This window comes from Zalophus californianus, chromosome 5 (genome assembly GCF_009762305.2).
Source record: "Zalophus californianus isolate mZalCal1 chromosome 5, mZalCal1.pri.v2, whole genome shotgun sequence".
Taxonomy (NCBI): Eukaryota; Metazoa; Chordata; class Mammalia; order Carnivora; family Otariidae; genus Zalophus; species Zalophus californianus.
The window spans coordinates 120,326,134-120,398,222 of record NC_045599.1 but is presented as its reverse complement, the minus strand read 5'-3'; the positions used below and the strand labels follow the sequence as shown (position 1 = coordinate 120,398,222).

The 72,089-nt window shown below is 44.1% G+C and overlaps 2 protein-coding genes and 1 pseudogene across 2 annotated transcripts; 1 reads left to right on the top strand and 2 right to left on the bottom strand.

The window, feature by feature from the left end:
- The first annotated feature begins 38,721 nt into the window (after nt 1-38,721).
- Nucleotides 38,722-39,300, top strand: LOC118356966 (annexin-2 receptor-like). The gene has a single exon (XM_035727532.1). The coding sequence runs from the start codon at nt 38,722-38,724 to the stop codon at nt 39,298-39,300; it is 579 nt and encodes a 192-aa protein (XP_035583425.1).
- Nucleotides 39,301-51,879: 12,579 nt separating this feature from the next.
- On the bottom strand, nt 51,880-52,458 carry LOC113928477 (annexin-2 receptor). Its single transcript, XM_027604392.2, has one exon. It carries the CDS (start codon nt 52,456-52,458, stop codon nt 51,880-51,882), a length of 579 nt encoding a protein of 192 aa, XP_027460193.1.
- A 3,374-nt stretch (nt 52,459-55,832) lies between these two features.
- On the bottom strand, nt 55,833-64,892 carry LOC113928478 (annotated as a pseudogene).
- Between the last annotated feature and the right edge of the window lie 7,197 nt (nt 64,893-72,089).

Here is a 72,089-nt window from a genome sequence, read left to right as displayed (position 1 = left end):
GTGTAGACCCCACAAAATGGCAGCGACTAGAAGCTTAGGTGATAGACGGCAGATGGTGGATACTGAGGGACACGCAGACAATAGGCCAGTCACACCACTGAGTGGAGGCTGAGGATGACAGATTTATGATAGCACAGTTCTGGGCTGGGAGGGCATCAGGGAGACCCACACACAGAACAACGTAGCCCTAATGACACAGCCATAGAGACCTTCTCTCCTGGGTGGGTGTGGGCACCAAAGGACAGATCACATCCCAGTGCTGGTGTATCCCTCATCTGAATTCAAGGGGATCAGAAGGGATGACTGTAAACAGAGCAAGGTGACAGTAAATGGTTCAAAGAATAAGGAAGAGGAACAATAAGAGAAAAGATGATGAAGGAGGAGCTTAGAGGGGTCAGCCATTCATGATAAAGGGAAGACAGGCTACACCTGAGGGTGAAGCACGCCCAGCCCCATCTCTAGCTAGTTCCCATTTGCCTGCAGAGCTTTTTCCTTTTGCCCAGTGTTTATCAAACTTAGTGGAGATACAAATCACTTCAGGATCTCATTAAAATGCAGATTGTAATTCAGCAGATCTGGGGTTAAGGGCTCTGTATTTTGAATGAACTCCGGTTATGGTGATGCTGTTTGTCCTCAACTCTGGCTACATGTTATAACCACCTGCGGAGCTTTGAAGACACCAGTGCTCGGGCTTCACACCACCCAATGACTGAATCTGTAAGCATGGTGCTTGGGCATCAGTGTTCCTAGAAGCTTCCTCAGATGACTGTAGCTCCAGCAAGGGTTAAGAACCACCACTCTAGGGAAATATAATGATTCCCAAGTCTCATTACTTCCTATGTAAATGCTCCCCAACCTCCTTTTTCTTTCTCTGCCACTGCTTTCTATGCTAGTTCTCCCAGAAGCCCCTCCAACCCCCCTGCAAGATTAACTTCTCTCCCTCTGTTCTCAAGCTATCTAAGATTGGAGACAGGCTGGGAGCCAAAACAATCCCAGTTCCTTATTGTTTCCCCCACTCCAGCCCCATCCAACTTAACTGGGCTTAAGTTAGCCTCTCCTCCCTGCCGACCTGTCAGGATGACCAGGGTTGAGTAACCAGTGCTGACCCCAGCTCTCAACCTGCTCTTGCTTCTCAGCTTACTCTTCTACCTGCTCGATGGAAGACAATAAGCTGCCACAGGTAAGTTCATAATCGCTTGAACTACAGCCCTAACAACCTAATCTTACTCCAGTTCCTCATGTATGCCTAGGTTCCTTCCAGGACTTGATTTGGTGCTCAAAGAATAGGGTAATGAAGGATGAGCCAAGTGGTGTAATGTATACCGAGAATCTGTGGAACATCATCTTCTGCTACCAATGGAGCTGACAGAAAAAATACATTAAGAAAGCATCCTGGTCCCTCTCCAGAGTCAGATGAATTACAAGGGATGGTGGTTGATAGAACCATATCTATGTTGTCCTCCATTGTTTCCACTACATAGCCCACTGCCTGGTATATGATGTGTAAGTATGTGTGTAGGAATGGATATAAATATTCATGAATAGAGAACTGAATTTTTTATTTCTGACCCTCAGTTGATTGACAAATAAATAGTAGACAAGTGATGGTGAACATTTGTTTTTGACTCGTTAACAGAAGTTGTCAGATACAAATAAAGATAATATGTATATGAGCTTAGAAAGAGAAATTCCTTGCCTGAGTGGCTTGAGTGGAAAATATACAGAAATAATTGTATCCCTTCAGTGCTAACATTCACTGGACACGCTACAGAAATATTACGGTTAGCAGTGAATAAAGTGCTTTCACAAGTATAGAGCAAATTTTGCTAGTTTTCCAAAAGACCCTCTAAACTGTCCTCTCCATTTCTCTACCTCTTTTGCCTACCAGAGTCTTCCAATCCCATCTTTATGGGATGATGTGGCTTCTGGCCAGCAGGGGACACAGTGTGAGGATTGGAGGGAAGAAGTCGACTAGGGGTTGCAGGAGGGGCAGGGAGGGCTGGGGATTCCAAAGTGAAGGGCTGGGCTAATTCTCCATAGAAGAGCGTTATTGGGGAGGGAAGGCTTTTTTTTTTTTTTTTTAAGATGTTACTCCAGAGCTTAAGGACAACAGGAAACCTGCCTCCAAAAGGGAGAATTGTACCATTTCACTCCCCCGTGACTCCACCACCTTTTTCTGCCTGACTCACTAGATTAACTGCCTGTTCTGGGGCTCTTCCACTTTCAGTCCCAGGGGAATGAAGACCTCCAGACATTTATCCTTGGTGGTGGTAAGGCTCAGATCTCTGACTGATCCCATTCCTGGGGTGCCTCATAACCTCATCCCTGGACCCCTAGCTGTGAGCAAATAGTATCTGTGTTGTGGTGGGAATTTCCTTTTGAAATTCAGCCTATTAATGCTTGTTTATGTTATTGACTTCTTTGGTTGTTAAGAAGAAATTGCACTGGGGGGCACCTGGGTGGCTCAGTCGTTGAAGCGTCTGCCTTCAGATTGGGTCCAGATCTCCTGGTCCTGGGATGGAGTCCTAGAATCTGGCCCCCTCCTCAGTGAGGAGTCTGCTTCTCCCTCAGCTCCTCCCCCTGCTCCTGTGTTCCCTTGAGCAAGTGCTCTCGGGCGCACTCTCTCTCTCTCTCCCTCCCTCCCTCTCAAATAAATAAATAAAATCTTTAAAAAATACGAAGAAGAGGAGGAAGAGGAGGAGAAGGAGAAGAAGAAATTGCATTGAGAAGAGGAGTCACCTGCCAAAGGGTAGGCAGAAGATGTGCTAGAGAGGGTAAATATGGAACCAAGCAAGAGGAATGAGAAAGAGGGAGGAAATGTTCTGGTGGAAGTATGGCCCAGTTAGGACTCACACGTTCCTTCTGACTTTATCTGAGTTCAGAGGAAATGTTTCAAATTTGTCTTGATTATTCAAACATTTCTTGTAGTGCTGAATATCTCAGCACCTGGAACCACAAGAGGTGTGGTAGGAAAGCTAAATGTTAACTGGGACTTCTGGCCAGCAGTAAGGTCTCTTAAAATTATGAATTCCAGTATTTTTTAAATGTCTCTGCTGTCTAAAGTGACATAATAGTTTGCACTCAGTAATAGTGCAGTGACCACAGAAAGCATTACTGAATTGTAAGCATCCATTCATCCTTGCAGAGATGCCATTTTTTCATAAAAATGGAAATGGATGAGGCTTTAAACTATCAAAGATTTATTTTCCTAAGTCAGATAAGTTACAATTACAGGAGTAGCTTTGAAAAATATGGAATATAAATACAGTTTGTAACTAAGTTGTACTATAATCTCACACAACACTGGTCAGTGTTTTCATATCCTGGCATACATAGAGGACGAAAATATTTGGCACCTAGGATAAAGCAAAGATGATTGGAAAGAGGTTTATGGGGCTTGGTTTTAAAAACCATTACTTTCTAATATTATGATTATGTTAAAAACACAAATTATTCAGGAAAACAGTAAATATTAAATTATATAAAATTTCCAGGTACAATACTTTCAATGTTTTATGATAAATTTTAGTTTGTTTCTTTATATCAGTAAAATTACATTGTGACTCATTCTCTTTTTTTAAGATTTTATTTATTTATTTGATAGAGAGAGAGATCAAGAGAGCACAAGCAGGGGAGGGGCAGAGGCAGAGGGAGAAGCAGACTTCCCCCTGAGCAGGGAGCCTGACATGGGGCTCGATCCCAGGACCGCAAGATCATGACCTGAGCCAAAGGCTGATGCTTAACCAACTGAGCCACCCAGGCACCCCACACTCTGACTCGTTCTTGTTGGTAGAAAAAAAAAACTGGAGTTCACTGAAAAAAATAATTTTAATTCACTGTGCAATGATTCTATTTAAGTCACAAAGTGTATTACAAGACTGTGGTTTTTGGTACCTCTTCACATTATAGATTTAGCCATGTTGACATTCATGGTTCAGAATGTATCCCACCCCCACCCTGGCAAGATCTGGGGCTGGGGTCCAACTAAGTCTTATTGTTTACCAGGATTGATTGCCTTCAACATTGTCCCTCTGGGAAGCCAGCTTTTTAAAGGAAGAAATAACTCTACACTTGCACAAACTTCAGAGAGCAGAGGAAGGGAACATTTCCCACCTCATTTTGTGAGGCCAAAATAACTTTGATACAAAACCTGAAAAAGATATTGCAAAACAAAGGAAAACTTCTGGAAAATCTCAGTTTATGAACAGTAATTCAAATATTCTAACAAAGTATTAGTGATATAGGCTGGCTGGGCCTGAGGACCAAGAGCGCCCTTGGGTTCACACAGGATAGAAATCAAACTCAAGCCAGCAGGAGGCCAGAGCAGAGTTTGTTGAAGGTAGAGAGAGAGCCGCAGGTACAGACAGAGTGTCCAGGAGTCTCAGAAAGGAAAGGGGAGACAGTCCCTTTGCTTGGGGTCTGGGTTTTTACTGAGGATTGTGGACTGGTGTACGTGTCCTCTCAGGCATCCAGGAACTAGTGAGAACAAGGACAAGGGTCCAGGTGTCCTCTGTAATCACTTACTCCTTGGAGCCAGGGGGTCTTGGTGTCAAGATATCTAGCGCTGGTCATGTGGAAGATGCACATGTTGGTTTCATCCAGTCATGCTCACAATAGATAGTATCTATTGTGCTGGAAGGCCCTAAAGAAATCATTAACTCTCCTTACAAGGAGGACATACACTATTTGTATGATAAGGCATGTGTAAGGTGGGGGTGCCTGTCCTAGCAAGAATACAAGCAGGAAAAGGGGGGGGAAGCAGATTTTTATGGAATCCCTTCAGCTTCCCTTTCCCTTTAGGAAATTGAAAACAGCAATATGTATAAAAAAAGAAATACACTGAGACCAAATTAGGTGTATCCAAGGGATAGATTGATGAATGCAACTCCATGCATTGAAAGAATAAAAGAAAAAAATCTTATGATCACCTCAACAGATACAGAAAAACCATTTGAAGGAAATTTAATATTCATTCATACTAAAAAAAAATTTTTATACACTCATAAGGATCTTGCCATTTGCCTGTAGATTCAACCTTTAGTTCCATCTGCCCAACAAGAATCAATTTTAATTTGTGTATAAAGTACCATGGACTAGCAGTCCCACAATAATTCCCAATAACAGAAAGGTAACTGTCCCCACATTCCTTTTTTCTTTTTTTTAAATATTTTTAAAGGATTTTATTTATTTATTTGAGAGAGAGAGAGAGAGAGCACACGAGCGAGAGAGAGCACAAGCAGGGTGAAGGGCAGAGGGAGAAGCAGACTCCTTGCTGAGCAGGGGTCCCAGGACTCTGGGATCATGACCTAAGCCAAAGGCAGATGCTTAACCAACTGAGCCACCCAGACGCCCTGCCCTCACACATTTAGAGAGAGGAGGTGGAGGAGGAGGGGGATGAGGAGAGAGAGAGAGACACTGTGGTACTTCAGCTGAAGGTTACCTCGTAGAAATTACCAAGACGAGACTCTGGCTTCACCTAGCTTGGAATCACAGGGCCCATTTGGCAAGGGCTTTGCAGGAGGCAGCCTGACCTATCCCAGGAACAGTGATTCTGGGCTGAGCAGCAAGGGTGCCACCTGTGTTCCAAAGCCTGTGACCAAGTATCTGATGGCCACATTGGGCCTCTGTGTCCCCCAGACCTCTTCTTACAAGGAGCTGGTTCCCAAACTCCCAGAACCCGGATCTTGCAGAGTGTTTCTCAACTTGAATGTGAACACAAATCACCTGCCACCGATGAGATTCAGATTCAGTAGGTCTGGGGTAGAGCCTGGGATACTGCATTTCTAACAAGCTCCCAGGTGATGCTTGTGCTGTCTGCTGACCACACGTTCAGTAGCAAGTTAGACTATAAATCCTAGCTTACTTCTGGCCCCGCTGGGAGGGAAGGGGGGAGAGAGCCTTTTCTGTTTTCCATGAACATTCAAACCCTCCTGTGGGCGACTGCAGCAGCACGGGCTTGCCAGCGCAAAGGAGAGAAAGAAAGGTCTTTGCCAGGGGAGGTATGAAAATGTGTTGGGAGCGTGGCAGTTGGGCACAGGGAGGTAGATAGTATCCAAGTATAAACAAAGCTCTGCATGGTTACTACTGGGAATCGATCAGAAACACTCGTCTTGGGGCGCCTGGGTGGCTCAGTCGTTAAGCGTCTGCCTTCGGCTCAGGTCATGATCCCAGGGTCCTGGAATCGAGCCCCGCGTCGGGCTCCTTGCTCAGCCAGGAAGCCTTCTTCTCCCTCTCCCACTTCCCCTGCTTGTGTTCCCTCTCTCGCTGTGTCTCTCTCTCTGTCAAATAAATAAAATCTTAAAAAAAAAAAAAACAAACTCGTCTTCAGGACAATAGAGCAGAGACAGAGTGCAGTCAGTGCAGTCTGAAATTTCTGAATGCGCTCCAAGATTTTAATGATGTTGGAGAATAAGGAGTGTTTTTTAGGCTGTGAAAACTATTTTAAATCTCAGTAAAGACATTTTAGGTTCAATCATCTGTAAAGTGATTAATAATAAATACACTTTATGAATCATCACTACCTTCCACTCTAGCCAGGTTTTAAATATTTTCCCTATTTTCTAAAACTTTTCACAAACCTCAAAACAATAATAGGCAATGAGAGATCAAGAGAGTCTTTATCTTTTCACATCAAATGGTAGGAAACCAGTAAAGTAGAATCAATTTATCCAAATGCTTTTAATTATTAATCAAGGTTAAGTTCCTTCATTCTTGAATGGGAATCCCGTTTCTCCTGTTCCTAACCCTTTGCCCTTACCCTTCTAATTTTCTCGTTCTAAATCAGTAAGACAGGTGGGGAGGGAGAAATCTCAATTTTCCGTCACAAATTATGTCTTTTACCAACAAGAAAATGTAGTGAGGAGAACACCCTTATGGAATCCTGGAAGACGGGGGAAGGATTGCCGCCAAGGGAGAAGCTGGTGCTGGAAATAAGTGAAGAAAAGCAAGGAAATGAATGTCGTCAGTCTCTCTCTCCCCATATTTATGAATACAAAAGAACAGTGGAGGATGCTTGAATAGAAGCTAAACACCTCTGAATATAATTTGTAGATTTGGTTTGGGAAAATTTAATACTTAAATAATTCTTTTTTTAAGATATTATTTATTTGAGCGAGAGAGAGCACAAGCCAGGGGAGGCAGAGGGAGAAGCAGACTCCCCACTGAGTAGGGAGCCCAATGCAGACTCGGTCCCAGGACCCCAGGATCATGACCTGAGCCGAGGGCAGCCGCTTAACCAACTGAGCCACCCAGGTGCCTCTATATAAAATAATTCTTAAGAATTGAAACCAAAATGAACAACAAAGGTCCTAAATGTGTAACAAATTTGTGTCAACCACACCAGGAGTAACTATTTCAAGTGACTTTAAAAAACTGTGATTTTACTATTTCTCTCTAGTGGGATAGACCAAAGACTTTTAAGTGCCCCAAAGTTGTGATTTTTGGTAATCGCATTCTTGGTTTTGGAATTGTTATTCTGATATGGCTGTGGGTGCATTGTGGGATAACATAATTAATTGTGTTGCTGTAAAGTACTGGGCGATAGAACAAGGTGGAAACTTGTTTCATCTGGAGGAAGCCTCTCTCTCTGGTTCAAACTTCTATGCTCCCCTTTAAGTTTTTTGAGATGTACAACATAAGGATTTAATATACTGTATACAATGCGAAATGATTACCACAATCAACAGTATGTTAATTAACATATCCATCACTTCACGTCGCTACGTGTGTGTGCTGAAAACACTTAGGATCCACTCTCTTTGTGCTCCCCATTCTTGAGTTAGTTTTAAACTTTGTTCTTTAATGCCTAGTAGCTGCCTGCTGGTTCTGAATGTGAATGTTTTTTGTTTCTTTTCATTTTTGAGCCACTAGTCTTATTTAGATTTGAAACGCACGCTAATCGTCAAAAATGTGTCAGGGCTTAACCTGAAAGACAAAAGGCGGATGCGAAAGGACTTGCATTTTCCCGTTTATTTGAGGGTTTTTTTGCTCTCGTGCTTCACAGGTGAATGAAATGATTGTTCCTTTGGGGGCAGGGGTTAAAATTTCCTTGAGAAACATTCCCTCTTAATCTCTAAAACCCGTAAAGACAAATCCTATTACGTTATTACTGACCAAAAGCGGATGATTTCGTTCAGAAAAAACTTTAAATGCGTAGAAAACGAAGGGCATGGAAAGGAAAGGGGCCCCGCGCGGAGGCCCTCGAACGGCTGCGCACGCAAGGCTCGGGGTCTGGGTCCGCGCTGCGCGCAGCTCCCCACCCGCCAGAAGAGAGCTGGGAGCGCGGAGGGCGGCAGCGGAGCAAGGGCCGGCAGTGGAGGGGGTGGATCTGAAAGAGCGACGGGGGGCAGAGGGGGATGGGTGTGGAGACAGCGGAAGCTCGAGCTGGCTGCGGAAATCCCTCTGGGTGCACGACCCGCCCCCTGCGGGGCCCTGCCTCCCTGGGACGCCTCCGCCGGCCGACCACGGTGGACCAGGACTTTCCCTGGGCTGACTCGGGCTCTCGGGCCCAGGACCGGGGCTTGGGCCCCAACCGGCCGGGTAGAGATCAGGCTCCGTGTCCAGACCTTGTCGGTGTCTTTAACAGTGGAGCCAAGCAGTCCACAGGGAGGCTGAATGGGGTTCCTGCCTGCTCACTGCTTTTCAGAGAGCAGTTCCCCAGAGTGAGCAGATCCCTTTCAGGCTCGAATTCTGGGGCTGCAAAATCCTGCACCTGCTTCAAGCAGAAGAGGTGAAATGGGGCTTTCATTGTCTTTGTATATGTAGCTCCTTTCACAACACCTGGCAAAGGGCAGGCTTTCAATATATGCCTGTTAATTGAATGATGCAACGTCGATGACATTGAAGAGGAAACTGATTATGCAAAATGCTGAACAGAGAATAGGTATACTGGCTGCAGTTTTACTGTGGATCCAACACAAGAATGTAAAAATCTACTTATATGAGAGACATTTCTTAAAAGCCACGTTTTCCATTTGTTCTTCGTGGGGATAAAGAACCATAATAGGGAATAGGGGGCGCCTGGGTAGCTCAGTTGGCTAAGCACAAGATTCTTGATTTCAGCTCAGGTCATGATCTCAGGGTCGTGGGAATCAAGTCCCATCTGAGCTCAGCAGTCAGGAGAGTCTGCTTCTCTCTCCCTTACCCCCTCCCTGTGCTCGCTCATGCATGCTCGATCTCTCTCTCTCTCTCTCTCTAATAAATCTTTTAAAAAAATACCATGATAGAACCATGGACTCCTACCATAATAGCATTGGTCAAATAATAATAATTATATCATGTGTCACCTTACCTATATTATTTTAAACTATATTTTATATTTTAACTATTTTAATTCAATTAATTGACATATAATGTATTATCTGTTTCAGAGGTACAGGTCTGTGATTCATCAATCTTATATAATATCCAGTGCTCATTACATCACACGCCCTCCTTAATTTTTATTTTTTCCTCTCTTCCCTGATGATCTTGTTTTGTTTCTTACCTACATTATTTTATTAAATCCTCACAGCTGCTTTTTGAAATTAGTAATTTTTTGTCCTCCCTTCACAGATTAAAAAAAAAACTGGCTTAGAGAGTTTAAGTAATAATTACATATATTTAGTAAAGGTTGAAATAAGAATTGGAACCCAAAATATGTAACTTTCTGATACCTAAACCTCCTTTGTCTCTCTCCTCTCAGTTGTTATAATTTAGGAGTTCAAAAGTAGAGGACCAAAGCAGGAAGTTGAGAGTCCGAGTCAAGACTGGAGAATTGATCAATTACTTTGGTCCCCGCTGCCTCTCCAAACCGTCTTCTCTACAGAAATCACTCTGGAGACCCAGGTTTTCATCTCAGCTCTAGCGTAGCCTGTGCTTTGATTTCAGGTGATGAGAACATCAGACATCATATATATAAAGGACACAGAGTATATCTGGTTTTTCACAATCAGTAACCCCATTTGTGGTCTTTCTTGTTTTTAACCCTAATCCAATTAGTCACTGATACCAGTTCAATTTCATAAAATTGTGATCAATACGATTATTCTTTTGACTTAACATCACCACACTCAGCCTTCTGAAGCAATTTGTCTCAAAAAGTAGTGTTACCACCCTACCTAATGCACTGTAATTTGGGACTGCACAAGAGACCAAACAGTATACATTCCCACGCTAAGCTGAGTCCTTTGCCTCCTCTCTCTGTCCAGATACTCCATTTCTCCAGATCTAGAGGTGGAAGTCATGGACCAGCCCTTTTGCCACTGTGTGAAGCAGGCTTGGGATTCCGCAGAGGTGGTGCTGGAACCCCAGCTGCCTTTGTCTCTGAGCTCAAAAGATTTGGGGCCGTGGCCACTCCCTTTCTACCCTAAGCTGGGGGAACCCCAGTGGGACAGTCTATATTTCAACTGGGAACTGCTTTCCAGTCTGTGTGGGCCACTGAGCCGGGCCTGCCCTCAACAGAGACCCTCATCTAGAGCCCAGAACACTTTGGAACCAGAATTAGACCTGTCTGCCTAGGAGTCATCATCCACGAGCCAGCAGGAGTCAGTCATCCCCCCAGAGAACAGGGCACTGCAGAACACTGGGGCGGCTACCTGCCATGGCTGGCTCTTAGCCAGATCCATCCAACTCTGGACATACCCCTGGAGCCTGAGATCTATGGTGGTGGGGACCTCCAGAGTGATGCTGTCCTCCCCCACCCTGGATACATGCTACTTTTGAACCCTGAGCCATGACCATGGCCTTAGGAAAGCTGAGGGATCAGGCTGGGAACTTGTATTTTGTTCTTCTTCTAGAGAGACTTTTCAGTTATAAAAGTCTCTTCATTTAGTCATTAATAAGACAATAAATATTGTTTTTATAGGCCTTCATAAATGTTTTGTGTTCTTTCTCAATAGTAGACAGAACTAAGAGGGAAGAGACGAGAGGGAGGGTACATATGTGAGGAAGTACCTCTTTCCCTTCAGTACTCTGAATAAAGGTATTGAGCTGGAGAAGGGCGAAGGGTAGGGGACAAAGCTCTGATCCTGAGCTATGCTTGGGACCGACTGGCAGTAGGCACTTAGAGGTCTCCTCTCCTTTGGTCCTGCGCAAGGGGGTAAAAAGTGTTCAATGTGGCCAGTGGCAAAGGAGTGCCAATTTTAGCCTCACAAAGTCAGCCTTAAGATCTGGGCAAGTCTGGGAGTGGATATGCAATGAGGCAGGAATCTGGGAATCCACTTAATTAAGATATATTTCTGCTTGAACAATTCTTCTGAGTTTAGCCAAGGAAGAGTTCCTACATCTTCATTTTCTCTGCCCTCTCTAGCCCCCAGCCATAGAGTCAGGCTTGAATGTATGATCGGGATCAGCAGCCACCCCACCAGCATGGGAGGAGGTCCTGGGAAACAGCCCTCCTGGCTCCTGCCCCAAAATCCCTGTGTTAATGAAATTAACACAACCAGAAAGGATCAAAATGTCTTTATTTAAATAATTTATTTATTGGTGGAAGGGCTTATAAGAAAGGAAAAATGTAAAATTTCAGGTGCGATAATGAAGGGAATTTGTTTTTTCTTTTATATTTACCTTTTCCTCATCTAAAAATCATCGACAATGGCAAACTAACATTCTTGAAATGGGGGTGCCTGGCTGGCTCAGCCCGTAGAGCATGCAACTCTTGATCTCATGATTGTAAGCTCAAGCCCCGTGTTCAGTGTAGAAATTACTTAAAAATAAAATCTGAAAAAAAAATTCTTGAAATACCCTGAAAATAGAAAAAAATACTTCAAAAACTTAACTATTTTATGGGGAAAATCAAACTCATTCTATCAAGGTTGTTAAAAGAGGTAGGGCGCCTGGGTGGCTCGGATGGTTAAGCATCTGCCTTCGGCTCAGGTCACAATCCCGGGGTCCTGGGATCGAGCCCTGCATCGGGCTCCCTGCTCAGTGCAGAGCCTGCTTCTCCCTCTCCCTCTGCCATTCCCTCTGCTTGTGCTCTTCTGTCTATCTCTCTGTCAAATAAATAAAATCTTCAAAAAAAAGATTTTGGAAAAAAAAAGGAAGTAGCAATAAGCTAAAAAAGTATGAAGTTGGGATGCCTGAGTGGCTCAGTCAGTTAAGGGTCTGCCTTCGGCTCAGGTCATGATCAGAGAGTCCTGGGATCAAGTCCCACATCGGGCTCTCTGCTCAGAGGGGAGTTTGCTTCTCCCTCTGCCTGCCGCCCGCCCCCCGCTTGTGCTCTCTATCTTTGACAAATAAATAAAATCTTAAAAATAAAATATAAAAATAAAGTATGAAGCTGAATGTGAGGTCACTATCATTTCTTTTTTTGGTTTTTATTTTTTGCAACAGAAACACTTAGTTATTTAAGCATAAAGCGTTTGAGCACATAAAGATAACTTCAAATCCAACAGAAATGTGACCACAGATTTTAGACTGAACATCAGAGAATAGCTCTCAAAAGCACACATACCAAGAGAGACACTGACAGAAATCAGAACACAATGAATCAGGCAGCCACCACCACAGCTAATCTCTTCAGAACCACACCACCCCTGGTAAGTGTTTCAATGCTGGGTCCTTCCAAGGGCTTATGAGGGATATGTGCATGGAATAATCCTCATGCACTGTTGGAAGGTAAATGCTGCATTCATGCTCAAGAACAATCTGGCAGAACTCAGTAAAATGAGGTTTATATGTTGTCTATGGCACAATTCTGCTCATGGGTTCACAGCCTAGAAAAATTCTCTCACAGGTCTGCAAGGGACTCGTATAGGTGGTGAAGGTGACCGTGTAGCAATCTGAGTATCCACTGGGGAGAGCAGATAGGTAAAGACTGGCAGGGACTCATCAGAGGCAAATATGCCAGACTTGGAAGCAAGAGCTCACATGTCCGTGTAAAGATCTTAGAAATTTGCAAATGAGTGCAAAATGATAAATAAATTAACACACAATCTAATAGTTTTTACATGAATTGAAAATAAACGCAAACAAAAAAAAAATCACATATTACAAGACTGGTTGATAGGAAAATACACATTTAAAGTAAAATAGTATTAGTATGCAGTGGAAGAAGGGAAAGCGAATAAGGAAAATAGCTAAGAATACCCACAATTGCATTCAAAAAGGAAAGGGTTCAGCAAAAACACTTGAAAATGTGACTTTAAGTCAACCCACTTGCCTACAGGGTATGAAAATCATCGCAATTTTGAATGTCCCTTTCAGGTAATTCAGTGTAGACAAAAATAGAAAAATTACAATTCTAAGTAGGTATGAGACTCTCCTTTTCCCTACCCAACTTCATTATTCCTCTGCTCATTCCCTTATCTGAGACACATGCTTAAGGACCTTGGTTCTCAGGCCAGCCCTCACATGAACTCGTTTTGTGATCTTGGATTATGATCCAACTTCACCAGAGCCTCATCTCCACTACCAGGCAATGCCTCTCTGATATGCGGGAAGAGAATTAGATAAAGTAAGTGTAACTCGTCTAGGCTTGTCGGAAACATGTCTTTCTATATCCAGTAGAAGCTGTCAATAACTGGACCCTTCTCCCCACCCGCCAGTCCTTCCTCTGCCTGATTCAATCATCAAAATCCTTCGAATTTCAAGGGCGCCCGCCAGAATGACACGATTTTCTCCTTAATCCTATCAGGCTCTGAGGCAATTTGCAAGGCAAATCCAAGTATTTGGATTGTCTTTTCCTACCTCCTAGACCCGCCAGAGCAGTATTAAAGGCCCCGCTCAGCGCCGGACTCCAGCGTTTGCCTCCTCTCCTAGACGGGCGGCGCGCCTTGCCCGCTCGGGAGACCCAAGCTATGGATCCGCACCCGCCGACGCTGGAAGAGCTGTCTTGCTGGCGGGCACGTCCGGAGCCCCACGTGCCGCCGGGCCTGAGCCGAGAACAGGCCTGGGCCTGGGCGCTGGATAACTTCCCGGCGCTGAGCCGCCGCTCCTGCCAACACCCCCACTTCTGCGGGGACGGGAACAACTGTGCGTGTGGGTTGCTGCGCCACGCTTGCCCCGGGCACGGAGCTGCTCCCCGAGCTGAGAGGGGCCGGAAACACTGCCGAGACCCAGATGTCCAGGCTGAAACCGCGATGGAGCTGCAGTCACCGCAACAAGAGGTAGATGCGACAGGCAGCGCTGCCCACTGGGGCCTGAACCAGCCGGGGGATGCCCGCGCCAGCGGAGGGGGACAGACCCACGGCCAGATCGCCTCCAGGAGCCCAGGCCGCCCTCGGAAGCTGCTGAAAACCGGGGCTTAAAGCAGGGTGGAAGTCGGACAGGAAAGGAATTCCAGTCCACAGCACCCCTTCAAACCGATGCCCTGGAAGGAGCCTGTGACATACCAGTCGAAGTTCTTAAACTGCAGTAGAGAGCATTCCTTCTTTTTCCGACTTACGGATTTTTTTAAGTTAGAAAAAAATGCTCTTGATGTTTAGATCTACTTGTGATTGTCATGGTTCTCTTATAGAATATGTAGACAACAATTAAACCCTTTTTCCTATTCTCCAGTGTGGACTTACTTCCCAGAGGGTGGCATCAGGATGGGAAGGGATACGGGGGGCCTTGGGGCAGGAAGAGCTGGGGGTGAACTGGAGTGCTCTTTCCGAAGTTCCAGGTGTTATTGGGGAGGGAGGGAACAGCGGAGGACACGGCGGGGGGGGGGGGGGGGGGGGGGGGTGGGGGTGGGGGGGGGCGTCTCTCTGGACGCTGAGTGTGGCCCACTAGCAGAGTGCAGAGAGCAGGCATCAGTGTTCCTTGAATGTTTTGAAGGATGCATTGGCAAGGGGGAAGGTATAGGTTAAGTTTAGAGGGGACAAGAGGAAGATCTCTTGAGCCTTGTCCTATCTCAATTGACAGCCATGGGGTTCCAGGGCATCAGCCCCAGGTCAGACAATTCGGCAGCTACAGAAACTACCTCTCCCACCTTCTCTTGGGGTCGGCCTTGTGCCAGCAACCACACGGACACTACTTCATGATCCAGCAAAAATGAGGGCGCTTAAGTGCAGCCATTTGGCACAGTTGAGGCTGTGCACTCAGAGTCTCTGCCCCTCTCAGAGGGGCATCTGAGAGTTACTCTTTCCTGCTGGCGTCCTAGGAGAAAGATTTCTACATCTTCAGACCTGCAGCCTGCACACTATGTGAAAATGGCTGGGCTAGGAGATGTGAAAAAGCTTGTAGTAAGAGCACTTTGGGCTTTTAAATTTTTCCGTCCCCTCAGATGTTCGAAATCCAGACCCAGAAACTAGGTGCTGGCATTAATTCAGTCTCCCTATGAGGACATTTCTCCTTTCATATTCAGACACTTCTACATTTCAATACAAACCATCCTTGACTATGATGGGGTGATGTCCCAATAAACTCATCATAAGTTGAAAATACCCTAAGTTGAAAATGCATTTAATCCGCCTAACCTACTGAACACCACAGTTTAGCCTAGCCTACCTTACCTGTGCTCAGAACACTACCATTAGCCTACAGTTGGGCAAAATCATCTAACACAAAGCCTATTTTATAATAAAGTGTTGCATATCTCATGTAATGTATTGAATACTGGACTGAAAGTGGAAAACAGGATGCTTATGTGAGAACATGTATGAGAACAGAATGGTTGGAAGCATATGGGTTCTTGACCTTCGTGACCAAAAGTCTCCCAAGTCGGCTCTTCTTGCCCTCCCTCTCCTCACAGATTCTTTTTAACCACAAGGATGCCAGGCAGGTTGACCTCCACAGCGAGGAAAGACGTGGGTCCCACGGGGGATGGTCTTGGTTCCACACCCACAGAGGAGGAGTGGCCAGGTGGCCCCTGGGACTGAGTTTTCACCTCACATCAGCCCTGGGGCTGCCAGATTTGAGGGCCCCACAGAATCAGGTTGTGGACAAGGATGGAAAAGAGCAGAAGAGAATGCGAGATCAGAAGAGAGTGAAACATTGGAATCCAGCAGCAAGAACTAGAAAGTGAAAAGAAAAGAAAAGCCCAGGGGAAAGATAAGAAAAAAATTTGAGATCAGAAAGGAAATGATTCAGGTATAGAACGGTTTCAGAATATGACTGAGAAAGGCTGACAGAAAACGATAGAATGGAGAAAAGAAAAAATAGCCCATAAAAGGGGCTGGAATGAAAGAAATTCAACAATGGGAACCAGATCCCATGTGTCTCTGGGATTATAATTGTTAAAAATTAGACTGGTATACTTAGTGTTCCTCTGCTACTCCCACTGAATTTCCACCGCTCCAAATTCATCTCTCCCACTACCCGGCCCAGGGCCCAGGGTGGCTATCTTCCTTAGGCACTGAGGAAATCCCAGCAAGTGTCCCTCTGGCCTCCAGCTATTCAGAACCCCATTTCCCGGTGGGTACAACTGAGGGGACCTGCTGTCAGAGCACGGAGGTGAAGTGGAAGGCAGTCATGGCCTGAACACAGGAAAACCAGTCACTAAGCCTAGAAAATGTGGACTTTATGGGCTTGGATTCCAGAACTGGCATGCTTGCCTACAATCCCTGTTTCCGATCTGGTGACGTTTCAAAGGTGCCTACCTCTCCTCATACCCTCCACTGTGACAAGTGAAATCGACTTACAACATGTCCAGTTCTGTGTAAATATGTTCCTGGGATAGTCAAGATTTCTGCTGGAATGCTTTCCAGTTCCTGCCAGTTGCTGCTCTGGTGCCCACCCAGGAACATTTGTAGAGGGCCCAGAACCCTGGAAGAAAAGGTAGACATGACAAAGCCAGACAGGTGACCCCAACTGCCACAGAACTCAAATCACCACCTGGAGAGTTGGCAATGCGCACAGATCAGACAGACTTCCTCCCCGGTAGGCTTGCCTGGCCAAGCTGCTCCAGCTGGTCTACAGACAGCTCGAGACAGAGTCCTCAGAACCTGGACCTCTTGAGCACTCCTTCCTCCAGGTCCCGCAGGAAGGGGACACTGCCGAGATTCCTCCATCTGCTTGGAGTGGGTTGACTCCTCATGTTTTCCTTGTTGTGGGCGGCTGCCACCTGTCATTTGACAAACAGGAACTTTGAGATCTCAGCTTGGAAATCTTTATGGCATCCTCTTTAAAAATATTCTCAATAAAAAACCTATTATTCTTCTTATTGGATCTTCCTCTTAAAAAAATTATGGCCCAGGGGCGCCTGGGTGGCTCAGTCAGTTAAACGTCTGCCTTCGGCTCAGGTCATGATCCCAGGGTCCTGAGATCGAGTCCCGCATCGGGCTCCCTGCTCAGTAGGAAGCCTGCTCCTCCCTCTCCCTCTCCTGTTTGTGTTCTCTCTCTCTCTCAAATAAATAAATAAAATCTTTTTTAAAAAATATGGCTCAGTTAAGACCTCCCATTTGCTTAGTAATGATGTAAGGAAGTTTTGTCTTCATCATCTTTATAAAAATTTTTGTTCTTTTTTTTCAATAAAACTGTACACAAATGCCAATGTCTGTGTGTGTCTGTGTGTGTGTGTGTGTGTGTGTGTGTGTGTGTCTATGTAGGGGAACTGGACAGCTGTTGGAAAGGGCTGCAACTTAGAGTCAGTGTGTAGCTCAATGGGGGTCTTTCCTGGGACTCATGACACCCTGGATTTGAGCAGCAGGAACAACCAAAGACCACCTTTGGATAGGGGCTGTTAGTGAGGGATCCTGGTCATTAAGGCCACCCTGCTGGCCTCAAAGTCAGCCCTGAGATCTGGCAGATCAGACAACAAGTAAGAGGAGGGGTATTGGAAAAATACAATTAAGAGAGAGTCCTTGGGCAGACCTAAGATATTTTTCTCCAAGTCTACTTCAGGAGCTCTCCAAGCATCTTTAGTTTGCTCTGCCATCTCTACCAACACCTATTGAACACCCCCACACCCCCAAATTACACACAAGTTTAGCCTCCTCGTTTAGCGTCTCCCTGGATCTCAGATGAAGTCCAAGGAAGAGATGCCTGTGGTGTCAGGGAATCCCAGTTTTGCAAGAGGATGGAGAAGTGAGTGTGGGGCCATCTGGCCTGTGTAGCCTGGAAGATTAAGCACTAGGATTCTCGTGTGGTTTCTCTGTTTGAATTTCCTGCAGCCTTGACTTTCAGAAGTTAGTTGATACCTTCTGATTCATTTTCTTCCCTAAGAAAACAGTTTAGTGTCAACTATATTTCAATTTAAAAAAAAACAGTCCTAAAAAAAAAACAATTTAATTATAGTTCCCACCATATCAATGTCTTTAATGGATGCCTTCCCTTAGGCATACATGTAGACAATGTAAACTCAAAAAATGTTAACTAGAATTTTATTCTAATTGCTTCTTCCTAGAAATGGTGGGGAACAAGATTTTCACCAGTACTAGTTCTGTGGCTCTTGGAGACTTGTACTTCCTTCCCTGTGAATTAGTTTCTAAACTTTTTTTTCTCACCTCTTCCTTTTCTTTTTTTTTAAGATTTTATTTTTTAAGGGGCACCTGGGTGGCTCCGTTGGTTAAGCATCTGACTCTTGGTTTCAGCTCAGGTCATGATATCAGGATGATGAGATCGAGCCCCATGTCAGGCTCTGCACTCAGTGTGAGCCTGCTTAGGATTCTCTGCTTATCCCTCTTCCTCTGCCTACCTGCTCGCTCCCTCTCTCTCTAAAATAAATAAATAAAATCTTTAAAAAAAGATTTTATTTTTTAAGTAATCTCTACACCCATTGTGGGGCTCCAACTCACAACCCTGAGAGCAAGAGTCTCATGTTCCACTGACTGAGCCAGCCAAGCCCTCCCTTCTTTATTTTCTAAGATTCCATGCCACCTTTTCCCCTGTTACAAGATTCTCTGTACCACCCTTACTGGAGCTGAGGCTGTAACTTACCCAGAAAGTACTGTATACTTGGCCTTTCCATGGGAAATTGAAAAAGCATGGTTTGTGTCCACCGATTAGACCCAGAATGATAATCTTGTTATTTCAGTCAATTCTGATTCCTTCAGTCAGGGTTAGCCTATAAAACATAAATCATACCACCTGAGAGGTTGATATATGCTGGAGACACTGGTGTGCCTTTACTTAAATACTTCCATTTTTTTGGTTTAATTTTTACTTCTAAGAAATGAAAGTAAAAAACGAGAGACAATCATTGAAGATAAAAGATTGCCAGAAATTCCATCTTTACTTTTACCTTTACTGTTTATTTCCTCATTTCCAAATTAATAACTAATCACGAGGAAAGGGAAATGAAATGTGGGTAAATGGTCCCTGAATGGACTAAGGAAAGCATTCTATAATCCTCCTTGCCAATAACCACAGACAGAAATGGGAGCACAATTTCTTATTAGCAGTTCGAAAGTCCAAAACTTCTTCAAACCTACTCTTTTCACTTCACAATTTGGTCCCCAAACTATGAGACACCAAAACAGATCTGAACTGCGGTAAATATGTATTGATGCTCATTAGTCCAATGAGCATCAATACTCATTTTTTTCACACCATAAATAGTAATGATATGTTACAGAATGCTACCCCTGAACAGCCTGGTCATGGTTATAATATCTCCAAATATGTACCTTCTAGTCCATCTAAAATTCTGCGGCACCTGGGTGGCTCAGTTGGTTGAGTGGCTGCCTTCAGCTCAGGTCATGATCCCAGGGTCCTGGAATCGAGCGCCTCATCTGGCTCCTTGCTCGGCAGAGAGCCTGCTTCTCCCTTTCCCTCTGCCAGCCTGCCACTCTCCCTGCTTGTGCTCTCTCTCTCACTGTCTCTACGTGTCAAATAAATAAATAAAATCTTTAAAAATAATAATAATAAAATAAAATCCTCTACATTCTGAATCCTAAAGCACATCTGTCCCTAATATTTCATAAAAGCTATTAAGGTCCTGTATTTTTCCTAGTTACATATAAATATGAAATCATGATATACATTCCATTATATGATTATCTTTTTCCTCTTAATATCCTGGTAATTTTTTTTAATTACTACATAATGAAATCTTCTCTTTCACCAACTACACATACCCTTTTGGGAGGAGTAAAAATATTTTATTTCGAATTTCCTATTATTAGACATTTCCCCATTTCTACTTTGGGACTCAAATAATCTCCATCCAGTGCAATTTTTTTTGGATCAGTACATTGTTAGAAGTGAAGTTTCTATGTTGTAGAAAGGTCCGTGCATAATAAGTTTAATCTATATAACTTAGTGTTCTTTAAAATATGGCAGCAATAACTTCCTACATGAATTATATGAGTAGATAATGTCCTATTCTGAATAGCACTGGGTATCTTCAACTCATTTCATCTTGAAATGTTCTGCTGTTTTAAGCTGCTTACATTTGAGGTTGTTTGTTACACGGCAAGAGATAACCCACAGGCATGGTCTTACATGTAATTATGTATGTATCCTACAGAATTTGTAGCTTTTGGTGTATAAACATTCTTCACATACATAAATGTTATTCTGGTACATATTGCTCTTTAATCATTCACTCCTCATTAGGATTTTAAGATTAATCAATTTAGCTGTCTGTACAACTTGTTTATCTAACTGCTAAAGAATGTTTTATAGGATAAATATAGGACATTTTACAGAAACATCATAATTGCCTCCAACTTTCCTCCATCACAAACAATATTGTGATAAATGTCAGTTTGTACAAACCTTAAGGATCTGGATGAGCTATAATCTGTGATGTGGGTCCAGGAGTAGGGTTTAGAGGAACAAAGGACACAACCTTCCACAAATATTTCCATAATGTTTTTCAGAATTAACAATAATACCAGTCTTTTGAGAGGTCTATTCCCTTCAAATCCTTACCACCAAAGCAACGAGTTACCCACATTTCTAACTTGTATCTTTTGGATAGTTTCATGGTTGTAATCAGTGTGTTACCTTCTCAAGGATGATTTTGAGCCTCTCTTCATGTACACCCCAGCCATTCTATCTTAATCTTCTATTGGGTGTCATCTATCACTTTTTTATGTATCCTTCAATGAATGGAAGTTTTCTTGTTTCCATATACTCTCCCTCTTCCCAGCCATTGTCCACGGTGAAACCTGTCAGGATTCCACATTACACTAGGAAACTTCTCATCCTTTCATCTTAGTTGTAGGCAGTTCTTATACTGAAGCTGATACTGAAGCATGGGTCTCACCTAGGAGCTTCTCTAACAATTTCTGAATCTCACTAACAATGGGGACACCTGAACAGGGGGATATAACACAGGCTACGTGGCCCCTAATTAAAAGGAAACACAGCATCACCTATGAAGTATTCTTGTCCCTAAACATTCAGTCTAAATCTAGTCACACCTTTAAATCTAACAGCATACAAGAGTTATGAGGAATAAAAGAATAAGCAACACATAGCAATCAATCAGCAAAATCCAGAATGTGGAGAATTCTACAGGATATATTACCCTGCTTTTTCAGAAATGAAAGGCAAGGAAAAAAGGGTGAACTGGAAATCATAAATCAAGAGTTTTAAAAGACCTATTAACTATATGCAGTGTATGGACCTTCTTTGAATCCTCGTGTAAAGAACTCAAGTATAAATAGGGTGCCTGGCTGGCTCAGTCAATAAAGCATGGTACTCTTATTCTCGGGGTTGTGAGTTTGAGCCCCACATTGGGCGTCAAGTACTTAAAAATAATTTTCTTTTTTAAAAAAAGAAGGTACCAGGGGCGCCTGGGTGTTGCAGTCAGTTAAGCGTCTGACTCTTGGTTTCTGCTTGGGTTATGATCTCAGGGTTGTAGAATCGAGCCCTGTGTCGGGCTCCGTGCCCAGCAGGGAGTCTGCTTCTCCATCTCCCTCTGCCCCTCTCCCCACCCAACTCGTGTGCACACTCACAAGCACACTCTCTCTCTCTTTCTCTCAAATGAATGGAATCTTTAAAAAAAAATAATAGAACATTCTACCTGAAATCTGGAACACATAGCTCAAACAAGGTTGCCAAAGGTTTATAATGGTTAAAGATGGGGTAATAGACACACAAGGCTTCCTCGTACTTTTTTCTCTATTTGTGCATGGAGTGTGTACTTGAATTTTTTCAAATAAACAAAAGGACCATGTCAAAAGGTGTCTGACACATACCAACATAAATTCATTCAAACTTGAGCATTCAGACAGCATGTTTATGATGTATAAGTGTGTGCAAAATAGATACATATGTAAAACACATTTAAAAATCTGTTTGAGGGCCCCTGGGTGGCTCAGTTGTTAAGCGTCTGCCTTCGGCTCAGGTCATGATCCCAGGGTCCTGGGATGGAGTCCCACATCGGGCTCCCTGCTCAGCGGAAAGCCTGCTTCTCCCTCTCCCACTCCCCCTGCTTGTGTTCCCTGTCTCGCTGTCTCTTTCTCTCTGTTGAAAAATAAATAAAATCTTTAAAAAAATAAAATAAAATAAAAATCTGTTTGAACTGCCAATGTCAAATTCAGTAAATATTTAGCATGAATACCTGGGATTACCTTGAGATTACATGGGATTACCCTGCATCAAGATTCTCCCAGAACTCTAGAGCTGAAGGAGACCCTCTGTCAATATTTACACTCAAGTCTGTTGCCTCTTTGGTTCTGGTCTCCTGTTCCTATTATATACCTTTACTAATGCACTTGGTTGGTACTTGATGCTGATCATCCTTTTTTGCTGTTTCCCTATTTCTCATTTATTGTTCTACAACTGTATATTTTTCTCAGTCCAAGAAAAAAAAAACATAGCTTTGAAAGGAGGCATCGCCTTCAATATCATTTACTTCTAGTGTTTAAACAGATACCCCGATGCACATGGAGTTGGCTGTATTCTGCACATCTCTTGACTACGTCTGCACTCTCACTAGATTGTAAGGTCTGTGAAAGCTGCAGCCACTTTTTCATCTTTGTGTGTGTGGCTCCCATTACAGCACCTGTAACATGGAAGGATATTCCAACCTGCTTGTTAAATGTTGAGGATAATCAAACTTCATTGCAGTAAACAATAATATCTGAACAAGAAATTCTATTTGGATCCATCGATGCTGCGGTAAACTGACTCAAATGAAGAATGTCTTAAAATACAATCTCACCACGGTCAAGAGAAAGAAAAACAAACCACTTACAGAATGAGTACATCAAAAAAGTTGCTATTTTACATTTGTTTCCATTAAGGTCATCTTTCTTTGCCCGGTAAAATCAATAATAATGATATTAGGAACAACTGAAGGAAATTATTTTTTGCCAGACACTGTCTAAACATTAACTTGTACTATCAAATGTATTCATGAAAGCAACCTTGTAAAGAACAAATTTGGCTTCCTTTTCAGATATTATAAAATAAGGTCTATAGAAACTAGAAAACTTGCTGAGGGTCAGTCGTTTAGAAAGACACAGAACCCCTTTTCATTCAGCCATCCTCTGGAGCCTGAGATCTTGGCTTCTGGCTGTTATACACATACACACATTCTGAAATCCTTTCCATTCAGCAACTCACGCATAGAAGTCAAAACTGGGAGAGTGAAAGACCATGCTAAGAACTGGGCAACTACCCCTTCTCTGCTCCTCACTGACATCTCAAATCATCCCTAAGACGCTCCCGGCCAGCATTCCTCTGCTGGCCAAACAGGGTTTTCTAGTCTCTGCTCCAGGATTACCAGTATGAGTGTGAGCAGTAATAACCTCTGTACAAACCAGGGTCCCCTAAAATAGCCTTCTTCTCCCAAGCCCAAAGTGCTTCTTATTTCCAGCCCCTACACCAATCTGTTAGCCACAGAGTTTGACTCAGGATAATTTCATCCAACATGATATTTTATGCTAATATCTTGAATTCTGTCTTCTATTGCACTTTGCTCCTAAGCTTCCTGTCACCATTCTGCTTCCCCCTATCCACTTAGCACCATTCAAGAGGCCAGAAAAGCATTAAAAGCCACGGGCTAGGGACTTTAGAAATCCTGGTGTGATCTGGTCACAACACTGCAGCCCTTTCCTGGCTGTGAGCAGGGGGCCTGGGATTCCGCAGCCCGGGCTCCAGGGCCCCAGACGCCCCTAGCCTCCGAAACCTGGCCACTCCCCTTCTCTCCCGCCCTGGGCGGGCTCTCTTGGGACCGCCAAGATGTCAACTGGGAAATACTTTCCAGTCTGGGTTGGCTTCTGCACTGGTGCTACTGGAGTAACCGACACTTTGAGAGCCTGGAAAACCTGACGCCAGGCGCAGAGCCTACTGCCTGGATTGGACATGCACCATTCACGAGGAATCAGAGGTGTCCCCCAGCGAGCCAGACACCACTGAGGAGCCTGCAGCGACCCCACGCCCTGTAGAGAGCAAGATGGAGTCACTCATGTCAAGCAGTGACACAAGCAGCCAAGGGCATTGCATCAGCTAGTGCACCAGCACTAGCTGATGACACACTCAGAATTGATGACCGGCAGAAACTAAGAAGGTCTGCAAAGACCCAGCTGATTCAATCCCTTTAAAAGGGAGGATTTTTGCAGCAAACTCTAGACTTTCTAGACACTGACCCTTTCACATGTGACCAGATAAAAAAGGCAACCGCCTCCTAAGGTTCTGCCAGATTGCTCTCTGAACAGAACAGATTCTCCGCCACTTGAACATAATAAGGTTCATATGTTGAGAGCTGCCACTGACAGACCAAGGCCTCATCTCAACTGACCACTCTCAGACTGACTTCCCCTTTGGTTCATTAACTTCCTACCCCTTGTTGTATCTTGTTGTTGTGTGACTTTGTACCATGCTTTGTTTTGTGTGATGTGTAAGAAGCCAAGTTAAACACCTAGTGAAATATCATTGAGTTTGGACTCCTGAACCTGCTTTATAATTATGTTAACCTGCTTCATTATTGAATAAAGCTGACGTTGTGGAAAGACACAACTCGTGCGTATGTCTTCACAACATGCTGGAGACACCCCCTGCAGCCTCCCTGGATGCAGTCACCTCCCTCTGGGACCCACAAGAGGAGCCCTAGGCCAATGACAGAGGGGACCCTTTGGAGTATGGTCCTGCTCCTGGATCTGGGAGCCACCCCCACATGTCCCAAGGCACTGGATTTGAAGGGTTGTGGTCCCAGTGACCCTGGCCACCAAGATTTCTGCTGAGATTTCCACTGAGACCCTTCTCCATTCACCATTCTCCCCAAACAAATGATGTTACAGTAATCTCTCTGCTCAAACTCGATGGAGAAATTTTTCCTTAAGACTGCTTTGTACATTTTCCTCTCCCTTTCTCAATTCCCGCAGAATCAAAATTCTTCCTCCTGTATGTTCCTGGTTTGCCTATTAGAGAAGGACCAGGTTTAGGGGTGGCAATGGGGGTGCTGTTTCCAGGCAGGGCTCTTGGTCACCTGGATTTGCTGGTGGCAGGGCGCACACCAGAATGACAGAGGTCACGGCGACCGGTGGTCAAACTTGCTCATGAGCCCTGGGCCTCCAAAAGGTCCAGCAGCCAAGCCACCAGCAGCCCTGAGGACTCCACTTAGCCAGGGAACATTCCTGCTCCATTGTGCTGGCCTTTCTCTCCAATTTCATCTCAGGGGCCCGCCTGTTTCTTCAAGTTGCTCTGCTCCATCTACAGCATCTCTCCCTTTCCAAAATCCCCACACAAGCTATCTGTCTCTCTCAGGCGCAGACAAAAACCTCACGAAGTGTTCCTTGTGTCTCACCCTCTCCAGATCTGGATTTGTAGTGTGTGCAACGGAGCTCACATGCGGGAAGAAGGCTGGGGTGCTGTGGGAAGGCAGACGTGGCCTGGGCGTGGGAAAATAAATAAAAAACAAGCCACCACCCTTGACAGCGTGGCCTTTATGCCCTGAGGTAAGGAGTAGGTGTGCTGGCTTCAAATCCCTACTCTGACGTGGTGGTTTTCCAAGGCATTTCACCTCTCAATAGGAAAGGGAATGGAATTAGCTTATCCACACCATCCTGGGGTTCAAAGGGAGCAGTGACCTAATGAAAATCAATGCCCAGCACAGTCCTCAGTGGTAAGGGAATGCTTAAGTACAGTAATCCTTGAAATCCTTCTCCTTCTGCTATTTCTCTGGAGCAAGAAAATTCACTGGAATTTTGTGCTGTGAGGTATGAAAGTTTGAGCTTTCTTCCCCTGAGCTAATTCTCTGCTCCCGTCACCTCACCTCTTCGGTTCCAAGATCCCACCCTGTGCCCCACCCTCTCCCTGCTCTCTGTCAGGATTTCCTAAGCCACCTCTGCTGATATGGATGCTGTTGCTAGACCACTGTGAACATCATGTCTGCAGTGAATTGCAAAGTACTTGGTTATCCATGTCTTGGACCACAGGGTGATATTTTGGCCTTTTCAGTCTCAAAAAATATATATTTAAGGGATTTTTTTCAGTAAGACCTAGCCTACCACCCTAAGAACTGTAAATTTAGATGTGTGTTGGAGACATTAATTACTCAAAGTCTTTCACTTTCTTTTTTGACCTTTTTTCCTTGGGAAGTGTATTTAAGAAAGAAAATGAGTAAAGATGGGAGATAAATTATTGTCCAGAATTGTTTCTTTATTTCATCCCCAACTTTTTCCTGGCAGTGATTCCAATAATAGAAGCACTTAATGTGGGGGGAGGGAGGTTAATAAGTGAAACATGCCTTGAATTCATTGAGAGAACAACAGTCCCCTAAAAACCCTCTTGTCAGTAACTGGTCAAATTCAGAGTATAGTTCCACAATTCTCTATTAGCAATGCTAAAATCCCAACAGTTCTGCCAACCTACAGTGTAAGATGTAAACAGGACTGCAGAACTCATTTGGCAGCAAAATCTCACTTGAATGTTTATTCTTTTGCTAATCCCAGCTTGTAAAGATATGCTTAGGAAGAATTGGTTACTGGATGCTGCCCATTTGTTTCATTCAGAAGAAAACTTTTTTAATGTGAAAACTTCACAATCTGCCTCCTTTGGAGCAGAACAGGATCAGGATCGGGATAGAAAACTTAAGGCTGGGCGATTATTGAATCCTTTGCCTTATCACTCTCCATACAGGCGCTGTGCGGGAGCTGTGGTAGGGCTGGCCTCTGGGACTTGCACTTCTGCGATAGTGGTGAAGCCCCAAAGTGGCCAGCACAGAGTAGGATGGACCCTCTACTCCCACAGCCTGTGGCAGCTGCTGAAGAGCTGGAACAGGGCTGGACACCATACCAAGTCCCTGCACGCTCGGGCACTGGAAGTGAGGGGGGCAGAGAAGGAGCCAAGCCGGGAAGAGGCCACGACCCCTGCCTGGACCTGCTAGGATTCCAGTCCAGGAGGGGCTGGAGACTGAGGCCGGGCCAGGGGAGGGCTGGTTCTGTCCTTGCAGGCTGTGGGGGTCACAGATCCAACCCGTGTGCAGCCCTCACAGCCTGGTGGCCCCAGCTGTCTCCCAAAAGCATGGTGCCAGCAGACCCCACCTCACTGCAGTGGGTGGTGGGACTCTCGCCGGGGATCTGCCAGGGCCTCCCACAGCCAGGGACACTGAGGGCTCACAGACCCAGCCTGCCTTCTGGACACTTCTTTTCCTAGTTTTTTAAATTATTTTATTTTATTTAAATTCAATCAATTAACATATAGTGTATTATTAGTTTCAGAGGTAGAGTTCAGTCATTGATCAGTGGCTCTAACAGCCAGTGCTCATATCACGTTCCCTCCTTCATGCCCATCACCCAGTTACCCCATCCCCCTACCCAACTCCTCTCCAGCAACCCTCAGTTCGTTCCCTATAGTTAAGAGTCTCTTATGGTTTGTCTCCCTCTCTGATTTCATCTTATTTTATTTTTCCATCTTTTCCACGCGAAATCACCTTTGTTTATGGTAAGAGAATTTTACAGGATTCATCTTTACAATTAACTGGCGTTCAGGGAACTGAGGAACTGATCCTCGATTCCTTGTGCAAAATATCAAACTTTCAAAATTTATTCTTACCGGGGGGCCTGGGTGGCTCAGTTAGTTAAGCGTGTGCCTTCCATCTTGGGCCCTGGGATGCAGCCCCATAGTGCACTCCCCGCCCAGCAGGGATTCTGCTTCTCCCCCTGCCTCTCCCCTCTGCTTGTGCTCTCTCTCTCTCTCTCAGATAAATAAATAAAATATTTTTAAAAATTATTCTTACCTCCGTAAATGCGCATTTGCTCGCGCAGGGTGGGGGGAGGGAGGAAGGGAGTGCGCGGCAGCGGCTCCCACTGGGAGAGACCAGGAAGAGGGGGTGGCGGGAATGCGCCACTGAGCTGGAGAAGAAAGGGGTCTCCGTGGGGCGGGAGAGACCCGGAGCCGCCAGGGAAGGGGGTGGTCCCTAGGCGTCGCAGCCTCCTGGTGGGAGGCGACGGCGGGACTGGGCTGAGGTGCTGCGCCCAGCAGGGCTGGAGAGGATCTGGCAGGTGTGGGACTCATAAATGATCCCTTAATGGTCTAGAATTTTAACGGGGCGCGGGGGAGAACCAGAAAACAAGTTATTTGATTCAGGCGAAATTGCCCAGCTGTGCTCCCTTTGCGCCCACAGTGTACCTAAGCGCTAGCGCTCCGCGAGCCGCCTCAGCTCGTTGCCCCCCTTCGCCATCTTCCGACTTCCGGAGTGCTATAGCTTGTCTTGTTTTGTTTTAGGTCACACACAGTCCCTGGGCGGCCTCAGAGGCCAGAGGCGCCTCTCCTGTCGCCTCTCCCGTCTGTCTCCCTCCTTGACACCGGGGAGCCCTTTCCTCCCACCTCGAAGAGCAGCCCGGCAGGCAAGCAGGCAGGCAGGCAGGCAGGCGTGCGCAGCGATTCTAGCAGTTTCCTGTGGAAGTGTGAGGTGAGTTGTTTATTCCCCAGGCTCTCCCCCAGCTGCTGCATCAGGTAGATTACATTATCGAAAGCCAAAACTGTTGTGAGGTGACCATCTCTCCCAGCACCTTCTTTGTGCAACACCCCTCATTCTCCTGTTGCGATGTAGGGTGCTAATGCTCTCTGCTGCTGCCAGCCTGGGAATGCTTCCCCATCCATTGTTGTCTTTCTTTAACTTGCCCACACCCGCCCTTTGTAGATAATCGCTTCCTCAAACGCTCCTCAATCACTGACCTGGAGTGTGCATTTGTTGCGCATGGCAACGCTGATTCTTACAGGCCCCACTTACAAGTATACAATCACTCCAAAATATTTAGTAAACCAAAATATTTAGTCCTGGGGCATTTCAGAAGCAGGGCATAGAAAGAGGTTCCAGCAGAGCCAACTGAGAATGAGTGTCTGCTGAAGTAAAAGGAGAACCAGGAGAGTTGGGATATCATGGGAGCCAAGGAAATAGGCTCCCTAGGAGGACGGTGAGGATAGAAAAGTCCAGTTGTGGAAATGAAAGTCTCATTGTAGAGGTTTAGGAGAGGCTGGGAAATGAAAGATGGAGATGGTGAATATATGCAGCTAAGGTGACTTTTTTTTTTAAGATTTTATTTCTGGGGCACCTGGGTGGCTCAGTTGTTAAGTATCTGCCTTTGGTTCAGGTCATGATCCCAAGGTTCTGGGATGGAGCCCTGTGTTGGGCTCGCTGCTCAGTGGGGAGCCTGCTTCTCCCCCTCCCTCTGCTGTTCCCCCTGCTTGTGCTTTCTCTCACTCTGTCTCACTCTCTCTGTCAAATAATAAATAAAATCTTTTTAAAAAGAAAAAAAGAAAGAGAAATTGAGATAATGCAAATATTCTGCTTCTTATTAAAGCCTCCCCTCCATATTTGGTATCCATTAGCAACTCCTGTCCAGATGAGCTTTAGAGCTTTCTGCCCACGGGTGCTGTCCCTGTGCTTTAATGAAACCACCTTTTTTGCACCTAAAAAAAATATAAAATAAAATAAACTTTTAATGTATTGGTTGCAAAATGACTTTTCAAAGCTAGCACTCTATACGTTTGTCCATTGAAATTCTGTTTTAAGAAAGAATCTCCCATTCTCTTTCAATTTGTCTATTTTAAAATTAGTATAGATGAACGGATTTCTAGCTTTACAAAGTATAATCCATTCTCTCCCTATTTTGATCTTAAAATTCTTTTTTTTAAGATTTTATTTATTTATTTGAGAGAGAGAATGAGAGAGAGAGAGCATGAGCTGGGGAAGAGGCAGACTCCCCGCTGAGCAGGGAGCCTGATGCAGGACTCAATCCCAGGACTCTGGGATCATGACCTGAGCCGAAGGCAGCTGCTTAACTGACTGAGACACCCAGGCGCCCCTGATCTTCAAATTCTTTAGTGCTTTTGCAGTGAAACAGAGAAATGAGGTAGCTGAAGATAAATGAAGGATTTTCTAAAAAATGTATTCTATAAATGTGGGTTTGTGTCCCAAGGGGAATGAATGCATAGTTAAGGAGAAATTCTCAATGAAGGACAATGGATATATTTTCCCTTTAAGTAGGTGAAAGGAGATGTAATACAAAGAGAGTTTGGCCTTAAATAGAACACCTTTAAAGAAAAACATTCTTTGAAATTCACCATCAACAGTTCATCTTTATTCTTCCTCTACATTATACATAGTGTGAAAGGCAATCTCCTTGTTCCACCGTGTGATGGAAATTTAGTTTGATCACATTGCTGCACTGTCACACCTGTTGGCAGAGTTTGTTTCAGCCATCTTTTAGCCGTGACACTTACGTGGCCAAAGAGCAGGCAAAAGGTCTACAACGTCCCTTAGGGTGCCTTGCAACAGCGACCCTTCTGAGGTAATTCTGCCCTTTTCTGCCAAACAGGCAGCATCCAGTGAAGCAGCAAAGTGTCTTACTTTCTTACAAGTGCTTCCTAAATGTTCCGAAAATTATTTCTAGGACTGTACGGCATCATTTGCTTTCTGAGAGATACATCTTGGCTCCCTTCTGGATGGGATGTGGATGTGAATGCCTCAAATTTCTCTCCTCCTAGGAGTTCCATCTATGACTCTTCTCCAACGTGTTGATTTCGTGTATATTGTCCGTAGAGGGTAATGATCACAGGGCATTTTGAGTTACTTCTTGTTAATTCCATGGGGATGTTTCTAGAATCTATGTGCCTGTTACACATTGGCCTCATTTTGAGAGCTTCTCTCATAAAGGAAAAGTCAATTCCGTGGAATGTAGACTCTCCTAGAACTTAACAAGGACAGGAACTTGAGCAGAGGGAATAGTACCTTGTTAAAGGTAATGTTTGCTAGGAAATTTTTATTTATTTATTTATTTTAAATTTTATTTATTTATTTGTCAGAGAGAGTGAGAGCGTAAGCAGGGGGAATGGCAGGCCGAGGGAGAAGCAGGCTCCCTGCTGAGCAAGGAGCCAGACAGTCCCAGGACCCTGGGATCATGACAAGAGTCAAAGGCAGACTCTCAACCAACTGAGCCACGCAGGTGCCCCTACCAATGAGTTTAAATACATAATGTATATTCCACAAAGAACAAAGGGATTACTCTTGAAACCCGGGTGAAAAATCAAGATAAAAACAAATTCCTGACAATGCCTCCACTTCAACTTTCTGTCTTTCCTTTCTTACATGCTTTCATTTGAAATAAAGGCCAACCAGAAAGATCAAACTACTTAAAAAATCACTAATGTCCTTGGTATCTATTTATTGATTTCATTAATTCCTTAAATAAAGAACCACCACTGTCCTTGGTATATACTGATTTCATTAATTCCTTAATGTCAATGTGCTCCAGGCAAAGACCACCAGGAATACACTTGCAGTTGAGTAAGTTGGTTTATTAGTCATCACACAAGATGAACTTATATGATGGGGAACCATGGGGTGTCTCAATATGAGGGTTTAGACATATTATAGGATGTGTTTGGCCTTGTTTACTGACCCTGTGGAGGGTTTCAGCAAACAGCTTTTGTTCTGTATTAGATACTGTGAAGATTCAGGGGTAATTTTATGAGTCAATATATTTTTTAAAAGATTTATTTATTTGAGACAGAGAGATTATATGTAAGCAGGAGAAGACGCAGAGGGAGAGAGAAAATCATCAAGCAGACTCCCCACCGAGCAGGGAGGCTCATGTGGGGGACCATCCCAGGACCCTGAGATCATGACCTGAGCAGAAATCAAGAATCGGACGCTCAGTCGACTGAGCCACCCAGGTGCCCCTCTATGCCCACTCAATATCTTAATAAATCTCTCTGGAAGGTTGGAAGTCTGGACAGAGAGCATCGCTAAAATTGGCAAAAAAGCAGCAGTCCACTGATATCATCAAGGACAGGCATGTTTGCTTATTTTTGTGGTTAGGGTAATGTTCATGTTTTTGTCTCTGATCAGATATGATTATGGGGTGATCTTGTTTTTGTCTTGATCTGTTATTGGCACTGGATGGCCTTGTGTGATGGTGATGTTCTAGGAAACTATTTATATTCAACTGAAGAACAACAGGGTCTACCTCTGAGTCCCAGGCTAGCTTATGGCAACACAGGCATCGTACAAAGCACCATCCAGCTCTTGGATGTCAGGGCTGCTTTGGTCTTTCTAGGTACTAAAATATAACAAAATAGAGACTAGGTTTGAAAATCTCCCAAGCAGACGTAATGATTAGCCACATAAGCAAATTAAATCAACTGATGCCATGAACATAAGCGAAACTTAGGTTATTTCTTGTAAATGCCTCTGGTTTTCATAAATGAAGCATACCTTCCCAAGATAGCATAAGAATTACTTTTAACCAATCAATGCCCAACCACCTGGAAACCCCCATTGTAATAACCAATCATTGTAAAGGTCAGATTCCTCACTATCATTTTATAAGCCACCCTATAACATCAAAGCCCTGAACTTCAGACCACTTTTGCACTTGTATTTTCCTTCTTTGTGAACAGTTTGCTTCTTACTGAAGTATTTATATTTATTTTTTGGTATAATTTTTTGTATAGTTACTGGAATCGGAAGTGGGATTTGAAAAAGACTCCTGAAGAACCTCCATTCCAGTGAGTAACTGAGTGCTATACCCATGGAGTCCATTGTGCTCCTTGCTTTCTTGCTGACCATGGAGTTCCAAGTAATCTCTCCCAAATCCAAGCTCCACTCCCATATGTTGACCTTTCCAACTGACTGAGCAACTTCGTGGAAGCTTCTTGGTAAGTCACACTCCTATCTGTAAGGAGAGAATGCCCATGCTTCCCTGGATTTTGGAGCAGTGGTAAATTCCTTGGCTCCCAATAGATTTGTTATCTTAGGAAATCTAAAGGCAGAGATGGGTTCCAACTGATCCAAAACTTGGATCGGGATCTTGTGCCTTTTTGGAAAACTGGTAAATTTGTGGATAATCTGAAGTTGCAGTGGCCACTTTAGGGAAACTTTAACTTCGATAAGAAAGTCTATTTCAGGGGTGCCCTTAAAAAGAGAGAATCCCAAATTTCTCCAAGACAAAGCAATGCATTCTCTTATTGGTTTGCAGAAGTTTCTAAAAAAACAAAAACTCCAAAAACAGGTTTTCTGAAAATTTTATTATACCAGTAAAATAAAAAACTTTAATGAAAACCTGTACCCATCCCAGCAGGTAAGCTTAACTTACACCATCTGCCAAAAACACAGTTTGGACCCAGCTATTCTTTTGAGCTTTGAATTATTATACCTGACACATGGCTAACATTTTAAAATGATTGCTGTAGTATCTGCATTTGTGTGTTTATGTATATCTATGTATGAATATATATTATTGTGTGCTAAAACTGCAGTAGAGTACTGATATTAGCCTTCAGTGGGCCATTTCAAGTGACCTCAAGGAGATATCAAAAACAGGAACAACTGGAAAACCAGTTAAGTAGAGGCATGCAAGCAATATTTTTGAACAACCGGATATGACAGAAACATAATATATTATATGTTTTAAAAAAAGAAGAAGATAGCAGGAGGGGAAGAATGAAGGGGGGGAAATTGGAGGGGGAGATGAACCATGAGAGACTATGGACTCTGAAAAACAAACTGAGGGTTCTAGAGGGGAGGAGGGTGGGAGGATGGGTTAGCCTGGTGATGGGTATTAAAGAGGGCACGTTCTGCATAGAGCACTGGGTGTTATAAGCAAACAATGAATCATGGAATACTACATCAAAAACTAATGATGTAATGTATGGTGATTAACATAACATAATAAAAAAAAAGAAACATAATATATTAAAATGACCTAAGGGTCTTTCACATGTCTGTGTGGAAATCAGTAAACCTTAATTTTTACAACCAAATTATACCTTGTGATGTGCAAGTACTTGAAGACCTGCTTGCAAGTAATACCCCCTTACCCTCTTTGTATGTATAATCTCCAATAGCTAACAAGCTTGGGAGCAGTTCGTCAGAGCATCTGAAATACTGTCTCCTGAGCTATAATCTTCAAAAGAAAATGCGTAGGGGCGCCTGGGTGGCTCAGTTGGTTAAGCGACTGCCTTCGGCTCAGGTAATGATCCTCGAGTCCCGGGATCAAGTCCCGCATATGGCTCCCTGCTCGGCGGGGAGTCTGCTTCTCCCTCTGACCCTTCCCCCTCTCATGTGCGCTCTCTCTCTCTCTCATTCTCTCTCTCAAATAAATAAATAAAATCTTTAAAAAAAAAAATGCATAAAGCATTTACTAAGATACTTTGAGGGTTGCTTTTGGTTGACATTAGCTATGGGTGTTATTTTTTTAAAGAGCTCTAATTAATAATCAAAAAGGGGAAAGTGTCTGTATAAATTATATCTTAAACTCTCAGAAATATAGAAACAAACCCAGATGTTTTTCCAGGTATACAAGAATTGGGATAATCTTCAGTAAATTCAAGTCGCGATTTCTCTTTATCTCTAACGCTGGGAGCACCGAGCCCTGCGGCGGGTTGCGGGCAGCCAGCTCCCTCCCCGAGCCCGATCCCTCCGGCACTGGCACCGCTCTGGGCTCCGTGCGCTCCCCTGCTCGTCCCAGCTCCGATGGGTGCCCCCTGTGGGCGCCTGTCGGCCTCGGCTCCACCAGGAGCACGGCCGACCGTGCGCCCTCCCACTTTCTGGCAAGCAGAGCCTGGCTGGCGCTCTCCCGGTGGCCGTGTGTTTCGCTGGCATCGGCCGTCTATTCGCTCAGCCGGGGGCGTTCCGTTCGCGGTCGCAGTGGAGCGGGGAAGCCCGGGACCTGGGGGCGGGGGCAGCACCCGAGCTGGCGCCGAGCCAGGTGATCCTCGGCCGGGGCGCGGCTTCTGTACCGCACCGCCTGTTTCGCATCACCGCGTTCAGTCGCGGCGCCCACCAGACAGTGCCGGTCTCCGGCGCCACTAACAGCCCCGGAGCAAAGTTCAGGGGCGCTGGGTGCCGTCCCTTCCTCTGTCCCTGGACGGCTAGCGCCGGCCTTTTGCCCGTCGCACTCCCCGGCCTTCCCCCTAGCCCTTCGGCCGGTAGCTCCGAGCCGCCGGCGTGTCTGTCACCGCGCGGGTCTGTGCCCCGTGTCTGTCGCAGCGCCGCCCGTTTGTCACAGCTGGACTGTTTCTCAGCGACGGCACCGTTGACTTGGCAACGCGGCTGTTTCTCGGGGGCAACGCCGCTAGTTTCGCCCAGTTCGCATTTCTCTAGTCGCGCCCATCTGGCCATTTCAAAGGTGCGGTTTCCCTACTTCCTCCGACCGTAAGGTGTCTTGGTGGCGGCGCGGCGGCGAGGGTCCAGCCCGCCGCCTCTCTGTGGCCCTTCGCTAGCGGAGCCGGGCGGCGCGCTCTCTTTCCCAGCGAGGACAGCAGGGCAGACCGCCTCCCTCCCGACATGAGAACAATTACTGACCGCGCCGCGGGGCTCTCTGTCTCAGAACCTCGGGACTTGGCGGTCATCATCCATTTCTTGCTTTTTAGCAGCTTTGGACTTAGCGGTGCGTGGGCTTTCTTTGCGGTAGCAAGTCCGGTGTAGTCGGGCCGCGATTTCCACAGCTTGTTCCAGAGACCGGGAGCCGCGGCGAAGGCGATTCTCTCAGCCGCCGCAGACCCGGCTTTAGGCGGATCGAGGGGGTAGCCAGGCCTCGGACTTCTTGGTAAAAGGAAGTCCACGTTGACTCTTGGCAAATCAGCATTTAATCCTGCCTTGGAGATTTCTTAGTCCGACCAAATCCCGGGTTAGCCATTTCTTAGCGCAAGGTGAGGCGCTTTAGTTGAGCCAAAGTTTTCCACTGCTAGTAAGTCCGAAAAACCCGTGCCTGGCATATCTGAGATCCGTTCAAGACCGAGTATGTCCAGATTTTCCAGGAAACTGTACCTGTTTATCAGGCCTGCCATTTCTCAACGGTAGCAAATTGTGGCTTGGAAACAAATACGCTTGTTCCTGGGTCCGACAGAAGGAGTCCAATGGCAAAACTGACTTTTTGGGTCGTATTTCATTGTTTTTGCTTTTTCTGTTTTGTTTTGTTCTGTTTGCAATAGGAAGTCCACCTTAGCTATGGTCTTTATTACTAAGTCCTGGAGAAGTCCAATCAACAGACTACAAAAATTTCTTATTTGTGGGAAATTTTGGAAATTCAGACTTAACTGTTTCTGATTGTCAGCCTCACAGAAGTCAGTGTATATTTGCTAAAGCCATTTCTGATTTGGAGTAAGCTCTGGGGTGTTCTGTCTGAGCAATGGTTGCATCATTAGCCCTTAGAAGTCGGATGTGTACTGGCAAAAGTGATTTTTCAGTCCTACCAATGCTGGATTCGCCCTTTCAAAGTCGGTCTAAACTGGGAGAAATAATAATTTCTTCATCCTAGCAACTTCTGTAAATCTAGATCTAGCTGCGTTTCTGTTTATTATGCCATCAAAATGTGTAAACAGGCAAAAGCGATTTCTTAATCACAGTGGATAAGGAAAGGGTTAAGATATAGGGAGGGAAAGATAGGGGCTCCTGGCTAGGCTCTGAGACTATTCCTGGCAGGCAGAAACACCAAGACAGAGTGAACAAGATAGAAGGAAACAGACCACCGGCCTCCCATGGTGGATGGTCAGGGTTTTTTTTCCTTTGGCGGCTACGGTATATCATAGAAAATGAACAAACCACAAAGAATTAAGTCATTAAGGGTGTTTTCATAGTCCATGCTCAAACCGAGACGGCACAAGAATCTCAAGTCACAAGTTTCCCAGTCAGTTCTCGATAAAAGACTGCCACTAAAAGCCGTCAGTGGCAACCCTGTCGAGACCCCTCTAACTCCCGAGAGCTTTGCTTAATAAAACTCTATGGCTTTCCTCACTCTCCTTTGTCCACGAGGTACATTCTTCAACTATATGAGACAAGAACCTAGCTCTCCAGATTCAATAGTACGTTAGGTGTTGGAAACACAACGTTGGCCAATCATTTGTTAATATGAAAGTCTGGGGGCGCCTGGGTGGGTCAGTCATGAAGCTTCTGCCTTCCGCTCAGGTCACGATCCCAGGGTCCTGGGATCAAGCCCCACGTGGGGCTCCCTGCTTGGCAGGAGGCCTGCTTCTTCCTCTCCTACTCCCCCTGCTTGTGTTCCCTCTCTCGCTGTGTCTCTGTCATATGAATAAATAAAATCTTTAACAAAAAAAAAAAGAAAGAAAGTCTGTAAAATCGGTATACACTGATGAAAACAATTTCTTCATCGTCGGAAGTTTTGATTCTGCAAGAGACAGTCTGCCTTAGCCGGTCATTCCTAGCAGTACCCAAGTGATGTTTCGGCAATAGGAAGTTCAAACGTAATTGTGCTTTTTATTACAGAGTCCAGTAGAAGTCAGTGTCCACTAGCTGAAAAGATTTCTTGTGCGCAGCGAGTTCAAGGCAATCCTGATTTAGCTATGTTTTTGTTTAATGACCCTGTAGAAGTCGAGTTCTTAATCATGGCAATGCTGTGTTCACAAGTGAAGGCGGCTGTGGAGTCCGTGCAGAAGGCTGATGAGATTTTTTTAGGTGTCACGAATACGGGTTTAGTCGTGTCAGGCATTTCTTAGTCCTCCTTCCTCTCGGTTTATGTGTACCGAATACCAGATTCCGCTGACAGGAATGTCATAATCGTAGGACAGCACCATTTAGCATGTTTGCAATTTCTTTCCTTGGGTGAGTTCTCTGGGTGTATTTGCTCCCTTGGTTTCTTATTTCCCTGCAGTGTATTTTCCTTTGAAATCCACGCGTTTTGATTTCCTTCTGTGTTAACAAGGGTTCCCACCAACGTCTCTTGACATTGGCAGTTTATCGAATGCTTATTTTATTTGTTACTTCCTGAATTTCACTCTACTATGTATTCTACTGATTTCCTTGAGCGTTTCACCGCTCAGCTGCCTGCTGGCCTGCGTTCGCCTACAAGCCAGAGAGCGAAGCCCCGTCTGGGCCCGGCAGGTGCGGGGTCGCTGGGCTTTGTGCAGGCTGCTCCAGTCCTGCCAGACAGAAGGAGCACTGTGTCTGCTTTATGGCCTGTAGCTCCACTCCGACAGTTCTTGGTTTCGGCAAGAGTAGCAGGCACCAGTAGGCACCATACTAGGCACCATCCCTAGTGCCTACTAAGCAGTTTCTCCTGCTCAGGACCCCAAGGTTCTCTGTGCCATCTCCTAGTCCCAGCACCGCTGGTTTCCCTGGGCCGGCCTGTCCATCGTTGAGTGACGACACGTGAGGCTGCCGGTTTGGAACTTGCGCTCGCTCAGAAGCTACCCTCTTCATGCCCTTAATATCGTATATTTTCTTTGTTGGGTTAGTTTCTGTACGGTATGCTTATTTTTCCGTTTCATTTCGGCTTGTTTTCTTTCCGCTTTGTTATGGTAATGGGACAAGGACCCGGAGCTGGGGTTCTGGGTGTCCTCTACAATGTTACCCTGTTTCGTTTTGTCTACTGATTTGTTACCACTGGTCTCATGACTTCTACCTTGCCTCCGCCCACAAGCCCGGGAGAGCACAAATAGCCAGGTTGTGGTACTGCTGCAGGCTTTGCCAACTTAATCTGTGCAAAGCTTGAGTCCTCCCGATCAGAGGCCTCCTCCGCGATGGAGCGTTTTCTTGGCAGTGTGAAAGGGGTTTGGGATTCCACCGAGGTGGCACCAGAGCCCCAGCCTCCATCTGTGCTGTGCTCAGAAGATTCTGGGCCTCGCCTGCTCCCTTTCTATCCTGTGCTGGGAGAGTCCCCAGGCCACGGTGGTGGTTTGGACTCGCGACTGCTTTCCAGCCCTTGTTGGCGGCTTCGCTGGGTCTACCTGCAAAACGACGTCTGTCCCAGAGCCCAGAGCACCTTGGAACGAAGACCCGCTCTGCCTACTGTGAGCTTCGGGCCCGGGACACAGAAGAAGCCAGAAGCATCCTCAGGAGAGATGGACCCTGAAGAAGAGCCTGAGCCACTCACCCACCAGCAGCTTCCCTCCACCAGGACGACCCACCTGGCCACACACAGCTGGACAGGGAGACCTGACAGTGGGCATCCTTCACAGCAGGAACACCCCAGACCTCGCCTCCGCGCCTGGGGGAGGCACGTCCGGGTGTTCTCAGGCTGCCTGGAGTGGATTGGTCACACCGTGTACAGCATGAGTTACCGCTGTTGCCCCTGCATCTTTGGGTCTAAGGAGTTCTGAGGTCGGGGCAGGAGCCTTTTTCTATCTTCCCTCAGGAAGAGATTCTCATTGGTGAAACTTGCGAAATAAAAAAGTATTAAGATGTGACTTCAGAGTTCAATGTCCAGTTCTGCTTCTTGGGCTCTGAAGTTCTCCTTTTCCTTACAGGTCTCTGACTACACTCAGGTCCCTTATATATTCCACATTAAAAAGTACGACTTGGCTTTGTTCCTGTTTCTTCACTTCCAAAAGTTGGTGTACACAGAGGCAAATTGGTTTCTTTCTCCTGGCCAGTCCTGGGAAATCACGGTTTAACTCTGTTTATATTTGCCACCTCAGTGGAGTCATTGTATACTGGTGAATGTGGTATCTTCTTGCTAGGAATGTCATAAAAATTACCACATGGACTTGTTTCTTTTTCTTCACAATCAAGAAGTCAGTGTTCAGTGGGGAACAACCATTTCTTCCTCCTCACAAGTTCTGGGATATTACGATGTAACTTTATTTTGCCCCCTCACTGGAAGTCGTTGTATGATGGTGAACACCATGTCTTTCTGCTAGCAATATCATAAAAATTACCATATGGACTTGTTCATTTTTCCTCACATTCAAGAAGCTGGTGTACAGTGGGGAAAAACGATTTCTTTCTCACAAGTTCTGGGATATCACGATGAAACTTTTCTTATTTTTGCCACCTCAGTGGAAGTCGTTGTATGCTGGTGAACATGGTATCTTTCTGCTAGTAATATGATAAAAATTACCACATGGTCTTACTTATTTTTCCTCACATTCAAGAAGTCGGTATATGATAGGGAAATACGGTTTCTTTCTCCTCACAAGTTCTGGGATATCAAGATTTAACTGTTTATTTCTGCCATCTCTGTAGAAGTCGTTGTATGCTGACGATATCTTTCTGCTAACAATATCAAAAAATTACCACATGGACTTGTTTATTTTTCCTCACATTCAAGAAGTCGGTGTACAGTGGGGAAAAACGATTTCTTTCTCCTCACAAATTTGGGATATCACGATTAACTCTGTTCATTTTTGCCACCTCAGTGCAAGTCGTGGTATGCTGGTGAACATGGTTATCTTTCTGCTAGCAATATCATAAAAATTACCACATGGACTTGCTTATTTTTCCTCACATTCAAGAAGTCGGTGTACAATAGGGAAAAACGATTTCTTTCTCCTCACAAGTTCTGGGATATCAAGATTTAACTGTTTATTTTCTCCATCTCTGTATAAGTCGTTGTATGCTGACGATATCTTTCTGCTAACAATATCAAAAAATTACCACAAGGACTTGTTTATTTTTCCTCACATTCAAGAAGTCGGTGTACAGTGGGGAAAAACGATTTCTTTCTCCTCACAAATTTGGGATATCACGATTAACTCTGTTCATTTTTGCCACCTCAGTGGAAGTCGTGGTATGCTGGTGAACACGTTATATTTCTGCTAGAAATATCATAAAAATAACCACATGGACTTCCTTATTTTTATTCACATTGAAGAAGTCCGTGTACAGTGGGGAAAAACAATTTCTTTCTTCTCACAAGGTCTGGGATATCACAATGTAACTTTGCTTATTTTTGCCACCTCAGTGGATGTCGTTGTATGTTGGTGAACATGACATCTTTGTGCTAGCAATGTCCAAAAATTACCACATTGACTTTTTATTCAAGAAGTCAGTGTACAGTGGGGAAAAGCGATTTCTTTTTCCTCACAAGTTCTGGGATATCACGATTTAACTCTGTTTATTTTGCCATCTCTGTAGAAGTCGTTGTATGCTGGTGAACACGATATCTTTCTGCTAGTAATATCAAAAAATTACCATATGGACTTGTTTATTTTTCCTCACATTCAAGAAGTCCGTGTACAGTGGGGAAAAACTATTTCTTTCTCCTCACAAATTCTGGGATATCACGATTTAATTCTGTTTATTTTTGCCATCTCTGTAGAAGTCGTTGTATATTGGTGAACACGATATCTTTCTGTTTGGAAAGTCGTTCCATCTCAGTGGAAGTCGTTGCATGATGGTGAACATGACATCTTTGTGCTAGCAATAGCCTATGAATTACCGCATGGACTTATTTATTTTTCCTCACATTCAAGAAGTCTGTGTACAGTGGGGAAAAATGATTTCTTTCTCCTCACAAGTTCTGGGATATCACGATGAAACTTTATTTTTGCACTTCAGTGGAAGTCCTTTTATGCTGGTGAATACGACATCTTTCTGCCAGCAATATCCTAAGAATTACCACTTGTTATTTTTCCGCACATTCAAGAAGTCGGTGTACAATAGGGAAAAACTATTTCTTTCTCCTCACAAGTTCTGGGATATCAAGATTTAACTGTTTATTTCTGCCATCTCTGTAGAAGTCGTTGTATGCTGATGGTATCTTTCTGCTAGCAATATAAAAAAATTAGCACATGGACTTGTTAATTTTTCCTCACATTCAAGAAGTCGGTGTACAGTGGGGAACAACGATTTGTTTCTCTTCACAAGTTCTGGGATATCACGATTTAACTTTATTTGTATTTGCCACCTCAGTGGAAGTCGTTGTATACTGATGAACATGATCTTTCTGCTAGCAATATCATAAAGTTTACCACATGGATTTATTTTTCCTCACATTTAAGAAGTCTGTGTACAGTGGGGAAAACAAGTTCTTTCTCCTCAGGAGTCTGGGATATCACGATTTACACTGTTTGTATTTGCCACCTCTGTGGGGAAGTTGTTCTATACTTTTGAATAGGATATCTTTCTGCTAGCAATATCATACAAATTACCACATGGACTTGTTTCTTTTAACTCACATTCAAGAAGTCGGTGTACGGTGGGGAACAAAGATTTCTTTCTCTGCTGAAGTTCTGGTAAACTGTAATTTAACTTTGTTGTATTTGCCACTTCAGTGGAAGTCGTGTGCTGGTGAACACGATATCTTTCTTCTAGCAATATCTTAAAAAGTATTACTTAGAGTTGTTCCTTTTCCTCACTTCACAGAAGTCGGTGTACAGTGGGCAAAATGGTTTCTTTCTCCTCAGAGGTTTGTGATATCAAAATTTAACTTTGTACTTGCCACCTAAGTGGATATCTTTTTTTTTTTTTTTTTAAGATTTTATGTATTTATCCGAAGCAGGCTTCGGAGCAGGGAGCCCGAGGCAGGGCTGGATCCCAGGACTCTGGGATCATGACCTGAGCTGAAGGCAGACACTTGACTGAGCCACCCAGGCGCCCCTTCCTTCCTGTTTAATCACTTCATGGAATTCAATTTGCAGTGGGGAAGTAGCGATTTCTTTCTCCTGGCAAGTTCTGGGAAATCGGGAATTAACTTTTTTTTTTCATTTGCCACCTCGGTGGAACAAGTCATTGTACACTGGTGAACAAGCTCTCTTCCTGCTAGTAATATCTTAAAAATAATGTCTTAGCTTCCTTCCTCTTTCACTTCCTAGAAGTCTGTGTACAGTGGGCGAAAATGATTTCTTTCTCCTCGAAAGTGCTGGGAAATCACAATTTAACTTTGTATTTGCGACATCAGTGGAAGTCATTGTGCACTGGTAAACAGGATATCCTCTGCTAGCAATATCTTAGAAAGTACGACTTAGCTTTGTTCCTTTTTCTCCACTTTCTAGATGTACAGTGGGGCAAAAAATTTCTTTCTCCTGGCAAGTTCTGGGAAACCACGACTAAACTTTGTCCCTGTGCCTTCACTTCTTTCTACAGTAGTCGATGCATAGTGGTGAAAACGATTTCTTGGTCCCAGCACATTCTTGAAAAGGACTCAACTTTGCTTGCCGACGCCTGGGAAGTCCTCAGATGTAATGGGGAAACGCATTTCCTGTTTAAAAGGTTTTTGTTCCATTTATTGTGTTACCTCTTCTTACTTCACCTTTGATCAGTTGAGCCTTTCAGTTCTCAGCGGGTGGGTTTGGAGGCAGGGCGCTGCGCTGGGTCTCCATCCTGCGCCCAGCGGAGCCCGGGTTTCCTGGCGCTGCTCCTCCCCTCCGCACCCGGGTTTCCTGCAGCACTTTCGCCAGTAGCTTAGGGGCGCTTCCTCCTTTTCGGCAGCACTGCTCCAGGGGAGGAGCAGATGGTTTCCGGTTCGCTTAGAGCGTAGGTGCTCCTTTGGTGGTGGTGTGGGCCCTCGGGCAGTTTGGGTTGCGACAGCTGGTTCTCGCGCCGGAGCCGCACTGCATTTGCACCGCGCAGGCATTTTGTTAGCACTTTCGCCAGCAGCACGGCGTCACTGTTTTTGTGTCACTGATCATTTGCACCAAGTCGGCCTTTTCTTGGCACCACCATTCCTCCAAGCCAAAAGTTTCTGGGTGCCAGCGCTGCTAATTCCTGGGATGGGCTGTTTCTTGGTCGCAGCGCTAGCTTTCCTCCAAGCCGAATGGGTCTTGCTAGCAACACGCTGGGAGGTCGCGTCTGCAGTTTGCCTTCAGCACTCAGTGTCACTAGCGGAGTGAATCTGGGCTTTCGGGATTCCAGCACCGCTAGTGGAGCCATCGCGCTGTTTGTGGGTCTTGGAGTGGCAGGACCTATGCCCACCCAGGCGGCTTCCCTTGGCCCGCCCCGAGCAAAAAGTGCAGACCGGTGCCCAGAGAGACCCTGGCGGGTAGGACGTTCGGTAGACGCGCCCTTCGCAGTCCCCGGATGCTGCAGCCGTCTTTGTCCTCCCACCTGGCCAGCAGTGCGCGCTCCACACTCACCGCAGCATTGTCTGGGGTTTTCCGGGTCTGGGAGCCTTGAGATTTCTGCTCCTGGCTTCTACTGTATCTTCCTCTTTGAAATGAATATCATTTACAATAACATCTCTCCGTTTCCTAACGGAAAAAAAAAAGTTTGCTTTCATGTTTCTTTGCAAAATCCTCGTTGTCTTTCTCAGTATAATTACAGAGAAATATCTGGGGAGGGGTGTTTGGGGGGTAGTGTGTGTTTGGGGTGTTTTGTTTGTCTTTGCTTTACTTGTAAGTACCACCATCGTCGTCAGCGTCGTGGCTGTGAGTGCAAGTGTGGAATGTGTAAGGAGAAAGCAAGGGTCCCCTAACACCTGAGGACCTGCCTGACTAGGCTTTGAGAAGTGTTTCCCCTGGCTTCTTCTTTTATATTAAAGATTTTATTTATTTTATCTTAAAGGGGGAGGGAGGGGCAGAGAGAGTGAGAGAATCTCAAGCTGACCCCTTGCTGACCACTAAGCAGATGCCAGGCTCCATATCAGGACCCTGGGATCACGACCTGAGCCAAACCAAGAACCGGGTGCTTAACCCACTGAGCCACCCAGTCGCCCCATCCCCCTGGCTTTCTGAATGTTCCCTAAGGAGGGGCAGGTTTAGGGTTAAGCATAACCACTAACAAAAGTTGCTGCCACACTGTAGGCCTCAAAAAAAGTGAGCCTTAACGTCTGAGTAGGTCAAGTAGAATGTAAGTGATGGAGAGATATTGACCTGCAGAAAGACCCCACTAGATATGCCCTAGCCCTTTCTTAGTGCTAAAGCCCTCATCTGTCCAAGGTAGATTGAAAAGGTGTTACTTTATTCCATAGTCTGACCACAGGATGATAGCTTTGCTATTTCAGATCAGAAGGAATTCCTCCTCACATCTGAATGTAGGCTTATCTTATGAAAGATATGGCTGAGAGAAATACTACCTGAGAAAGGTAAAAGCAATCTCAAAATCAAAGAACTGGGTGGTGCTATGTACTGTATCTTAGTGTTGTCAGGGGCTGTCCTGGGACTCACAGGTAGGCGTTGGTGTTCTCTTTAATACAAAGTTTTATAGAACACCAACATCAGAGAAATCCACGCACTGCCAGTGATGGATCAGGACGAAAATAAAACTACTCTGCAATCATATCTGAACAGGAGCACATGAATATTACCCTAACCACAAAAATGTTCCCTGTTTAGCAGAAATGGGCAGACTTACAGAATAGCTACAAGGGAGGCATCCTTGGATAACTTGATATATTCCCCCGAGAACTTTGGAATGGACCTGAAAGTAATCTGAAGTTCAGAGGCATGACGTTACAGGATGGCTTATAAAGTGGAAAGGAGAAACTTCTTTAACCTTTACAGTGATTGGATATTATAAGGGGGGGGGGGGTGTTCCAGATGGCAGGGAATTGAGTGAAAGTGATTATATTACACTATTTTGGGGAGATGATAAATTTCATTTATGATTTTCAGAGGCATTTAAAGAAATAACCTAAGTTAAGTTTTGCTTATGTTCATGAAATAGGCTAGACTGAGTTTTGCTTACATGGCTTAAATGGTTCTGTCTGCTTGGGGGGTTTCAGACCTGGTCTCCATTTGAATTTATATGAACCATAGAAGACCCCAAATATCCAAAGCAATTCTGAGGAAAAAGACAAAGCTGGAGGCATCATACTTCCTGATTTTAACTATACTAGGAAGATATAAGAATTAAAAAATTAATAAGCTAATAAAATGGTACTAGTATAAATGTAGACACATAGATTAATGGAATAAAATAGAGAGCTCAGATTTAAACCCCTACATACACAGTCAACTAATATTAGATAAGGGAGCCAAGAGCACCCAGTTGCAAAAGGATAGTCTCCTCCACAAATGGTTTTGCGAAAACTGGATGATCATGTGCAGAACAATGAAATCAGAACCCTACCTTATACCGCTCACAAAAACTAACTCAAAATGGATCAAAGACTGTATTACATTATTATAATTATAATCTTGAGTATATAACTACAAATTTTTTCCTTGTAGTTACCATGACTCTTACATAAAATATCTTAAACCCATTTCAAACTGATAATACCCTATTTTGAATTGATAACAAATTAACTTTGATAGCATTCCTAAACTTTACACTTTTACTTTCCCTCACATTTTAAGTTATTGATATTATATTTTGCATATTTTATATTGCATGTCCAATAACAGATTATTATAGTCATGGTTTTAATATATTTGTTTAAAAACATTTTTTAAAAAGATTTTATTTATTTATTTGAGAGACAGAGAACAAGCAGGGGGAAAGGGGGAGGGAGAAGCAGGCTCCGCACTGAGCAGGAAGCCCAATGCGGTCTCAATCCCAGAACTCTGGGATCATGACCAGAGCCAATCCTCAACTGACTGAATCACCGAGGAGCCCCTGCTTTTAAACTTTTAAACTAGAGTTGTGATAAATTATGAACCACCATCACCATATTACAGATTTAACCTTATATAATTATCATTACCAGCGAGTCTTATACTACTGCTTATGTTTTTATGATGTTAATTAGCATCCTCTTAATTCTACTCAAAGAACTCTCTTTACCATGTCTTGAGAAACAAGTCTAGTGGTAATGAACCACCTCAGCTTTTATTTGTTTGGGAAAGTCTTTACCTCACCTTCATTTCTGAATGACAGCTTTTCCAGGTATAGAATTCTTGGTTGACAGTTTTTAATTTCAATATTTTAAATATATCATCCCATTTTCTCCTGGCATGAAGAATTTTCTATTCAGAAATCTGCCAGTGGTCTCATTGGGATTCTCCTCTATGCAACTTGTCTCTTTCTGTTTCAGTAGAGATAAAATTGATATATAACATGATATTAGTTTCATGTGTACATGATTTGATACTTGTATATATTGGCAAATGATCACCACAATAAGTCTAGTTAACCATTACCACACATAGTTACAATGTTTTTTCTTCTGATAGGAACTTTTACGATTTACTTCCTTAGTAATTTTCAAATATAAAGTACAGTGTTATTAACTATAATCACCATGCTCTACATTATATCTCCATGACTTATTTATCACTGCAAGTTTGTACCTCTAGACCACCTTTGCCCATTCTGCCCACCTTCCACCCCTGCCTCTGGCAATGACCAATCTGTTGTAGCTATTTAGTTTTGTTTCAGATTCCACACTTGTGAGATCATATAGTATTTGTCTTTCTCTGACTTATTTACTCCTGCACAGTGTAAATGTGGTGCTGCGCTTATGAACCAGCCAGACCCAACCACAAGGGGCACTAGGACCAAGAATACAACCCTAGGGAGCATCTACCAACCTCTGAATTTGAAACCTGCTCCCTGCAGAGAGCAGTACCTCCCAAAGGAGGAAGCTTTCCCACGCTGCTGGCAAAAGTGCTGCAGAAATCTGGGTGGGTAGGGGAGAACCAGCGGGATGAAACCATGGATCCCACAGGGCACTGCAGCTCCATAGTCAACTTGGTTTAGAGCCCACACAGCTGAGATCTGAAAGGCTCATACCCATCAAAAAGTGAAATAAGCGGTGAAGGGGTGCCTGGGTGGCTCAGTCATTAAGCGTCTGGTTCAGCTAGGGTCATGATCCCAGGATCCTGGGATCAAGCCCCGCATCGGGCTCCCTGCTCGGCGGGAAGCCTGCTTCTCCCTCTCCCACTCCCCTTGCTTGTGTTCCCTCTCTCGCTGTCTCTGTCAAATAAATAAATAAATAAATAAATAAATCTTAAAAAGAAAGAAAGAAAGAAAGAAAGAAAGAAAGAAAGAAAAGTAGTGAAATAATAAATGGAACAAATATGTATTCAAACAAGAAACCCCTATCCCCAGTATATCTGAAAGACTTCCCCAGAAGTCAAACAAACCCAAGTCCTAATGTAGAGGACGGTCTGGAGGAAGAGCTTCCCCAGTGTAAACCGACTTCTAGGGAGACAAGAAACCCTAAGCAAAGTCATATGATTTAGATAGAGTGAGGACGAAGATCCGGTTTTCACTGGTATACAACGAATCCCTAGGGTTAGCAAGCAAACAAAGATGAGTTCTGTTTTTCAACAATGTGGTAGGACCAATAAATCATTTTCACCATATATATTTAATTCTGTAGAGGAAGTGAAGACACAAGGATGAAGTTTAATCCAGAGTTCCTAGAACTGGCCAAAAGAAAGAAATCATTTTACCCATGTATTTGACTTCTAGGAGGTGAAGAAAAAGGAACAAAGCTAAGTCATACTTTTTAAGATATTGCTAGCAGGAAGATATCATGTTCACCAGTAAACACTGACTTCCACTCAGGTGGCAAATGCAAAAAAAAAAAAAGTCAAGTTGTGATTTCCCAGAACTTGTGAAGAGAAATAACTCATTTTCCCCAGTGTACACAGACTTCTAAAAAGTGAGGAAAAAGGAAAAACTCAAAGTCATACTTTTTTTTATTTAAGTAGGCACCATATCCAACATGGAGCCTTGAACTCACGACCCTGAGAGAGAGAGACCTAAGCTGAGTTCAAGAGTCCATCACTTAACAGACTGAGCCACCCACTGGCCCTCAAGGTCCTACTTTTATACTGCTAGTGGGAAGATATCGAGTTTACCAGTATACAATGACTTCTCCTGAGGTGGCAAAAATAAACAAAGTTAAATCGTGATATCCCAGAACTTGGGAGAGAAAGAAAGCGTTTTCCGCCACTATACACCGACTTCTTGAATGTGAAGAAAAATAAAGAAGTGCATGAGGTAATTTTTATGTTATTGCTAGCAAGAAGATATCTTGTTCACCACCATACAACCACTTCCACTGAGGTGGAAAATATAAACATAGCTAAATCGTGATTTCCCAGGAATTGTAAGGAGAAAGCAATTGTTTTCCCCCACTGTACGCTGACTTCTTGAATGTGAAGAAAAATAAGTCCATGTGGTAATTTTTATGAAATTGCCAGGAGAAAGATACCGATTTCACCAGCATATAACGACTTCCATTGACGTGGCAAAAATAAAGCTAAATCATGATATCCCAGAACTTCTGAGGAGGAAGAAATCATTTTCCCACTGTACACCGACCTCTTGAATGTGAATAAAAATAAAGTCCATGTCGTAATTTTTATGATATTTATAGCAGAAAGATACTGTGTTCACCGGCATACAACGACTTCCACTGAGGTGGCAAAAATAAACAATGTTAAACCTTGATATCCCAGAACATCTGAGGAGAAAGAAATCATTGTTCCCCACTGTACACCGACTTCTTGAATGAGAGGAAAAATAAACAAGTCCATGTGCTAATTTTTTGATATTGCTAGCAGAAAGATACTGTCAGCATACAACGACTTCTACAGAGATGGCAGATATAAACAGTTAAATCTTGATATCCCAGAATCTGTGAGGAGAAAGAAGTCGTTTTTCCCCAACTGTACACCGACTTCTTGAATGTGAGGAAAAATTAACAAGTCCATGTGCTAATTTTTTTATATTGCTAGCAGAAAGATACCATCAGCATACAACGACTTCTACAGAGATGGCAGAAATAAACAGTTAAATCTTGATATCCCAGAACTTGTGAGGAGAAAGAAATAGTTTTTCCCTATTGTACACCGACTTCTTGAATGTGCGGAAAAATAACAAGTGGTAATTCTTAGGATATTGCTGGCAGAAAGATGTCGTATTCACCAGCATAAAAGGACTTCCACTGAAGTGCAAAAATAAAGTTTCATCGTGATATCCCAGAACTTGTGAGGAGAAAGAAATCATTTTTCCCCACTGTACACAGACTTCTTGAATGTGAGGAAAAATAAATAAGTCCATGCGGTAATTCATAGGCTATTGCTAGCACAAAGATGTCATGTTCACCATCATGCAACGACTTCCACTGAGATGGAACGACTTTCCAAACAGAAAGATATCGTGTTCACCAATATACAACGACTTCTACAGAGATGGCAAAAATAAACAGAATTAAATCGTGATATCCCAGAATTTGTGAGGAGAAAGAAATAGTTTTTCCCCACTGTACACGGACTTCTTGAATGTGAGGAAAAATAAACAAGTCCATATGGTAATTTTTTGATATTACTAGCAGAAAGATATCGTGTTCACCAGCATACAACGACTTCTACAGAGATGGCAAAATAAACAGAGTTAAATCGTGATATCCCAGAACTTGTGAGGAAAAAGAAATCGCTTTTCCCCACTGTACACTGACTTCTTGAATAAAAAGTCAATGTGGTAATTTTTGGACATTGCTAGCACAAAGATGTCATGTTCACCAACATACAACGACATCCACTGAGGTGGCAAAAATAAGCAAAGTTACATTGTGATATCCCAGACCTTGTGAGAAGAAAGAAATTGTTTTTCCCCACTGTACACGGACTTCTTCAATGTGAATAAAAATAAGGAAGTCCATGTGGTTATTTTTATGATATTTCTAGCAGAAATATAACGTGTTCACCAGCATACCACGACTTCCACTGAGGTGGCAAAAATGAACAGAGTTAATCGTGATATCCCAAATTTGTGAGGAGAAAGAAATCGTTTTTCCCCACTGTACACCGACTTCTTGAATGTGAGGAAAAATAAACAAGTCCTTGTGGTAATTTTTTGATATTGTTAGCAGAAAGATATCGTCAGCATACAACGACTTATACAGAGATGGAGAAAATAAACAGTTAAATCTTGATATCCCAGAACTTGTGAGGAGAAAGAAATCGTTTTTCCCTATTGTACACCGACTTCTTGAATGTGAGGAAAAATAAGCAAGTCCATGTGGTAATTTTTATGATATTGCTAGCAGAAAGATAACCATGTTCACCAGCATACCACGACTTGCACTGAGGTGGCAAAAATGAACAGAGTTAATCGTGATATCCCAAATTTGTGAGGAGAAAGAAATCGTTTTTCCCCACTGTACACCGACTTCTTGAATGTGAGGAAAAATAAACAAGTCCATGTGGTAATTTTTTGATATTGTTAGCAGAAAGATATCGTCAGCATACAACGACTTCTACAGAGATGGCAGAAATAAACAGTTAAATCTTGATATCCCAGAACTTGTGAGGAGAAAGAAACCGTATTTCCCTATCATATACCGACTTCTTGAATGTGAGGAAAAATAAGTAAGACCATGTGGTAATTTTTATCATATTACTAGCAGAAAGATACCATGTTCACCAGCATACAACGACTTCCACTGAGGTGGCAAAAATAAGAAAAGTTTCATCGTGATATCCCAGAACTTGTGAGAAAGAAATCGTTTTTCCCCACTGTACACCAGCTTCTTGAATGTGAGGAAAAATGAACAAGTCCATATGGTAATTTTTATGATATTGCTAGCAGAAAGACATGGTGTTCACCATCATACAACGACTTCCAGTGAGGGGGCAAAATAAAGTTACATCGTAATATCCCAGAACTTGTGAGGAGGAAGAAATGGTTGTTCCCCACTGAACACTGACTTCTTGATTGTGAAGAAAAAGAAACAAGTCCATGTGGTAATTTTTATGACATTCCTAGCAAGAAGATACCACATTCACCAGTATACAATGACTCCACTGAGGTGGCAAATATAAACAGAGTTAAACCGTGATTTCCCAGGACTGGCCAGGAGAAAGAAACCAATTTGCCTCTGTGTACACCAACTTTTGGAAGTGAAGAAACAGGAACAAAGCCAAGTCGTACTTTTTAATGTGGAATATATAAGGGACCTGAGTGTAGTCAGAGACCTGTAAGGAAAAGGAGAACTTCAGAGCCCAAGAAGCAGAACTGGACATTGAACTCTGAAGTCACATCTTAATACTTTTTTATTTCGCAAGTTTCACCAATGAGAATCTCTTCCTGAGGGAAGATAGAAAAAGGCTCCTGCCCCGACCTCAGAACTCCTTAGACCCAAAGATGCAGGGGCAACAGCGGTAACTCATGCTGTACACGGTGTGACCAATCCACTCCAGGCAGCCTGAGAACACCCGGACGTGCCTCCCCCAGGCGCGGAGGCGAGGTCTGGGGTGTTCCTGCTGTGAAGGATGCCCACTGTCAGGTCTCCCTGTCCAGCTGTGTGTGGCCAGGTGGGTCGTCCTGGTGGAGGGAAGCTGCTGGTGGGTGAGTGGCTCAGGCTCTTCTTCAGGGTCCATCTCTCCTGAGGATGCTTCTGGCTTCTTCTGTGTCCCGGGCCCGAAGCTCACAGTAGGCAGAGCGGGTCTTCGTTCCAAGGTGCTCTGGGCTCTGGGACAGACGTCGTTTTGCAGGTAGACCCAGCGAAGCCGCCAACAAGGGCTGGAAAGCAGTCGCGAGTCCAAACCACCACCGTGGCCTGGGGACTCTCCCAGCACAGGATAGAAAGGGAGCAGGCGAGGCCCAGAATCTTCTGAGCACAGCACAGATGGAGGCTGGGGCTCTGGTGCCACCTCGGTGGAATCCCAAACCCCTTTCACACTGCCAAGAAAACGCTCCATCGCGGAGGAGGCCTCTGATCGGGAGGACTCAAGCTTTGCACAGATTAAGTTGGCAAAGCCTGCAGCAGTACCACAACCTGGCTATTTGTGCTCTCCCGGGCTTGTGGGCGGAGGCAAGGTAGAAGTCATGAGACCAGTGGTAACAAATCAGTAGACAAAACGAAACAGGGTAACATTGTAGAGGACACCCAGAACCCCAGCTCCGGGTCCTTGTCCCATTACCATAACAAAGCGGAAAGAAAACAAGCCGAAATGAAACGGAAAAATAAGCATACCGTACAGAAACTAACCCAACAAAGAAAATATACGATATTAAGGGCATGAAGAGGGTAGCTTCTGAGCGAGCGCAAGTTCCAAACCGGCAGCCTCACGTGTCGTCACTCAACGATGGACAGGCCGGCCCAGGGAAACCAGCGGTGCTGGGACTAGGAGATGGCACAGAGAACCTTGGGGTCCTGAGCAGGAGAAACTGCTTAGTAGGCACTAGGGATGGTGCCTAGTATGGTGCCTACTGGTGCCTGCTACTCTTGCCGAAACCAAGAACTGTCGGAGTGGAGCTACAGGCCATAAAGCAGACACAGTGCTCCTTCTGTCTGGCAGGACTGGAGCAGCCTGCACAAAGCCCAGCGACCCCGCACCTGCCGGGCCCAGACGGGGCTTCGCTCTCTGGCTTGTAGGCGAACGCAGGCCAGCAGGCAGCTGAGCGGTGAAACGCTCAAGGAAATCAGTAGAATACATAGTAGAGTGAAATTCAGGAAGTAACAAATAAAATAAGCATTCGATAAACTGCCAATGTCAAGAGACGTTGGTGGGAACCCTTGTTAACACAGAAGGAAATCAAAACGCGTGGATTTCAAAGGAAAATACACTGCAGGGAAATAAGAAACCAAGGGAGCAAATACACCCAGAGAACTCACCCAAGGAAAGAAATTGCAAACATGCTAAATGGTGCTGTCCTACGATTATGACATTCCTGTCAGCGGAATCTGGTATTCGGTACACATAAACCGAGAGGAAGGAGGACTAAGAAATGCCTGACACGACTAAACCCGTATTCGTGACACCTAAAAAAATCTCATCAGCCTTCTGCACGGACTCCACAGCCGCCTTCACTTGTGAACACAGCATTGCCATGATTAAGAACTCGACTTCTACAGGGTCATTAAACAAAAACATAGCTAAATCAGGATTGCCTTGAACTCGCTGCGCACAAGAAATCTTTTCAGCTAGTGGACACTGACTTCTACTGGACTCTGTAATAAAAAGCACAATTACGTTTGAACTTCCTATTGCCGAAACATCACTTGGGTACTGCTAGGAATGACCGGCTAAGGCAGACTGTCTCTTGCAGAATCAAAACTTCCGACGATGAAGAAATTGTTTTCATCAGTGTATACCGATTTTACAGACTTTCTTTCTTTTTTTTTTTGTTAAAGATTTTATTTATTCATATGACAGAGACACAGCGAGAGAGGGAACACAAGCAGGGGGAGTAGGAGAGGAAGAAGCAGGCCTCCTGCCAAGCAGGGAGCCCCACGTGGGGCTTGATCCCAGGACCCTGGGATCGTGACCTGAGCGGAAGGCAGAAGCTTCATGACTGACCCACCCAGGCGCCCCCAGACTTTCATATTAACAAATGATTGGCCAACGTTGTGTTTCCAACACCTAACGTACTATTGAATCTGGAGAGCTAGGTTCTTGTCTCATATAGTTGAAGAATGTACCTCGTGGACAAAGGAGAGTGAGGAAAGCCATAGAGTTTTATTAAGCAAAGCTCTCGGGAGTTAGAGGGGTCTCGACAGGGTTGCCACTGACGGCTTTTAGTGGCAGTCTTTTATCGAGAACTGACTGGGAAACTTGTGACTTGAGATTCTTGTGCCGTCTCGGTTTGAGCATGGACTATGAAAACACCCTTAATGACTTAATTCTTTGTGGTTTGTTCATTTTCTATGATATACCGTAGCCGCCAAAGGAAAAAAAACCCTGACCATCCACCATGGGAGGCCGGTGGTCTGTTTCCTTCTATCTTGTTCACTCTGTCTTGGTGTTTCTGCCTGCCAGGAATAGTCTCAGAGCCTAGCCAGGAGCCCCTATCTTTCCCTCCCTATATCTTAACCCTTTCCTTATCCACTGTGATTAAGAAATCGCTTTTGCCTGTTTACACATTTTGATGGCATAATAAACAGAAACGCAGCTAGATCTAGATTTACAGAAGTTGCTAGGATGAAGAAATTATTATTTCTCCCAGTTTAGACCGACTTTGAAAGGGCGAATCCAGCATTGGTAGGACTGAAAAATCACTTTTGCCAGTACACATCCGACTTCTAAGGGCTAATGATGCAACCATTGCTCAGACAGAACACCCCAGAGCTTACTCCAAATCAGAAATGGCTTTAGCAAATATACACTGACTTCTGTGAGGCTGACAATCAGAAACAGTTAAGTCTGAATTTCCAAAATTTCCCACAAATAAGAAATTTTTGTAGTCTGTTGATTGGACTTCTCCAGGACTTAGTAATAAAGACCATAGCTAAGGTGGACTTCCTATTGCAAACAGAACAAAACAAAACAGAAAAAGCAAAAACAATGAAATACGACCCAAAAAGTCAGTTTTGCCATTGGACTCCTTCTGTCGGACCCAGGAACAAGCGTATTTGTTTCCAAGCCACAATTTGCTACCGTTGAGAAATGGCAGGCCTGATAAACAGGTACAGTTTCCTGGAAAATCTGGACATACTCGGTCTTGAACGGATCTCAGATATGCCAGGCACGGGTTTTTCGGACTTACTAGCAGTGGAAAACTTTGGCTCAACTAAAGCGCCTCACCTTGCGCTAAGAAATGGCTAACCCGGGATTTGGTCGGACTAAGAAATCTCCAAGGCAGGATTAAATGCTGATTTGCCAAGAGTCAACGTGGACTTCCTTTTACCAAGAAGTCCGAGGCCTGGCTACCCCCTCGATCCGCCTAAAGCCGGGTCTGCGGCGGCTGAGAGAATCGCCTTCGCCGCGGCTCCCGGTCTCTGGAACAAGCTGTGGAAATCGCGGCCCGACTACACCGGACTTGCTACCGCAAAGAAAGCCCACGCACCGCTAAGTCCAAAGCTGCTAAAAAGCAAGAAATGGATGATGACCGCCAAGTCCCGAGGTTCTGAGACAGAGAGCCCCGCGGCGCGGTCAGTAATTGTTCTCATGTCGGGAGGGAGGCGGTCTGCCCTGCTGTCCTCGCTGGGAAAGAGAGCGCGCCGCCCGGCTCCGCTAGCGAAGGGCCACAGAGAGGCGGCGGGCTGGACCCTCGCCGCCGCGCCGCCACCAAGACACCTTACGGTCGGAGGAAGTAGGGAAACCGCACCTTTGAAATGGCCAGATGGGCGCGACTAGAGAAATGCGAACTGGGCGAAACTAGCGGCGTTGCCCCCGAGAAACAGCCGCGTTGCCAAGTCAACGGTGCCGTCGCTGAGAAACAGTCCAGCTGTGACAAACGGGCGGCGCTGCGACAGACACGGGGCACAGACCCGCGCGGTGACAGACACGCCGGCGGCTCGGAGCTACCGGCCGAAGGGCTAGGGGGAAGGCCGGGGAGTGCGACGGGCAAAAGGCCGGCGCTAGCCGTCCAGGGACAGAGGAAGGGACGGCACCCAGCGCCCCTGAACTTTGCTCCGGGGCTGTTAGTGGCGCCGGAGACCGGCACTGTCTGGTGGGCGCCGCGACTGAACGCGGTGATGCGAAACAGGCGGTGCGGTACAGAAGCCGCGCCCCGGCCGAGGATCACCTGGCTCGGCGCCAGCTCGGGTGCTGCCCCCGCCCCCAGGTCCCGGGCTTCCCCGCTCCACTGCGACCGCGAACGGAACGCCCCCGGCTGAGCGAATAGACGGCCGATGCCAGCGAAACACACGGCCACCGGGAGAGCGCCAGCCAGGCTCTGCTTGCCAGAAAGTGGGAGGGCGCACGGTCGGCCGTGCTCCTGGTGGAGCCGAGGCCGACAGGCGCCCACAGGGGGCACCCATCGGAGCTGGGACGAGCAGGGGAGCGCACGGAGCCCAGAGCGGTGCCAGTGCCGGAGGGATCGGGCTCGGGGAGGGAGCTGGCTGCCCGCAACCCGCCGCAGGGCTCGGTGCTCCCAGCGTTAGAGATAAAGAGAAATCTCGGTTTGAAATCCGCGTGGAGCTGCGCTAGGGACCCGCGGCTCCCTGGACGCAGTGGGGCTGGGACACCTTCAGCGTCTGCCCCGCAAATGGTTGTGGTGGAGCCAAAAACCAACATCCCCTTTCTCGGATTATTTGTGCTCCCCGAAGCAACCACCAGCCCTCACAAGGAGTTGCACTGCCAGTGGGAAACCCTTAATTCAGAACTGGGCGTTGCAGCAACCCTTAAACTGCCTGAAAGTGGTGCAGGTACTATTGCTCCCACTCCCCGCCCCCCGATCAATCCCGTCGGGTATAAGGAAACCTTTATTTTTATTTATTTATTTATTTATTTTCTGAGACAAAGCCAGGAGGGTCTCCCTGGAACAAATTTTCCTCAAGGGAGAGACTTCCCCACTCCCTCCTCAGTACCACTGGGCGCATCTAACTTTTCCCTTTATGGGAATACATAGGCAAACCCCTACTGGGAGTTGTGAGGACTCAGGGTTCCTGGCCACTTAATCTCTGGACAACCAGTTTCTAAACTCCAGGGCCTGAAGCTAGCATTCTGCCAGCCACAGCCCCCTTCTGCTGGCCATCCCTGGACACATAATAGCCCTCTAACACCTCTGACCTCCACTTAGCCTGATTCCACTACTCCCTCCACCCCCTTCCCTAACCACAAGGACTGGCAGCCATTCAAGCTCCTACCCAAGGAATTGGCTGCTCCCTGGGGCTTGTCCCACCTCTCCAGGACATTCATTCCTATGCCACTCTGCCTGTCCATTAGGACAATAAAATTTCAGTCTTTTTTCCCCTATTAGATACCAGGACCCAAGTCACTATCATTCCAGGAACTCCCTCTCAAATTCCAAAAGGAAAGTCCTACTTAGGGGGCATTCCTGATAAAACAATCAAAGGTGGAAGACCATTGGGATGTAACCATTGGAACCATTCACTTCAAACGGCCTCCTCTAGTGGTGGCCCCTGGCTCTTTCTTTTCTTACTATAGGCATGGAGGCATTGACAGGATGCCATGCCACATGGAATAAGCCCAAGCTCTTGTACTTCCTAGTAGGACTGCCAAATGGATGCCTGTGACTCCCCCTCTCCAGTCAAAATGGTAAATACTCCCTAGTATGCCTTAAACAGAGCACTGAAGGCCTATGCCCTATCATTAAAGGTATGCTTCAGACAAGAGTCATTAATCCAAAAGCTCCCTTTTCATAGCCTCATTTGGCCAGTACTTAAGCCAGTCACTAATGCAGGACACCTCACCATTGACTATGTATCCAAACCTCACTGCTCAGTTTCCCTGATTAAGGTTCCAATTCCTGATATTATAGAACTGATTGAGGACATACGACAGGCCCAAAGAACATCCTCTGCAGTCATTGACCTAGCTAGTATGTTCTGTTTTGTTCCCACTGTATAGGAATCCCAGGCTCAGTTTTCTTTCACTTTTGAAGGGACTCAATATACATTTACTCAGCTCCCAGTGGGATATTTAAACGGTTCTACAATTGCACATAACCTCTGCTATCAGGTTTTATAAGATTTAAATACCTTACAATTGGAAAGGTGCCATTTTGGCATTATATTGATGACATTATGCTGAGGGACCTGACATTATTCCCTCTGAGGAGGCAGTATAGGCAGATTTGCACACCTTCACAGTCACATTTACACCCCACATTTATGCAGGCCCAGTTTTATCTGTCAAGTTTCTAGGCATCATCTGGTCCTCTCATTGCAGAAAAACTAAAAGATAATTGGCTGTGTTGATCCTATGTGAGAAAACTGAAAAAGGCATATGCTTCCAGAAATTATGAAATGTAGAGGTGCCTGGGTGGCTCAGTCAGTTAAGTGTCCAACTTTTGATCTCGGCTCAGGTCCTGATCTCAGGGTCCTGAGATAGAGCCCCACTTCAGGCTAGGTGCTGGGCATGGAGCCTGCTTAAGATTCTCTCCCTCTCCCTCTGCCCCTCCCCACCTCTCTAAAAAAAAAAAAGAAGTTAAGAAATTATGAAATATGTTTATAAATTTGCAAATTTAAAAAGTGCTGGTATAACACTCAGTTCACAATACTTCTTAGTTTTCCCTAGAAATTAAGGCTTCTAAGGGTTAAAAATTCTAAATAATATATAATTAAAGCTACTGGAAATAATAAGGGAAGCATCTTCACATGCCAGAAACATAGGAGGTGTTTTCAGTAAGACAAGGTGTGAAGAATGGGGGTGTGTTTTTTCTTAAGGGAAAAAAAAGTAATTTTGTTTTAAAGTGAGGCTGATTGTTTAAAGAAGAAAAACAGAACAAAATTGGAATGTAGAAAAGAAAGTTGTAGAAAGATTATAGAAAAGGAATGTTTGAAAAGGAATTTTAATGTATGGTCAAACTGGCTGAGATTAAAATTCATTTACTTAAAAATGAATTTTAATATCAAAAGTAACCTGATGCAAAATTAGAATTTGCTTTTTTCTCTGTTAAAAGGACAGTTTTCTTGGATTTTTGGTATGTTTTGGATAACAGATTATGTAAAGTTTCTTTACTTTTTTATGATAAACTATTTTTATTACATAGTATTTAGTAGTCATATTCAATCAAGAAGGTCAACAGAAACTTGTAAATATTCTGCTAAATAGCACACTCTACATACATATATTTTCAATGTGGTAACATTGAAATAATCCATTTCCTTTGTTCACATAGTTTTGCAAGCTGGGGAATAAATAAGGATACAAACACAGAAAAACTTCTTTTCTTAAACTGGTAAGATTAACGGAGATTACAATTCTATTTAGTGATAAACCGATGATTGACCCTGACCCAAGGAACACAAAACTCAAAAAAGTAGCTCTTGTTCAGAAAAGTGTGGTAGAGGGTGCATAGAAGTGATACCTTGTGGTCTCCATAGTGGTGTATTTGAGGTGATTTTTTTAATTGCTAAACTGTATTACTAATTCATTATAAAAAGTAACTAGTCAAAATTTAAAGCATTCTGATCAAAATGGGTCTGCATATGCCTTTCAGAGCCCAACGGGGCTCCATCCAAGGACCCTGGGATCATAACCTGAGCCGAAGGCAGATGCTTAACCAACTGAGCCACCCAGGCGCCCCACATTCTCATCTTCTTTACTGTCCTCAGGGTCTTCTAAACCATCAAGTCCACTAATGTTTCCAGCAGGCTGGCTGCAGACAACATGATCTTCCAGTCCCCAAGAAGGTACTCTCACAGGCAGCCTTTGGATTTCACCTGGGTAAACAGCACCATCTGCTCCATCCCTGGTTTCCTGTGTTGCATTAAGGATCACCAGACTGCAGAACTGGCTGTGTATTCCGCACTGCAGCAACATGACCATTTTGCTCAGAGCAGGTGTTGAGACACCGTGAGATCTTCTGAGGACTCTGGGAATTCTGACCTTCCATTTTCCTTTCTGCTTGATTTTCTAGACTCCTTTTAAGTTCCTTCTCTCTGGAGAAGTTTTCCAGATGTGAAGTTAGACCATTTATCTTTGTCTTTCTCTGTCAGTTGAAGTTTGTAATTGTCCTCTACTTCAGCTAGTGCTAGTGTTACATTTCCAGCAGTCTTCACTTGCTCTTTCCATTTCAGCTCCATGTTTGCAGTTCATTGACATATTTATTGAATTTTGTTTTCTCATCCTGCAAGAGTCATTTACTTTTTTTATATTTTTCTGTTTTGTCAGCAGTTTCTTTGATCACTTCACACACTTGCCCCTTTGTTACACCGTCAGAATCTGTCTCGGCTACAGACAGGGGTGGCTCTATATCTATAGTAGACCCAGCAGTAGCTGGGTCTGCATTTATGGAGGCACCATTCCCTTTTTTGCTGATTCCCAATTTTCTTTGTGAAGACACTATTGCTATTGGCTGATTGGTCTGAAAGTTTATTTGATTTTGGAGCCCCTGGCATTCCTTGATTTTTTCTTTGTAATGATCTGCCGCCATCTGAAGACAAAGTTTCAAGTCTTCAACTTCTCAGTTCATGTTCCAGTCTATCAGTCTTTTCCTGGCCTTTTTTCCTCCACAGCATTTAGTTTAAGTTCTGTCACTGCATCAACTTTTTTCCAAGTGTGCAGTATGCAGATCCGCTATTGTTTTATCTTGCACATATACAGCATCACTAAAAGTTCTTTGGCCAGAAAGACAACTTCTTGCCGAGTTGCCTGAACGTGTTCCTCTGCTTATGAAGTTGCTCCTTAAAAAAAAAAAAAAAAAAAAAGTATCTTCCTTACTTGAGGTTGTAAACAAGAAAGCCCTTTGCAGATTTTCCTTTTCAGCCAACAGAACTACAGCCTGCCAGTCTCTTCTTTGAAATGAGTAATCATGCTTTCTTTTTTTTTTTAAGTTTATTTATTTAAGGAATCTCTACACTCAGCATGCTACTTGAACTCACAACCCCAAGATCAAGAGGCATACGCTCCCCCCTTACTTCCCCGACTGAGCCAGCCAGGTGCCCCTGAGTAATCATGCTATCTTTGTTCCCATCTAAATTCTTTAAAGTCTGGACCTCTGACACAAGCTTGGTATTTTCTGTTTCGGTATTCTTCAAATTGTACCTTATAAAGTTCCTTCTCATCCTTTTCCATCTTCAACTGATGTTCCAGTTGTTCTTTTTCATATTGTGCCTTCCTGAGTTTGTCTTTTAAACTGTCTAATTCAGTTTCTTTTTCAATTGCTTTATGTGTCACTGACACAATATCTTCCTCAAGCCGGAGAGCTTTGGATGTAGCATCATTGTATCTCTTCTTAATTTCTTCATTTTCCATTTTTAATTTTGTGATACTTCAACAAGACCCTTTTGCTCTGCTTGCAGTTGGCCACATCTTTTTGATGTTTAAGCTCTCTTTCCAGTCTTCCAACTTATTCTCAAAGTTGTGTTGTTTCTTCTTCCAGAACAGCAATTAACTTTATTTTTTTTAAAGATTTTATTTATTTATTTCAGAGAAAGAGAGATGAGAGATAGAGAGCACGAGAGGGAAGAGGGTCAGAGGGAGAAGCAGACTCCCCGCTGAGCAGGGAGCCCGATGCGGGACTCGATCCAGGGACTCCAGGATCATGACCTGAGCCGAAGGCAGTCGCTTAACCAACTGAGCCACCCAGGCACCCAACAGCAATTAACTTTAATAGTTCTTTTCTTTCATGGTTTCTTCAATTTTCAACTCAAGAAGACCAGCTTCTTGATTACCACCAACATGTCAGAATTTCCTTCATCTTCCACAGTAAGTAACTCTTCAGCTGGAGAAACTTGAAACTGGAAAGTTGTACTTGTTCCATGAATTTCACCCTTATGGGTAACATAACAGAACTGATAAAATTCTCCATCATCATTTGGAAAGTAATATCCTTGAAATGCTAATACACAATTAACTGTTGATCCTTCTATGTAATGTTCAGGCATAGGAGACCATAAAATTGTGTAATAATCACAAGCAGTACTCCATCCAACCTTGAATATACCAACCCAATCTTTTGGATGTGGATGGATATATGGCGTTAAAGTGTAATGACATTCCAGGTGTGCATTAGGAAGATAACTCTTGGCCACATTTTGAAAGATGACATGGGCAAAGTTGGAAGTCTGCCAAGGGGACTTCTTGAAGAGATGTCACTGTGAATCCTTCAAGGGGCTCCGGGCAGAGGGAGCATTACGGAGGCTTGTGAGCTTATACCACCATCAACTGCCAAACCTCTCCCACCACCACTGCCTCCCTCCACCGACTGGCTACACTTCCCAAGTTTCTTTACCTTTTAAGTATTAAGTTTCATAATAATCTGTGGTTCTATTTAGACAAGTGCTTTAAAACCTTTTTTTAAAATATTTTTTACAAACTACCTGAAGTCAAGTTGTAAATGAAGTCTTTTTGACATGCACTATTTCAAAGTACTTGTTAAATTAGGCTTATTTGAAATGTAAATAAATGTAAAGTATTTGTTAAATTAGGCTTATTTGATATGTAAATTTCATAGGACCTATTGTCAACTAAGTAATACTAAGCCTTTTTTATATTGTATTTTAAGATTGTGGTACACGTGAATGAAGTTTGTTCTCCTTCTGCAAGAAATGGCCCTTCACTGCCAGGCTTTTGCCATCTTGATGTCTTTGTAACATGGCAACACTCTGCTCCTGAATCAGAGAAATTAAGATGGGTGAACAATGGTTGTAAATTAAATGAACAATCAGGGCCATAGGAAACCCAAGACACCTGCTTGGTTCTTCCCAGCTCCCTGGCAAACCCCATTTTTTGGTTTTTGCATTCCTTCACCCACCCTAGTGCATTTAAAATGACTCAAATTATGAATAGACATCGGTGGAAAAACTTCCATAACATTGCAAAAATAGTCTATCAGTAATATCCTGGAATATAATCCATAATCCTATAAAACTGGTTTGTTCCAGAAGCTTCAGACCTCCTTCTGGACCTTCTGAACACCTGCAGCTGGACTTCATTCAACTGCCACTTATTATGGGTTATGAATATGTTCTTGTTATTTGTATGTGGTTTTCCAGATGGGTTGAAGGTTTCCCCTGCTACAAAGCTGATATCCTCATGGTAGCAAAGAAACTGTTAGAAAATGTTTCCCACTTGGTATACCTTTCCCAGTCTCTAGTGATCGAAGAACCCACCTTCACCAGGCAAATCATATGAACCTTAATGAAAGCCTTGCAAACGTCTTGGGATTATCATTGTCCCTATCATCCTCAATCTTCAGGCAAGGTTGAGAGAACTAATGGGATCCTCAAACTTAAAACCTCTAAATTTGCCAAAACAACTGGACTTCCCTGACGTAAGGTATGCTTTTAATTTTGCTGACTGCTCATGGTATCCTTTTAGGAAACATAAACTCATTCCACATTAGATAGTCACCAACAGACCAATGTCTGTTGGTATACAACTTTCTGCTGATCCTTTATTATCTCATGCTAATATGACTGGCTACGGTAAGTCTTTAATGTCTTATGCTAAAGCCTATCATCAACAGGTTAAAGAAGCCTCCCCAGATTCCATTTCAGAGGATCTTGCTGGTCACAGTATGGAGGCTGGTGATTGGGTATTCTGGAAATGTCATTAGAGAAAAACAGCCCTTGAGTCTCATTGGAAGGGACTTTACCAAGTGCTCCTGACCAGGAACACTGCTACAAAATTAGAAGGCACTGAGCCTTAGATACACATCTCACAACTGAAGAAGGCTCCACCTGATATCTGGTCCTGTATAGACACTGGAGACCTCTGAAACAAACTGAGAAGGAAGAGAAGTAGCTGACATTGAGGTAAACTGCTTCTGCCCAAGACAGGGGATCAGGACTTCATACTTCAAACATGAAATACTTTCTCCCTCTTTTCTTTTCCTTTACTTTGGCATTGGCCTGGAAAGACCACCCTCATTCATATCTCCCAGGCCACTGCTAAGGGGAGTAACCTTTCAGATTGTTGGATTTGTCATCAAAGATTCTGATCTATCCATGATGCTAGAGATCCATCCTGTCATCCTCCCTGTGACCCATTTCTCTTCTTTTCCTAATGTCACTGCAAAATACAATCAATCACCCTTAGAAGTCTCTTACTAAGTTCAGCTTTTATGGCCAGAACATCCCAGTGCCTTGTTTTTACCTTTCTCTAATAATAACTGGACTTACCCAATGTGTGAACTAGACTAACACTATCTTGGACAAAACTACTATGATGACCATTCCATGATCTGAAGCCTTCTTGAGCATAGCACCCTCCCCAGTTTTTCTTTCTGTTTAATCACACACTTAAGTACAGTCTTGGGACATAACATCCTTGATCTGTTCTGGAGATATGACTGTGATTCTCAAACATTTCCTCCTGGGTGGTCCCCCAGCACATAGTCCCCAACCTTTTGGACTACATTTAGCATGCCTGCACTCTCTATATCATCTGGTAAAAAAGGGAGTGAATTGGCATTGGGTAGAAGAATATCAAGCTAACTTTGACCAAGCTAAGATATTAGTTGCTCAAGCACAGGCTTCAGGTCATGGAATGGTCCTTTATTTTGTATCCCTGGACCCTAGATGTGGCTGTTACATGAGATTAGATGAATCGGGCATTATGGCAGGAACAGCATGGGAAGTTAACTCCATTGGGCTTCTGGTCACTGACAATGCTGTCAGGGAGCAGAGATCTGATATTCTCCTACTGAACAAGTGTTGAGTCTATAAGGCCCTTTAATAAGTGGAGCCCATAATGACCATTCTTCTGGTAAATGTCTGGACTGGTTTGCCTATAAAGGGGTGGATAGACAGGATGTTTGCAAGATTGGCATCCGCCATAGCACAAGCCTCTATAATGCCTACTTACAACAATGAGTGTTCTTTCTAGTGGTCCATTGGGAGCTGAATTACATGCTATCTTTGAGCTGGTAGGATATGAAATCTTTAATGTCTCCCCCCAGCCTCCTATAGAGACCCCCCCATAAATAAATAAAGGAGGGCACATACCCTATTCCTAAAGATGCTTGGTATATAGATGGCTCTAGTAGAGAAAATCCTAGTCACTGGACTGCCATAGCAATCGAACCCCAGACTGATACTATGTGGTTTGAGGCTGGGGATAATAAAAGCAGCCAATAGGCCGAATTGAAGGCTGCCTGGATAGTATAAGTACATATGAACCTTGGCTCTTTACCCTCTGCAAAGACAGTTGGGCTGTCTATAAGGGTTTGACAACCTGGGTGGCCCAGTGGGCTAGGGACAACTAGAAGGTTTTACAGAAACCATTATAGGGAGCAAAATTATGGAAAAATATATGGGAAAGGATGCAGGACCCCACTGTCTTGTTTACTGTTTTCCATGTCTCAGAGCATAGGCCGACCTCACCCCCTGACACTATTGAGGAAGACACCTTAGCAAAGATCAAGACCCTTACCCCATACAAAGTTCAGAATTGGTTGCATGGATTCATAAGCACAGGGGGCATCACAGTGCTTGGGTGGGTTGGAACATAATGAAGGGAGCCAGCATGCCCCTTTGCTGTACTGATGTCCCAGCAGCCTTCAGCAACTGCCTGATCTCCTACCATCTGAGACCTAGGAAGCTTCCACACACCATGCATTCACCTTGGGATCCAACCAGTTTTAGACTGGCAAACTGATTCTATCAGTCCTCTACCCATGAGTCAAGAAAAAAAGTACATCCTAACTTGTGTTGATACAGCCACTGGGCTTACTCAAGCCTTCCCCTGTAAAAGGGCTAATCAAAATGCCAACATCAATGGCCTAGAACAACTTAGTATTGTGTATGGATAACTTTGAAGGATAGATAGTGATAGGAAATACATTTCACTAGACATCCTGTGCAGGACTGAGCTCATGAGCAGGACATACATTGGCAGTATCATTTACCCTATAATCCACAAGCTGCTGGACTCACTGAAAGGAAGAATTCTTAAAGCTCAATCCAGAGCCCTCTTACAGACAGTTGGACATCTTGCCAGAGGCCATATGCTTGTTAAATTTGACAGCCTGTGGCCACACCCCATACACACAGTTAGGTACCAAAACCAGCACGCCTGTGACTGTTACCGTCTGGAAAACAAGGCCTGAGGCCCTGGTTCCTGAGCTCAAAGCAGGCCAGAAGCCACCATGGTTCTGTGCTCCTCAGCCCATTCTCCACAGGGGAGGGGACACTTGAATGGGGGTTGGAATGGCAACTTCCCCCCAGGTTGGATAGGCTATTTCTTGCCAGAGTGTGAGAAGTGTCCTGGACAGCTAAAGTGGTCCCCGTTGATCCTACTGGAGTTGGGGCCAAAACAGTCAACATTTACATTCCAGACAGGCACCTCTTCCACAAGGCACTATACAGCTGGTTACCTAACGTGGTTGTTTGTGCCACCTTTAATTTTACATGTACAGGCTGACTCTTTGGCCCCTGGGCAACATGTTCAGTGTGTCCCTCCTGCTCATGTACCTCAGACTGCCTCTGTCCTCATGACAAGAGTGAAGCCACTAGCATTATCTTTTTTTTTAGATTTTTATTTATTTATATTAAAGAGACAGAGGGAGAAGCAGACTCCCTGCTGAGCAGAGAGCCCGATGTGATGTGCAACTTGATCCCAAGACCCTGAGATCACGACCCAAGCTGAAGGCAGATGCTTAACTGACTGAGCCACTCAGGCACCCCAGCCACTTAGCATTATCTTAATTAGGGGAGAGCATTTTCCCGGACAAGTACCCACTAAGCACTTATTCTTTTGTGTTTAGCCTGCTGGCTGCTCCTCTCTTATTCTGGTAAAGGAAACCCTTTTCTGCAATGGGCACAGACCTACAGGGATGGTTTACAGTGGGATTCATGCTGGATATGTGGTTTTTGCTCCCTTTTTCAGAGGTCTCTTTTACTGTTGCTGTCTGTACTCCTGGTTTATGCTGTCAGCTGGAACACTGGCCAAAAGCCTACCCCTCCATGATGAACCCCTCCATGATGGCTCAGGGAATATTGTGGAAGAGACAGGCGCGTGAGATTGTAAGAGCTGGATTTGAGGGGTGGAGTGTGTGAGCCAGACTAACACCATCTTGGACAAATCTGCCATGATGATCGTCCTGTGACCTGAAGACTTCTTGAGCACAGCACCTTCTTCATTTTTAATTTTTGTTTAACTGCACATTTAAATTTTGTTTAACCACAGTGTTAAGTGCCCTCTTTGGGTATAATGTTCTTAACCTGTTCTGGAGATATGAGTGTGACCCTCAAACATCTCCTTCTGGGTGGTCCCCCAGCACATACTCCCCAGCCTCTAGGGCTAAAAAAGGTCTTATGGGAGGTGGGGTTGTGGGGATCTATTCATCTTGTGGCCGCCCAAAACACACTTCTGCGTGTAAGTCCCTTTAATAAACCATTTCTTGTCAAGCTGGACTTATTAGCATTTTTCCTTCAGTCTTTGGAGTTTTCCTTCGGCCTTTGGAGGTTGTTTTCCCTTTCATGGAATACCCAACTAGATAGAAATACCTATATATATCTTAGTACATTTGCACCCCCACATTCCCATGATTATCTAGATCAGATCTGCCCCCACTCATCAAGAGAACTTACTGGCAACACCTGTGTCTGCAAGACATTTAGAATGACTCTTTCTTTCAGGCTTGGGGATTCTTTGCACTTGCACTTAAAATCTGACTGACCCCTCACTTGAACGAGTAAAATGCAGTAATCCCTGTAAATGAACCTATTAATAGTACCACCCTAATGGGAATGGTCTGTCCTCTATAGGGTTTGTCTTTGTCCTTCTTCTTGGGCTTATGATGCCTAGATGGCTAGTGCACAGCTAGGCAAGGCCTTGTAGGTTACCTAACTGTGCCTGTAACTTTCCACTGACAAACTAAGACATTTCATTGGTCGAATCCCCTGGTAGAAAGGACTTACCAGGAGGCATTCATGACTCAAGATTTGTTTCCTTTGGCAGGGCCATACGCTCCTAGTTAGGAGTAAGTGTAAATGAGAATATGATCAGGAGCCTCTCTTTAACTCTTGAAGATATTGCAGACTCCGTTGCTAAGACAATAGCTGCCCAAAGAAGATCCTTAGATTCTCTGTCCAAGGTAGTTCTTAATAATAGGATAACTCTTGATTCTCTTTTGGCTGAGCAAGGTGGTGTCTGTGCTGTGGCCAACACCACCAGCTGTACCTGGATTAATACTTCTGGAGAAGTTGAAATTCCATTATATAAAATCATGGAGCAAGCCACCTGGTTTAAAAAGTTGGCTCCTTCAGCAGGGTCTTTCCTTATTTGATTTTGATTGGTTTAAGTTAGAAAGTGAAGGATGCTCACTGTTGCCTTTTGTGGCAAGAAAGGACTCCACCATGTCACTAGATCGATCCCCAAAAATGGACTATTTGCCCCTGGTCTTCTGGATTGAACTTTCACTCTACCCTCTTCCTATCTAGTCTTAGTTTTGCATCCATTCTTCAACTCAGAGGGGTTTCCTTTCAGACATGCTCCACAAAAGACTGATAGCTTACAAACCCCAGGATCTTCTAGTCCTGCAGGGTACAGAAGGGCTCTGTACATCTTCAGTGTACTTCCAGATACTTTCTTCTTCTTGGTTTATTTCTGATACAATTGCTTCTAGTAATGTAGGATTATATTCAGTGACTTACTCTAAGAGTACATTCAATTTTAAGGATTTTATTTATTTGTCAAGTTGGGGGGAGAGCAGCAGGCAGAGGGAGAGGCAGGCAGAGGAAGAGGGAGAAGCAGGCTCCCTGCTGAGCAGGGAGCTCAACACAGGGCTCAATCCCAGGACCCTGGAATCATGACCTGAGCCAAAGGCAGACGTTTAACCAACTGAGCCACCCAGGTGCCCTGAGTGCATCCAATTTTAACTCCTAATAAACTCTTGGCTGAAAACTGCATGTCTCCCTGTGGGAGAAAAAGCAGTATTACTTGGGGACAGTATGAACCTGGTCTTGTGAAAGCAGAGTTCAGAGTTCACAGTATAATCCAAATCCATGAATGTTCTGGTGTTAACTGGAACCCCAGGAGGCCCTGTGAGAGGATTCTGCTTTCCCCAAAATGTAGGAAACACAAAGAGAACCTTTCTGGATGGACTAACCTGGAACATCTGCTCAGGAAAGTGAAAAGAAAGTTACAACTTCTCCTGGGAAAGGGGAGAGCTTATCAGGAAGGTGACAAGTAATATGGCACTAAGTAATCACTCCTCTGAAGTTAGGATTATTGTCAAGGAGGAAGGGAGGAAGAAGGGATAAAAAGATAAAATTTCTCTGAGGTTTCTGAATTGTGCTAAGCTAAGTATTTTTCTGGTTAATACTTAAGACTAAGTATTGGCCCAGACAAGAAATGCCCAAGGAAGGGCAGACTTATTTAGAGTTGTCTGAAGACATCCAAAATTGCTGATCAGTAAATGAGGAATCCAGACCTGTAACATCAGAGTCTGAGCAGGAGATATAGATGTGTGTATCTTTGGTACTACCTTGTATTTCAAGAGAAGGGAATGGTGTACCCATCAGAGGTGGGAGTATATCAAGAAAGGGGTGCATATACTGGGCCACAAATTGTTCTGAAGACTTGACTTGAAGACTTGCTCCTAGATTGGAGCACCTGGAATGACCGAAATATTTCTAGCATTTTCTAGTTTAGAGTGAGCCTATGGAGGACTTGAGTCTCATTCAGAGTAAATCTGAGAGGTGTTCTGTTTCCAGAGTGAATTCCCTAACCCAGCTTAATATCATACATGTTTGCAAAGGAATCATACTAAGAAAACACTTGGGGGAGGGAATAACTATGCAGGGTCAGAGGTAGGAACTAGAGTGCGGAATCAAGTTTTTTTTTTTTTTTTTTTTTTTAATTAACAGAGCAGAGTTTTAGTTAGGAGTCCCTGATATCTGAATATCAGAGAGCTTTCCTCTAATTACAAGTTATATGCTATCCTCTGATAACCACTTTTGGAAAAGTACATTTTTTTAAAACTCAACAAAGAGTAACCGAAATGTCCCATGAAACAGGCTCCTGGTTCCAAGAGCCCATTCAAAGGACTAAGTTAAAAGCTAATCAGATGGGTGGGCTTGAGGTCAAGAGAGGGGGGGATGTCAGCAAAGGGACCATTTGGCCAAGGCCTCAGACTCATAAGGATCCTCAGATTTACACATTAGATATTTCCTTGAACTGACATAGTATGTATAGTCACCATTTTTCATGGACAGGAATGAAAATTGTCATGTCCCAACTTTTAAGATGTTTAAAATTCTGTAATCCTGTATTGAGTACAGGATAATGCATTGCATTTGTCAAGTGTGATGTTTTAAGACTCACCAGATTTTTATTTTACTGTGTGGCTGGCTTGGCTACTTCTGTACTCAGCCACAACTAACCTTCTGTCTTCTCCCTTGAACGGTAAGGCCTAGACATCTGAAAACTACATTTCCAAATTTTCCTTGCCCACAGAGCTGCAGTTAGTCTTTGTAAGTGGAAGGCGCCCTTGCTTGGATCCGAGGCAGGAAAAAGTCATGCCACTAAGGGCTTTGGTGTGTAATAGGAGCACAGTCAGGCTCACACAGCATTGGCTGCTTTCACTTTTCCTGACTGAACTTGACAGGCAGAGTAACTGTGACCAGGAGTTGTTTCAGAAAACAATTTAAAAATGAGAATTTAGAATTAGTTCTCAGACCTAGAAATAAACATAACCCTAGATGATAAGTGCTGATTTGTAAATTTGCTAAACTTAAACATGATGATTGCTTCATTTCTACTGAAACATGGTTGACAGGTTATAATTTTTATTTCTGTAGTGAAGAATCTACTGAAGTCAAAATACTAGATGTCTAACTGGTCATCTCTACAGACCATTTTGATGGGATTGAGGGCTACAGTAACTGTAGGGTGTGATGGCTACTTCCACTGAATTGTAGGACTTACAAAAACAAAAAAAGATTCATGGATTTAAATTTTTTGAACCAGAAATTTCAGTAATGGCCCTGAAAGAAGCCTTATTTCTTATAGATACAGTGATGAGAGAGCCAAAAATCAGACCCCAACTTTGATCATTTTAGAGGCAGAATTAAAATATAAGGTGAATTCACATCTTCACCACACCTCTCATATGCAAGCAGTGGGACTGATTAGCAAGTAATAGAACTCTGTGGATTCAAATGTTAACTTGGGTGGATCTTTGTAAATATAAGAACCTTGAATCTCCACATCTTTCTGAACTTCCTCCTCTGTTTGAGGAGGCTAGCCCTTTCTTGATCAAAGACACTGAGATCTCACCTGAGAAAGTTAGCTTCTAGAAGAATGTCAATTAGCCTCAAGTCATAACCATCATAACTCATTCCAAACCCATAACTAGATGCAGATACTAGAATGCCCCAAAGGGACAACCAAAATCTAAATTTGGATTTATTGCTCATATATCAAAACAATTGCAATGGGTAGATAATTTATATTGGCAGAAACCTTTGGAATGTGTATGGAAATGAATTCTAAAGGTACTATATCAAGAAGGTCAGAACATGAAACATAAAAAATTTATTTATATGGGTGCAGATAGAAATTCCAGATTTCATGTACATAAGGGGAGAAACTAAAAGACATTTGAATTTGGGGCACCTGGGTGGCTCAATTAAGCATCTGACCATCTCAGGTCACCATCTCAGAGTCCTGGGATCCAGCCCCCAGTCCACTCCCGGTTCAGAGGAGAGTCTGTTTGTCCATCCCCCCCCAAATAAATAAATAAATAAATAAATAAATAAAATCTTAAAAAAAGAAAAAAATTAAAAAAAGATTGAAGCCTAAGATCAATAATGACATTTTAGTTACAAAATTAATGCAAATTTTGTGCAAAATTTCATAGAAATTTCTTATAAACTGAAAGATAATATTCAAGATTACCCTTACAGTTTGATTTTTCTATTTCATCTGAAAATACATACTTTCTTTTTTAAGATTTTATTTATTTGAGAGAGAGTGCAGGGGGAGAGGCAAAGGGAGAGGCAGAATCTCAATCAAACTCCACACTGAGC

Bases quoted from the DNA above. Each gene is read 5' to 3' on its own strand.
- LOC118356966 (XM_035727532.1), top strand. From the start codon at position 38,722: ATGGAGCGTTTTCTTGGCAGTGTGAAAGGGGTTTGGGATTCCACCGAG.
- LOC113928477 (XM_027604392.2), bottom strand. From the start codon at position 52,458: ATGGAGCGTTTTCTTGGCAGTGTGAAAGGGGTTTGGGATTCCACCGAG.